The sequence below is a fragment of the Camelus bactrianus genome, chromosome 7 (assembly GCF_048773025.1).
Source record: "Camelus bactrianus isolate YW-2024 breed Bactrian camel chromosome 7, ASM4877302v1, whole genome shotgun sequence".
NCBI classification, from domain to species: Eukaryota; Metazoa; Chordata; class Mammalia; order Artiodactyla; family Camelidae; genus Camelus; species Camelus bactrianus.
In genome coordinates, this window is record NC_133545.1 from 91,030,228 (window position 1) to 91,097,587 (window position 67,360).

At 41.1% G+C, this 67,360-nt stretch overlaps 2 long non-coding RNA genes across 4 annotated transcripts; both read right to left on the minus strand.

Annotated features, from left to right (window-relative positions):
• Positions 1–8,811: 8,811 nt before the first annotated feature.
• LOC141578082 (uncharacterized) lies at positions 8,812–13,079 on the minus strand. Its single transcript, XR_012507951.1, has 3 exons — positions 12,838–13,079; positions 10,231–10,324; positions 8,812–8,957 (listed from the first exon to the last, which is right to left on the minus strand). It is a non-coding gene; the product is annotated as an uncharacterized LOC141578082 (long non-coding RNA).
• A 4,420-nt stretch (positions 13,080–17,499) lies between these two features.
• LOC141578217 (uncharacterized) lies at positions 17,500–51,673 on the minus strand. 3 transcript variants are annotated; one of them, XR_012508356.1, is made up of 7 exons: positions 51,602–51,673; positions 48,907–49,131; positions 43,527–43,710; positions 42,571–42,770; positions 42,145–42,268; positions 40,172–40,332; positions 17,500–18,546 (listed from the first exon to the last, which is right to left on the minus strand). It is a non-coding gene; the product is annotated as an uncharacterized LOC141578217 (long non-coding RNA). The 3 variants fall into 3 exon arrangements; XR_012508354.1 differs by lacking the exon at positions 43,527–43,710; XR_012508355.1 differs by lacking the exons at positions 40,172–40,332; positions 43,527–43,710.
• Between the last annotated feature and the right edge of the window lie 15,687 nt (positions 51,674–67,360).

Below are 67,360 nucleotides of genomic sequence, written 5' to 3' on the forward strand. Positions count from 1 at the left end.
ATGTATGTCACGTAAACTTTAATGCTGGATAAAAGAACGCCTCTTCACAAGCTCACTTCTGACATCTGTATTTGTGTTTGAGCCGTCCTTCACCTAACTAGTTGGAAACCCAAAGTTTCTTGTATAGGGGAACTACGCTTCTTACATATGGAAGGGGAGGCACTCGCTCTAAAGCGGTTTTCCACAGCAAACCGCTTTTACATTGAAAACGGTGTTAGCAAACATGGTGAGACATCACAGATTGTGTGTGTAGACTACCTCTGCCTTTTATGCTGCATGAAGGAACGCCTCTCAACATGCTCAGTTTTCAGAAATGTATGAGTATGGAAGCCGTACTTCACCTAGCTTGTTGGAAACCCAGACTTTCAGTCCAATGTAAACTTCGCTGCTTTCATATATATGGAGATGTACTAGCACGAACTCAGCTTTTCACTGCAAACCGCTTTTACTTGAAACTGGGTTTAAGAAACATACTGAGAAATCAGAGAACGTGTTTGTACATCTCACTCTGACTTTTATGTTTACTGTGAAATGCTAGTTTCAAAAAAATTACTTTGCTTTGGTAAACTGTTTTGAATCGTGTTCCTCTGCTTTGATATGTAAATTGGGTAGTTCCCGTATTCCAGAAACTCTGGTTTTCCAACATGTTAGGAGAAGGACGTCTCCAACACAAATTCAAATGTCAGAAGTGATCTTGTGGAGAGGCGTACTTTCATCCAGCATTGAAGGTTAAGTGACATACAGAAATACTTATTCTGAATTCTCAGCATGTTTCCTAATGCCAGTTTCTAAGGAAGAGTGGTTTGCTGTGGAAAACCGCTTTGGAGCGAGAGCCTCTGCTTAGATATGTAAGCAGCGTAGTTCCCCTAGACCAGAAACCCTTGTTCTCGAAGAAGTAATGTGGAAGAATGGCTTCAACTCACATTTAGATGTCAGAAGTGAGCATGTTGTGAGGCGTTCCTTCTTCCACCATTGAAGGTTAAGTGACATACTGAAACACTCACTCTGATTTCTTAGCATGTTTCTGAAATCCGTTTCAAGTAAAAACGTTTTGCAGTGGAAATGCGAGTTGGTGCTAGGACGTCCCCAAATATAAGAAAGCAGCGTAGTTCCCCTAGTCCTGAAACTATGGTTCCCAAAAAGTTAGGTGAAAGACGGCTTCCATACATATACAGATTTGAAAATAAAGCATGTGTAGTGGCATTCTTTCATCCATCATAAAAGGCAGAGTGACATGTAGAAACACATTCTCTGATTTCTCAGCTTGTTTACTAACGCTGGTTTCAAAGTAAAAGTGGTTTGCTTAGGAAAACCGCGTTGGAGCAAGTGCCTCCGGTTAGGTATGTAAGTAGCGTAGTTCCCCTAGACCAGAAACTCTGGGTTTCCAACAAGTTAGGTGAAGGACAGCTCCAACACACATTCAAATGTCAGAAGTTATCATGTGGAGAGGCGTTCTTTCATCCAGCATTGAAGGTTAAGTGACATACTGAAACACTTACACTGATTTCTCAGTATGTTTTTCAGAGCCGGTTGCAAGTAAACGCGGTTTGCAGTGTAAAACCTTTTTGGTACTAGTGCATCCCAATAGATATGTATGTAGCGTAGTTTCCCTATCCCAGAAACTGTGGTTTCCCAATTAGCTAGTTGAAGGGTGGCTTCCAAACTCATACATATCTAAAAATTGAGCATGTGGTGTGGAGTTCTTTCATACAGCATAAAAGATGGAGTGACATATAGAAACACTAACTCTGATTTCTCAGCATGATTCTGAAAGCCGGTTTCAAGTGAAAGCTCTTTGGAATGGAAAAGCCTCCTGGAGATTGTGCCTCCCCTTATATATGTAAGTACCGTAATTCCCCGAGGCCAGAAACTCTGGGTTCTCAAAAACCTAGGTGAAGGTTGGCTTCTACTCACATATGTTTCCAAAATGGAACAAGTGTAGAAGCATTCCTTTATCTTACCTAAACAGCAAGGCTTCATCTCAAGCACTTACCATGATTTCTCTGCATGTTTACTTGAGTAGATTTAAAGCTAAAAGCATTTTTCGCTCAGAAACCTAGTTAGAGCTTATTCCTGCTGTTATATATATCGGTCGGGCAGTGCCCCAACACCACAGTTCTGTGCTTCCAGCAGTGTTGGTGAAGGATGGCTTCCACACACTTTCGGTTTTCTCTTCTCCTCACTCTTCTGCTTAGACATCAGTGCAGGTTGTGTATTGTGGAAGCCAAGGATTTTTTTTTCATTTAGGATCGGCCTCGGAGAAAACTGAGACCTGCTTCTGCTTCTTTTCCCTGCTAGATTTCCCCTTGGTGCATTTCAAATCCTCAAGAGTGAGTTCCTTTAACCAAGTAATTATTCAAAAAAATGAGCAGGTTTCCATAAGGCCATTTCTTCTTTTATATTCTTGCTTTTTAATACCTCTCTTCCATCTCTTTATCTCCAGTTGTCTTATTTCTATGTCCTTTGGTTTGGGCTGATGGCTAATCAGCATTAGTGTAGAAATTGTTGCTTGATATTACTGATCTATATTCTTTCCATGGATATTTGATTTATCATTGGATTTTAGGGAAGATAGTTTCTTTAAAATAATTCTGGTAAGTAACTTATGGGGGATACTGATTCTCTTGGCCTAGAATTATAATGCTTAATTTCTGAATAAGTGATACTTTCATAGAGCTCAAAATTCCAAAGGTTTGTGTGCCACCACTGTCCCGAAGCCTTTTATACTTTTCTTTGGGGGCACTCAGAACTGAGTGTGTGTGTGTGTGTGAGTGTGTCCTTCTGAACTTAGTTTAGCCTGAAATGAGCAAAGACAAGTACCCCCCATTTTACACAGATGACTTTCACAAATTGATACCTTTTAAAAATATATGAACTGTAATGTTGTAGAATTTTAGAAGAGGCAGTGACCTTCAGGGCTGTCAGCAATGGAGGCAGAACAGTTGGAGGGACAGCAGGTGCTCCTGCTCAGTGGCTGAAGTCACACAACATCCGCGGCCACCTCTGGTTAATCTTATAGAGTTGTTGCTGTCTGCAGGCATTCAGGGCTGTGCCCCCCTCCCCACCAAACATAAATATTAGGAAAAGTGTTGAGACTCAGTATAAGAAACAATAAAGAATTAGTAAGGGAAATTGAGTTTATTGTTTTTAAAAAGAAAAATTAGCATCCAGGTAGTTTAATTTCAGCTCCTAATAGACTGATGTGTTGACATTCACAAGGATGCATAAACACCTACAAGATCTTGGGTCAGCACCGGAGACTCTGAAGCAGCATTCACCACACACAAAGTTCACTGCTGCCCTTGACAGCCTTATAGAATTACTTGATTAAGAAAAGGCCATAGATGTTAAATATCATCATTTTGAGAAACCAGTTCTTTTGAAATCTTATATACAAATGTAACTGAATTGGATAAAGAAATGCTAAATGTGTAATAAAGTATCCAAAGAGGTAATGATTACTGAAAACACCACAAATTGAAGAGGACCACAGCATAATGTGCATATATATTTTAATGATCTGGAAGAATCAGCTCAGCAGTATATTCAAGACATCTAGAGATGATGTCAAAAGGGGGTGTCTTTGGATAGCTTTTTGTGAATGTTAGAGTGAAGTCAGGGTCAGGTACACAAATTAGGTTTAAAAGCAAAAGGTGAACCAGATTTCTTTTCAAAAATCTATTGTGTCTGTTTAGAAATCATCAAATCCATGGGTCAAGGTAAGAAAGGAAAAAAAAACTAGTGACCACGTGACAGTTTCAGGAGCTGGTAGTAAAATGACAGTTGACAATTGTGTAAATTAGATATGATCTTGTTGCCCAACTGACCCAAAGATTTTTAGTCCATGTGCCAAAAATATATCAAGGAATAAATAGTGATCTATGTTTTGTCAGATCTTTTATCCCCCCTTCAAGCCTGCATTGTGATTGGGAAACTAAGAACTTCTACTGCAGGGAGGGGGATTTTCAGAAATGGAATGTCCCCCAACTGAGAAAATAAAGAAAATGTAGCCGTACACTGTAGAGACACAGGGAGATCTGTTGAGCCAGATGACACTTGCTTTACTGTCAAATAGTAGGAGGTGCAGGTTTTGATGAATTGGGTACCATGTTGCTGCTTTTCTCAAGGTATTGCCCAAGGCTCTTGAGAAGCGATGAATTGGGGCCAAGGAATTAGCCTCCGATTGCCCTTTGCCATGGATGTTGTCTGTATTCTCCAATTTTAAGCTTTAGCTTAGACAAGTTGTAGCGTCTTGCCAAGTGAGCTACAGACAGGAAGTGAGTCTTGAAGCATACGGCTCTTTCTTCCTCAGTGCAACAGAGAACAACTGCATTGGAGCATCCTGAGATGTCATCGATGGTCATTTTTCATGTTAGGAATCAGTAAGGATGCTATGTCCACATGTATGAGGAGGGTAAGATTTCAGTCTCTAAAGTGGTAATGATGGGTTGACCTTTTCACTTAAAGAGTCTCACATCAACAAATGGGTGTCTGTTCTGGACCAAGAAGAAGCAAGTGTTTGAAAAAGAATAGCTTGAAAGGTCAGTGGGACATGTCAGGCATCTTCTTCATGTCTTCAAGTTCGGGTATCAAAAATGCTTTTCCTATCCTGAGTGATACTGACAATTTGCCGTGCTCTGTGCCTCATGAATACCAAAGGCTTTCCTAAATAATATATCTAGAAATGGTAACATTCTTGATATGTGTTAAACCGGGGGAGATGAAGGAATTAAAATTAGTTCCATATACTGATTTTTTTAAGGACATCAATTTTATAGAAACTTTTGAAGAATTAAAGTGACAGAAAATTTCAAAGCACTTTTCCTTCTGGTAAGAAAGGGTTCTGTATTCCTTTACTGATGAATGTAACATAGAATCAGTACTAATATTGTTTGTATTGTACTTAGTGTTTACAGAGTGATTCACAGATATTCTCCTATTTCATCTGTGCAATGACCTCTGGAAGGTAAGATTTCCTAGTTATGCTTTTTAATGTCTATTTTTAGCTCTGTCTAAAAGCAGATTGATTGAGCTCCATTTGCTCAGTTTAGAAGGCTGGACTGATTAATTGTGTCAGAACATTCCAGGAGGCAGAGGAAAGGAAGATACATGGGTTCTACATGATGGAAACTGCTCCTGAAATGATTTGACCAGCAGCCTTATCCATTTTTCCCAAGGCTGGAAACAGAACACAACCCAAGACATGGAAAACAGGGAGCCCATGTGACCACAGCCTTGGCATGTATAGTCACGGCTGTACTCCTGTGCCTTAGAGAGGAGGATGCTTTTGGTCTCTGTTCTACAAACTCTGTTTTGCTTCATCTCCACAGTGTCTTGTTTTATTGGCATATGCTGAAACTTGATTTACATTTCATAGCATTAAAACAAAAATCAAGATCTCTTTATCATTTATTAACTATTTGGTAAATAGTTTTTGGTGAATATTGAACTTTATTATTAGGTCTTACCATGGCAATGTACAACACCTAGTTCCCCAGATAACAGCAGTGGCTTAAACATGCTAAAATTGTATTTCCCTCTTACATAAAGAAGTCAAGCAATCGGTAGCCCAGGGCTGGTTTGCATGATGGCCACTGGGTCAGAGAACAAGATGCCTGTTATCTTCAGCCCATCAACATGATGGCCCAAATTGGCTGCCTGAGGGTCAACCATCAGGTCCAAATTCCAGGAGCAGAAAGGAGGGAAGAAATGTGCTTTAGTTCCCTTTTGTGATGGTTCTGTAAAGTCCCTTGTAGCTTTCCTGCTTTTATTTTGCTTTAGACAGAGGGCTGAGAGACAGCTTTCTATGAGGTAAGCTCAATTCAGGACCAGCAATCTCCCTTGAGGGGAGGGGAGGGAGTGGGCGGGAAGGAACCGATCATCCTGCACATGGTGTAAGACACCACGATGAGCCGCCGGGGGCCTCTGCAGTCCGTCCATTGCTTCGGGCTGCACTGAGCAGTTGGTAACGGTTGAGATTTTCACATAGAGGTGCGTGTATGCTGGACCAATTGCTCGGTTCATTTAAACTAGTGGCGACCATAGCACGTTGGAAAACACATTTGTTCTCACCTTCTAGCCAGTGACCCTCCCGCCAGGTTTCTGTCCTGCTGTTCATTTCCACGTTATTTTCCAAGACTTCCAGAGGAAATGTAAGCAGCCTGATGCTCAAATGCTTTTCTGTGTGATTCCCCCCTTGTTCTTTGCAGGAACAATAATTTGCCTAGAAAAGAGTGGACGAAATTCCAACCCTCCATTTCTTTAAAACTCTGAGATTTGGTGTTAGGAAATAGAAGAAAATTCGAGAAACACCCTTAAGAAACATTATTCTTTCAAATGTGATTTGGAACAGCAAAGGACAATATATTTTATAGAACAATTTTTAAGACAACTGAATTGGCAGTAAGTTCACATAATGAAACTTCCAACAAGTCTTTATATTTCTCCTGGAAATTCCTTGGCTCTTGGTGTAAATTATTAATAATTAATATCAGCTTTCTATTCTTTCTCTTCCTGTAGTTGTAGAGTTCACATGAAAATAGCTCCTTGTGTCACTGAGAAAGCCTCCTGGTCAGCCTTCTAGTTAAACAGCATGTGTGCTTTTCGGTGGCAGGTGTGCTAAATAGTAGTTTTCAGGCACTTGAGGGATGCCCATCACACCAGCACTGCGGGAGCCTATTTCTCACCCACGACCAGGTGAGACCCTCCTTCCTTCCGCTGCCTCGCCCAGGCCCCAGCATTCTGGTTCTTTCTCATGACCCATTTTCATAAAGTTCAGCCCTGCACCAGCCGAGCAAGTCTTGGTTTCTCAAAGACCAGGATCTTAGTTCTAGGCTTTCTGTTAAAGGACAGTGTATAAAATCAGGAAACTTTATATGTCTTTTGAGGCCTCAGGATCTCTGCAATTAAAACAAGAACTTGAGTTACAATACTATTCTTTTCCACTTCTGAATTTCTAAAACTCCACACAATAGCTTTTTTATTAAGTAGCTAAATATTTCTCCAGAATATATCATTCGAAGATTCACAAATATCTGTTAATTTATATTTAAAGATGCTATATTTAAGAAATGGAATAATTATTTACTTTTAAAAAATAATTTAAGTCAAGAAATATTTGATACTGAATGTTTACTATGAGTTCAAGTATGTAAGCTTAATTTTTGTGGTACTGTCGTTAAAACACACAACGTGAGAGTTGTGGGTTAAGTTTTATCTGGGGCAAAATGAGGACCAGAGCCCAGGTGACAGCATCTCAGAGAGCTCGGAGGAACTGCTCTGACGATGAGGGGGAGCTCAGCATTATATGAGATTTCATTGTATGCGGACGTGCAGTCAAGTATACGTTAAGTCCGAGGCTGCTGCTAGTCGAGGAACAGGTGTCTCTGTTAATGATTTTAGTGCTTTTCTAGATAGGAGGAAATGCAAGAATTTGGGCTCATAAAATTTCCTGAAAATGTCTAAATATCTGAAAGATTTTCTGCCCATTTTCCCAGAGCACAGAGCGCCCCATTCCTGAACTCCACACAGAACTACTTTCAGAGGGTGTTGAATGTCAGCAGCTGCAGTGGCTCATGACTTAATCAAATCAGAGGCAGATGACACGTGCCAATTTTTAGTTGACAATATGTATATATTTTAGGAAAAAATTTGCTTTTCAACCCTACCCCTGTTTTACTTTTAGTTAGAGATCACCTGATAACTGTTAGATGACTTAAGTCAGACGAGGGGTTGAAGGAGTCGTCTCTTGAGCCAGCCAGTGCTCTATGTCAACCTCCTTGATCACATTCAATTTTCTTTCTCTTCAAACAGCATGCATCTGATTTTATGAAGTTTGGAGCCTGTCCTGAGCACATGGGGTCTGGAAGTGGCCCTGTTCCTGTGGTCTTTGTTTATTCTGTGAATTATGGTGTGAATCTTTATGTGCCCAAGCTTCATCATAATTTCAAACTTAAAGGATTTAAATATGGGAGATGGATGCCAAGTTCTGGGAATAGATTTTCAGGATAACAGACAGGATTGGTAAAAACTAGGGAGAATGGATACAGCCTTTAAAAAGAAATGTTATTTTACAATTTCTGGCAGATAAATTAAAGTGCTTGTTGGGATTCTGTCAGGAATGTTTAATTGGGAGACCTATCTCCCATTTTTATGAAATAAAATAATTTTATTATTTGTTTAGTGTCTACTGCCTAACAAATAAGTATCCCCTATGCATATAGTTTTATCATTTAATCTCTACAAAGATTCCCTGGAGAACACACGTGTCACAGGTGAGGGAACCAAGATCATCCAGGGTATGTGGCTGGAAGGCAGATGGGCTGGATGGCTTACCCTCCTTCAGGCTGAGACAGAGGCACCAAGGTTTATTGACAAGCTTGTTGTTGAAGTTGTTTATTTAATACTTTGCTTCCTTGATGAAGTGGATCTGTTGAAATTGTTTATGTCTGGACTATCTTCCCCTCTCTCCTCTGCCTCAGGACTTCTCCTCATAAATAGTATGAATTCAGCCTGAACTGATTCAGGAAAATCAGAAAATAAAAAATTAGCCCACACAAATGTCTGATAAGTCTTTGTATTTCAGTACTTCCTAAAACTCTTAGAAACACAAGGAAGGTGTGTTACCTCGGGGACTGAGTGCATTTGAAGTGTGAGGAATGTAAGTGTGATCTGGTAAAGGCACAGGCTCTATAGACAGTGATCCCTGTTTGGATCCTGGCTCCCCTAAGTACTGGAAACATGACCACCCAGAGCCTCAGTTTCTTCAAGTGTTAAGTGGGCAGATGGAGCTCACCTCCAAGTGGCCAGGTCAAAATGAGATGGTACGAGTGACTCTCAGGCAGAATGCTTGTCAAAATGCTAGTTGCTCTTGCTGCTTTATAATGTCTCATTAGGTAATTCCGTTGTCCATTGGCTTGCGAATACCTCCTCATTTGATTTAAAAAAAATAGCATGCCCTAAAAATTTTAAAAATAAGGAATGAAGATTTACTGATTAATGCTGGTTGTATTTTTATAGGTCATTTATTAAAAAAAATGTAGGAGTTCTCTAAAGAGAATTTATTCTGTGTGCCTAGAATAAGATTCAGTTAAAAATGATTTTCCTTTAAATGCTTTTCAGAAATTTTCTGTGATATTTTTCTTGAATAGTAGTTGAAGATTTCTGAGAAGGTTTTACATTTAGAATAGTTTATTCTTGTAATAATTGACACGTTAAATAAATGATTCAAACCCTGGACAGCATAAAGCCCTGGCTTTTTTTTTTTTTAATATATATAATTTTGGTGGTTAGTGCTATGACATATTATTATTTATTAACGGTTTTGATTTTGCTTCTGGGTTGTCCTAGGTTTCGGCACATGTGCCTTGGAAGGTCTCTCGGGCAAAGATGCTTATTTAAGAAGGTTGTCATTGTAAATGCTCTCAAGAGGATTAAACAAATTCCACAGCAAATAAATGAACATGTTTGGAAGGTTTTCCACCCTCATGTAATTTCCAGAAAACAGACATGATTCACTTGCTAAACCAAACACACAGGTACAGTAATGAGCCTGGCTCACATGACTGGACAGCACGGAGGGAGCCTCATCTATTGGCGTGGGTTACGCTGCAGGAAGCGCAACTGAAATTTTAATTAGAATTTATTTCCAGCGAGTGCTGCTTCCGCGTTTTTCTCCCCAAATTAAGGAAGCGCCCTCTTTGCCTGGCCATCAGTCTGCAAAGCCACACGGCTCACACACTCCCCTGTTCATCAGAAGGCTGGTGGAGTCAGTTTACTTGGACACACTTAGCTACACTCGCAGCGGGGATCATCAGTCTCTTCTGTGTGTTCACCTCCACGTGCAGAGGAGAAAATCGACTTTTGCTGCCGACAAACCCTAATTGACTACCAGTTGTTTCAGAGGGACTGTGATGTTGAAAACTGGTATCCCTTTCATTTTTATATGTTGGATGCTGACAAATTGCAAGGCCACACCCCCACTGTAAGTACACCCACCAGGGAGGGTGTCGGAGTTTGAATCTGTGTGTTTTAGTATTCAGATCCTGGCACTGGTCAGCTTTCAGTGTTCTCGTTGGGTTTGGGAGACTATTTCTCAAGCGATTTCTTTGGCTACCAATAAATTTGCAAAGCCGTCTCCTTCAGTGGAGTTCCGATGAGTTGAGTTGGGAGGGGCATGTGAAATTGAGGAGGGCAGAGAGGTGCAATGAAAACTAGCCACCATCTGGTTACCTCTCATTTTTTATGGGCCAAAGATGCTTGTCTTCTTTTCTTTCCTCCTCCATCCATCCCTTCAGGTCAGGGAGTCGTCTTCAAGAATTTCATCCTAAAATGTAAAGTAATGATGAAGGCAGTGTGTTTCTTTGGTTGATTTCATTTGATTTGCGTTCATTGTTAAAGATTTTCTGGTGAGGTTCTTATGAGCTCTTAAAAGCTGGAAGAGCAGCACAACCAAGGAGAGAAAGTCAGAGGAACGAGTCTGCGGCCCCTGTGAGGTCTGCGGGATGAAGGCAGGAGATGGGGCAGAGGCAGCACCGTGGCCTCCCCTGCAGCCCTGAGGGCAACGTGCGCATGTAAAGCCAGCGTCTCTTGTCACCATGTGTTCTAACAGGACTCCCACTAAAGGAATGCGAGATTTGGGGAGGCCTTACCTTTTACCCTCTGGTCAAACATCTTTAATGCTGACTGTATTTATTCAAGATGACACAGAGATCACCTGCAGAGCGTGAGGGAGTGGTGCTTGCTTCCTGTCTTGCCCGCCCCAGGCTCACTCATCAGATACCTGATTCTCGCAGGCACTGCAGTGCCCGTTGGGGGAGCTCTGCTCCTGGGGGTTTCTGCTCCTGTGGGGGGAGCTCTGCTCCTCGGGGAGATGGGCACTGGAGTGCGCACATTGGAGCCGGTCGCACCAGCGCTGATACCTCTCTACGTGTTGTGCCTTTTGTGTAAGTAGTAGAGGTGGGATCCAGAGTCTTCCTGTGTCTACGGAGCTCTCCAGCAAAGCCAACTTGGAGGAAAGAAAGAAAATGCCTACTGTTCCATGACTGTGTCCTAAGGGTTTAAAGCTCATGCGGAGCACACGTGAGATCTCATTCAGTAAATACTCTGGGGTCTTTTCTCTGACTTGTCATGAATTTGGCATTCTCTTAATGTTATTTCTCTTAAAACATGTCTAAGCAACCATTTTTGTGTGATGGTTATTGTGCGTAAGTGTCCTGAAGAAGCTGTTGTGGATGGAAGTGTGGGCATCAGTGGTACCAGAATGTTTGGTGGCCCTGGGGGCTGCCCGAGCTCCACAACATTTGTTACCAGCAGTCTTTCAGATTGCATCTTATTCCAGAGCTCACTGGGGCTCCCATCTCTCACTACGTATCTTGAGAGAATATTTGTTCAGAGGGTAGGGGACAGGATGCTTCCAAGTCTGGGTTCTGGGATTCCCTGTCTAAAGGTGGCACTGGCACAAATCCTTTATTCATGGAGTAATGAAGCCCCCCAGTCTCGTGGCTAATTGGGACTCCCTGTCCTTCTTCATGTTAGGAGCCGGAGGGCTTGGGTTAGGCCCCCAAACCTGTTTTGGTGAGCTTTCAGCCCTATCACACCACCTGTGTTGTCCCGTTTCAGTCACATGACTTTGATTTTTGCTGGTAGGTGTGACTCCTGGACAGTGCCTGGGACTTCCAGGTTTCCCCTACAGTAGGGACACTGAAGAAAGTTCACCCCATATGGTGTGTTCGGGGGCCTCGAGGACAAGTAGGGACCCATAGACAGATATCTGGATGGGTGGTGATCAGGCCCGAGTCTTGGAAGAACAGAGATTCCATTACTGTTTTAACAGTGAAATTGAGGGAGTAATTCTGGAAGGTCTGATGCAACTGAGATTAAAATTATTATATGGTTTTATTGTTAGCAGGAGTGGTTTTTAACCCTTAGACCCAGTCCCCCCTATTTATAATAAATATTTTGTAACAATTCTTTTCTGGTGCCCGGAAGTGAACGTCATAGAAAATGTAACCTAAGTATAAATATGATAAACAAATAGGTAGATGGAAAGATGTGGTGCCTAAATTCTTATATTATGGGGTATTTTATATTCTATGCTAATTAGTGACCTCTCAGGACAAAAGGCACATACAAAGGGAGTCACTTCTAATAAACTATTTTTTCAAGCCTTACCTAAATGGGAAACAAGTGGCTTCAGAATGTTAGAGCACCTCCCATGTCCCCGGGGAAATCTCCTTGTCAGAGTTACAATTGCTGATGGTGTCCTGTGCTAAGTGCAAGCAGATGCGGTTCGGAAGCTGCCCGGAGGCTGACTCCGGGGATTCCTTCTCCGTCGCAGCAGTGATGGAGCCTTGCCTTTGCTGACCTCAACCACAGAGGCGATTTTGAATCTCTGAAAACTGCCATACCAGTGTTTATCACAACCCTCACAAGATACATTGAATAAAGTAGAAAACTTTAAGTGTCTCCTTTAGGATAGAAATAGGGTATAAAAGAAATAAATTAAAAATTCTAGTGCCCGAATAAGTGCTACATTACACTGGCTGCATCGTAAGGTTAGAAAACTTCATTACCACTTTACATACCACATCTTGCAGTTAGATTTTATTTATTTTTTTTCCTAAAGAAAAAACAATCATTTGATGAGTTCTTGTGTCAGAGGTGACGAGCAGAAAGCAAGTGTAAAACCAGGAATCGTGGTGCTGGTTAGTCTAAGGCCATCTACGTCACTGTGCAGATCATCTTTACTCATTTTACTGCACTTTTTGGAATCACCTTCTCACTTGGAAAAACCCCTGTGACAGTTGGATTTGTTAGTAAAACAATTCTTTTTCTTACCTAGAACATCAGTGATGTTTTCAAGATGATAAAAAAAATTTGCCCATGGCATTTAAACAGTTGCTTGTTCTCGTAACTCATGGCTCACGGTCTCGTATTTGTCACAATTGGAGAACTGTGTTTTCTTTGTGCAAATTCTCATTGCTTTGGTGACGCAGGGACACTTGTCCTTACTGGATGGAGTATGATAGTAGTTTTTTGCATTCTCTCCCTAAATCTGGAGTCCTGTGTTATGTTTCCTGTTAACTTAAAAAATAGGAATATTGTTATTTACCTAAATATCTAACCTCACACCAGTGGTGCATATTAAATTGGTCCAAATGGGAATTCCAATATTAAATGAGACAGTAATTTCACAACCCACTTTTCCAAAAATTTGGATTGATGGTTCAATTATACCAGGGACATTAGCTGTTTTAATTGAATCAATCATTGCTTTCTTCAATAAAATTTTCCATTCCATCTGCTCTTTCGGTTTATTGTTCTTCAGTGTTTCATTTGCTTTCTTTCCCAAAAATATATGATTTTGGCTTTTGTCATTGAAAATCCTTGCTGGTTTTGCTACCTCATGCTGGAGAGGAAGGCTTGTGACTGTTTTATAGTCACTGGTTTCATGGTTGTATGAGTGCTTAATGCCACGTTGCAGGGGTGTGGAGACCTAATGAATTGTGTACATAAAAGGCTTATTATACACTGAGTGCAGGGTTAGTGTTCGCAGCCCATGTCATCAGTATCATAATTAATCCATTACAATCATCCTCTATTAATCAGTGTTATCCTTCTAACGTCTCCAGGAGAAGAAATGTAGTAGTCTAAATGCAAATCTTTGCCAAACTTTGTCAATTCAAAACCTTTAAAGCTTTGCTGTCAATAGGACTGTGTGCTTTCTGTCCCTAATTCTACTTCTCCTGACCCAGGATGCAGTCTCCACATCTGATGATCCGTGAGACACTGGATTCTTGAACCCATGGCTCTGTGTGTTCTGAGACATCTGGGGACTTCAACACTGTTTTAGGGTCTTTGGTTCCCACCTCTTCATAGCATTGCTGAGATGAGATCTGTGGGTTCACCCTCATTCTTGAGTGTATTGTGCATTTTTTCTAGAACCAACACACGCCATCGTGGCAGCACTGCTTTGACCACGTGCTGGGACAGCGTGTGCCTGTCAGTTCTTGGGTTTAAATTTTCTGTTCTAATTTCTATAATGGGGTATATTGACAGATACACTCCATGTAAACAGAAGCTCTGTGGGGTTTTCAGCAACTTCTAAGAACATAAATATTCCTGAAGCAGCTAATCTTCCTCCCAACAAGTGACGAGCAAGCCGGCAAGTCCTGGGTGCCTGTGGCGGCCAAGCTGTGCAGCCCAGGCTGCTCACCGAGGAACAAGGAGAAAATTTTAAAAACCTACTTCCATGCTGTCTTTCACAGAATCTCAGAAATGAACGTTTTAATATCTAAAGAGGGGTGATTTTTTAAAATAAATTTTTTATTTTTTTCCTTTTTCAGTTTTATTAGGTAGAATTTTTACAGTTCAAATTCACATACACATATTGCATGCAAATACATGTATAGAGCATACTGCATTTTTTGTTTACATATATGTACTAATTATTGTTTCTAAGAACAGATTAGAGCTTTAGATTTTTAAAATTAGTTACCAGAGGTTTAAGGACATCTACAAAAGAATAAACAGAATATGGTAATCCAATCACAAAGGACAGTCAGATGTGCTTGCATATATTTAAAAAATCAAAACAATATTTAGTTCATTTGTGGTCTTATTATTATTGCTATTAATTTTAGATTCCCCATAAATGAAGTCATATGGCATTTTTCTTTCTCTTTCCACCCCACTTCACTTAGAATGACAGTCTTCAGGTCCATCCATGTTGCTGCAAATTGCATCTTTTATGGCTGAGTAGTATTCCATTGTATATATGTATCACCTCGTCTTTATCCAGTCATGTGCTGATGGACATTTGTGTTGTTTACATGTTCTTTGTTCTATGTCCCTTCTGGCAACAATTACGGATTTTAAATATTTTCCACCTTAAAATCCTTCCTCAAGGAGATGTGGTAACTGGAATCAAAAACAGTTACAGCACAGGGTTGTGTGTGATGGGCCCTGGGGGCTTGGTAGAAAGGTTGGCAGAAATGATTTCAGATTCTGATCAAATGAGTCCTCCTCTTGTAGCCCTGCTGACCGCCTCTCTCACGGCCTGCCCTACAAGTCTGACCAGTCCCTTCTGTGAATCCTACTGTATTGTGCACAAATTTTGTCCAATTGGTGTCATCCAGTAGGGACCTTAAGTGAGGCACCCAAGCTCCTGTGTTGATTTCTTCCATCAGCCCTTAAATTCCTTGGGAGCCAGGACTGTCTCATTGCCCCAAGGATCCCTAATACCTAGTGGGATGCCTGATAAAGCTGATAATTAACAAGCACATGGGTCAAATGGAAAAACCTGATCAAAAAAAGGCCCTCATTTTTCAGACATACCTACTTGAACACATAGTGTAAAATGACATGTCTTCTTGGATTTGCTGTCAAATACTTCAACAAAGGAGAAATAAAAGAACAAAGGTCTGAATAAAGGAAATATGGAAAAGTTTGTGAATTCCTTAATCTGGGTGATGGGCTGATTGTACTATACTTACTGATGTATACATAAGTTAGTTTATAATTTTACTGTCATTAGCTGAATGGCAAGTATTAATACGTATTAATTGAAATCCTTAGAACTGAATAAACTTACCCCACACAAAATCATTAATATCCTAGTAGTTTTTCTTTCAGAAATCTTTTCCCACAAAGACAGGAAAAAAGGGAAAGGCAGATCCGTGGAGTATTTCCACGTTTTCAAAAGACCAAAGGCCGATACAAAAGAAGAGATTGTAAAAAAGATAAAGAGGCTGAAATTAATGTCCGGAAAACCTAGCTAACAATCCTAAATGGCCCAACATATCTAACCTCAGCACTGCTGCATCAAGAATGGGGCAAATAGCACCTAGTGGATTTTGTTTTTAATAAATAAATAATGATCCAGTTCCTACCACAGGCAATTATGAGAAGACTGTGTATAAGTTCTAACACCAACTAGTGTACAAATCATAATTTCTACTTGATTCAAACTGCTTCTTCTATAAAATTTGAATCTTTTTATTCTTAAGACAGATTTGTGGCCTATGACCTAGTGATAAAATTTTCAACTGGCTTGTATTAAAAAAGTTCACCATAGTGAGAGTTTATTACATCAAGTATTCCTTTTTGGGAAACCCATGTGCCTTGTTACCATCTTTCATAAGATTTCCTGTGGAAAATTCAATCCTTCATTCAGGAAAAGGCTGAGCAATATATTTCATGGAAAACCTTCATAAACTGCAACACAAGAAAATGAAAATGAAAGTGAGCAGCCCGTGAAGCCGGCAGACACACAGCGGACAGCTGTGTTCCCGCCTCGAATTTCTGTAACCAGCAGGGAAAATGTGCATTTCAAGAAATAGACATAAACACTTTTCAGGACCTGAGCACACAATTTCCCTTTCAGGGTTTAGTGGGCTTCCATTTAATTCTATGAGAAATGTTTAAAACAACAGAACAACACCTGAGATAGGGTTTAAAGTAACTTTTATGTCTTAGTGAAAATAAAGCCAACGGATAGTTATCATTTTTACTTTATTTAATCTCACTCTCTTATTTTACCTCCCCAACCTCCTCCACAAAATGATGGTGAACATCCCCTCCTGGGTCAGAAGGCTAAGTGGAAACTACCAATCAAATGGAGGTGTGCTTTGTTGTTTATTTTTCAAAACAAACAAGTTTCATTCGTATGATTTAATAATTAAGATCAGAAACAAAGTCTACTCAATAAATGGAAGCCAACACATGTCATCATAGCTGCTCATCAGGTTTGGCCCCACATTACACACTTTTACATGGACATGTGCCTTGTGCTGTCATGGGAAACGGTGAGTGGGGACAGGGCCTCTGCTCTCACAGGGCACACAGCCTGGTGGGGGAGGTGGTGTTCAATCATTGCCCTTTTTTTAATGTACTTACAAATTATGGGAAATGCTATTTAAAAAGAACAAAATGAGTCAATGAAAGTGAAAAATACAAGGACAGTATTTAGGCTGAGGGAAGACAGGGAACCTCTTTGAAGAGCTGACACTCCACTGAGACCCAAAGGACAACTCCGGTGCTGCAGGTGAAGGGCAGGGACACATTGATAAAGGGCTGATATCCAGAATATACCAAAATCTCTTTAAACTCAACAAGAAGGATGAACAACCTGATTAAAAAATGAGCAAAATGCCTGAACACACACCTCATCAAAGAAGAAATCTACATGCCAAAGAAGTCTATGGAAAGATGCTCCACAGCATCTGTCATCAAGGGGATGCAGACTGAAACAGCGAGGTACAACTGCACACCTGTCAGAACTGCCAAAAAGCAGAACACTGACAGCACCGAATGCTGGTGAGGATGTGGAGCGTCAGGAATTCTCATGCATTGCTGGTGGGAATGTAAAATGGCCCAGATATTTTGGAAGACGGTCTGGCAATTTTTTACAAAACTAAACGTACTCCTAACATATGATCCGGCAACTGTGCTCCTTGGTGTTTACTCGATGAAATGGAAACTTATGTCCACACAGAAATCTGCATACAGATGTTAATAGCAGCTTTATTCATAATCACCAGAACTCAGAAACAACTAAGCTGTTCTTCAGTAGGTGAATGGATAAACTGTGGTCCAGCCAGAAAATGGACTATTATTTGGTGCTAAAATGAAATGAGTTATCAAGGCATGGAAAGACATGGAGGAACCTTAAATGCTTATTACTAAGTGAAAGAAGCCAATCTGGGAAGGTTCCGCAACTGTCTGATTCCAACTGTATGGTGTTCTGGGAAAGGCAAAACCACAGAGACTAAAAGATCAGTGGCTGTCAGAGGCTAGAGGGGAAGGAGCAATGAATGAGGTGCAGCACGGAGCATTTTAAGGTCACTAAGACAGACTACTCTGTATGATGCTGTGACGGTGGATACATGTCATTGCACATCTGTCCAAACCCACAGAGTGCACACAACCAAGTGTAAATCCTAGTGTCAAGTCTGGGCTCTGGGTGATGATGACTTGTCAGTGCAGGTTCACCCATTGTCGCAAATGCACGCTCTGGTGGAGGCGTCAATAGTGAGGAGCTCTGGGGACAAACTGCAGTTCATACACCGAATCCAGCCCCAGCCAAAGCTGTTAATAAAACTCTGTGGGTGTGTGGAATGTCCGGCTGCTCTGGCGTCTGAACAGCAGAGCTGAGCAGCCGCACTAGAGATCAGGAGGTTTGCAGACCCTGAAATACTTACTCCCAAGCCCTTGACAGAAAAAGTCTGCTGAGCCCTGTTCTAAACAATCACAATTCACCCTGATGAGACAGGACAGCAGGGCCCAAACCAGGCATGGTTAATGGGACTGAAGCAATGTTTTAGTTCCAACACCTTTGCTGAAGTCCTGCAGATCCAGCGACAGACTGTAGCCAGGAAGCGTCTGCAGAAGGAGTCGGTAGCAGGCCTTCCCGCCAGGCTCCGGGATGCCGGGGGCCGCGCGCTGCACGGGGGCCACCCGCTTGAAGAAGGCGGACTTGCGGTGGAAGCCGATCAACTCATAGAGCTCGGAGAGGATGCTGCACTGCTGAATTCTCTCCTAGGAATGCTGAAGCACAGGGAGAAAAGCAACAAGCATCTGAACCAAACATGTAAGTGAAAAAAGACCCTTAAGAAATTTTCCCTTAAAACAGAGACCCAATGACACAGGAAGGAAGAGGAAGGCTGACTTCGTGCACTGATGGGACCGGATGCAGAAATGCAGGGAAGCAGCGCTGTGCAGACGCTCCAGACCTCCTCTGGGCCCCACCTTTCCACGTTCCGCCTCTCCTTTTACTAGAAAGGCGCGTATTCCCTGAAACAGATGAATCTGCTACCTAAACATGGGACACAGAGAAGGGAAAGAGGAAAAGGACGGGAAAGTAAAGGAACAACAGTTCATCTACACCCTAATGTTTGGGCGGGAATTTCACCAAACACACAACCTCTCAAAGCACAGAGCACAAAGTGAGAGGCTGACAGAGTGACTGCGACTTCTGCTCCTTAAACACCAGCTACCTGCCAGCACACGCTGTGCCCGTTACTGAATCATTATAATCATTTCAGAAACTATTACTACCCCGGCTCACAGGCAAGGAAATCTGAATCTCGGGGAGGATTTATTATCATCCTGGACAAATTCCCACGGCCAAGAAGTGTCAGAGCCTCCGGCAGACACTGGACTAAAATGCTCCTCATCACCACGGGCCCTGAGCCTCAGGCTGAGGCCACGTTAGGTCTGCACGGGCCCAGAGCATGAGTCTGTGGGACAGGGAGTGGTCCCACTTGAAGTGCCAGGCCAAGGCCCTCAGGAACCTATGTAATGAAACCAAATACCCAAACTGATTTCCAACGCACTTCCCTGTCCGGTAGGACTGCTCGGCACATCTGGCTTATCACCTGTGCACAGGCTGTGCAAGGGGCCCAGACAGTGACGTGACGTCCCAATGGAAGTGGCTCAGAGACCGCTTCATCACAGGACAGACTCTCCCGGCTTCCAACTTTAACTCTCCATTCCATTTCCAACTGGAAAGTAAGTTTAGACTTGTTTTCCTCTCCAGAAACAAAGACAGTGGTAACATCAGCGGGAAACTCAAGACTGAGGAAGAGTCTCTTGGCCATTTGGAAGGATAGGCTGGGGAGGGAACAGAGATAGGGATCAGAAAGACCAGTGTTCCAGTCCAAAGTCTGCACATCACTCGCTTTGACAGTTTACTTATTAATACAGGTGATAAAATCTAATTATGATTGTTGGGAAAACTAAATGAAATAACGTATGCCACTAGCATAGGTGTAAAATCCTAAATGAATGTTCCAGAAATGGACGTGACCATTGTTAGATACTGTCTGCCAAATCTTTTGTGCTAAGCTCACATCAGCCAGCCAGAGATGTGCCAGAGAATGCCTCAACAGCCAGCAGCCTTCTCCAACTTGGAAACTCACAGTGTCCGAAGAACAGGCAGTGGTGGATGCTTTGGGACACTGTGGAGGTAGCACTCCAGTGATGACTTTAAAAAGCTGGGGAGAATTTAGGGGACCATACAGTTCAAATACAGTAAACTCATTCCATGTCTACAAATATTCATCTGTAGCCATGATGATTCAGAGAGGAAATACATATTCAAACGTACATCATTTTCCCACATAAGTGCATCAAAACAATTTGGAAAGAATGTAACTTTCTTCTCTAGATCACACAGTGGGGATTACGAGGTTTGTACTGAAAGCCCTACGTGTAAATCATCTGCAAAAGTAACTGGGTCCATTATCAGTCATCATCATTTGAAGGGAAGGATGGAAAAGAACAAAGCCAAGCTAATACGCTCCGGTATTTTGTTGGGTTATGATGTCACAGAGGAGACGGACAGGTCATCAAGGAACCACTCTGCCGTGATCACGGAGCCAGGGAGCGGGATGGGCGGCAAGATGTAAGGCGCAGCCGTAGCTGTGCCCGCGCTTCTAGGCAGGTACCCAGTCACTTCGACAAGGTGTCAAAAGTGTATGCCAACGTCCTCATCACCTGTCATGCATTAAAGAGAAATGGAAACCTATAAACGGCCAATAACCTCGGTGGGTACACCGTCCAAAGAGCAACGTCACAGTTTGACAACTGGCCATCCCGTTTCCCTGGGCTTCATTCTTGGAGAACCTTAAAAACCACTCCTCTGTCCTCAAGAAGTGCTGCCTACTTGTCCTATCTTTGGCTCAGGGATACAGCACGTTCACGTGGACTTTAATGTCTGCACAGATTTGACTGTCTTTCTCCAGGTTCACTTGTCCATTCTGAAGAGGCCTGAGTTAAGTCCAAACTCCATAAGATCAATTCCCTCCAGTGACAACTCAACGAGCCTGCAATTACAAACCAACTGAACAGGACTGTCCTCAGCTAAAAATGTCACCCGCCCTTCACTGCTTTCTTAATCTCCTGTCCTGGCTAAATGCAACAGACTAACACCACCCTCCACCAAGTTCCCCAACTATGTCAAATAGAAAGTAAGGTCCATAAAAGAGGAGACAACTCCATAGTCACCTCTGAATTCCTAGCATATATTAATGTCAATAAATAGAACTATGATTATGGCTTCTTTCCTTTAAAACCTTTCTGGTTATTTAAATGAGACCATGGAAGGGAGGTGTTTGGGTCCAGTATCTTGATCCAGAAGACTCTGGAGACCTTTTTCGGAATGGCTGCCCACTGATTCATTCAAAACACAACTTCTCTTTCCGGCAGGAGATTTTCTGCCAGGAGTTTGTTGTCACTCTCATGCCAGAATAGATTTAAACTAAATACTTACATTGGATATGTTATTTTCCCCCGCTTCCAAAAAAATTGACTTTCCTTACTTCCTTGCCTTGAGGAATGCTTATTTACTTTTCTTTCTAATTCACAATTTATAAAGCAGGATTCTCAGGATGTGCTTGGCCTTACATAAGAACAGCCATCCAACTCCCAGTGTGAGAGGCCTGGGGCTCAACCCTACCCTCCTGTCAAGGCAACTGAAACTCAGTTCAGGAGCCAACTGGCCCCCAGGGCTTCTAAGGGTCACGTATCTCCCAGAATCCCTGCTTTCTGGTTTGACTTGGCTTCTGAGGATTTCCCCTCACTTTCTTGACAATTAGCTGTGCAGCTTGAAAGATGAGGAAGGAAGGTCTTATTTCTTAATCAGCATTTTAAGGAACTTATGTAATGAAGGTTTTCAAGAGTTTCTAGAACCCTCCATTGCCGAGACAGAAAACACACTAGATATATTCTAAATCTAGCTATCATGTGCATTTTTTATTTGCTTTTGTTTTCTAAACTGCTAACAGACATTTTTTAATTAAAAAATAAAATAAGGCCCCAAATAGGATAGAACATTGAAGAGGAAACAAAATTAAAGGGCAAAGACAGAAAAATGATAAGTACTCTACAAAGTTAATAGAAAGAATACACTATAGATCAGATCAGCAGTTCTCAGTAACAGCTAATTCAAACCTGACCATGAGGTAAAATGTCTCTCCTGTGAGGCGACGGCCAACAGAAAACAGAATTAAATCAACAAACTAAAATTCTAAGTCTGGCGAGGTAGAGAAGTCTACCAGCTAAATGTGTTTTCTTCTGGTAAAGAGGGAGACACACAAGATCTTTCCTGTGGAGCCTGAGCCCAGGTGAGGATGGTGAAGTGAGCTCTGTAAGTACCCAATTAGCAAAGTGAGTGATGAATAAAGAGACGTGAGCTTTGATGACAGAGATGATGCTACTATTCACTTGTCCTGTAAGTATGTCTTCACGTTCAATGATCAATACCTTGGCGTCCTCAGGGATTGAGATTATAGGAAAATGCACAGCCCGGGCCTAGACCTCCTCTGTGATTGTGGCACTGCAGTTAGATGTTTCAAGGGCACCTCCAACTCCACCTGCAAAGAGCTGACTTCATGGTGCTCCTCCCATGGCCGTCCTGCCCAGGGCCCCTTGTCGGGGTCAAGGTCTGTCTGCCTCTCCCAGCTCAGTCCCATCACTCACAGATGTGACTGGACCCCTCCTTCAGGGCCCAATTTCCTCAGTCAACGAGTCACACCACCCACACCTCACCTACTAGGTTCTCACTGGCACTCCCTCAGCACTGACTCTGTGCTGGGGACCACGCTGTACATTGTGTACACGTTATCTCACTGGATCTCCACAGAAGTCCTGGGAAGTCGGTATATCACTGCTTCAATTAATAAGATAAATTGTTTCACTTCCTTGAGTGCATCATCCAAAGTGACACGGCTACTGAGCCACAAAACTGGGACTGAAAACCACTTGAAAATTGAACACTGCTACACCTCACAGCCACCCTACTCTGACTTATCACATCACCTCCTTCCGAGCCTTCTAAATGTTTCTAATCATTCTACAATACAAAAGTGATCTATGAGAGAACCCCTCTCCCCTACTTAAAATCTGACAATGACGTTCCACTTCCCTTAGGAGAAAGCCCCCCCGGCCTGAGTACAGCCCAACGGCCCAGCATCTGCGTTCCCTGCGAGGCCGTGCCACCTCACCCACCACGCAGCGCTACACTTGCCGTGTCCAGGACAGGGATGCTGACTCCGTACAACCCGGGGCTCTTCTCACTCAAACAATGATCACCCTCTTCAGTGCTGACTCTCAGAAAAATGTTTTCTCTGGATGAATCAGTATCTTTTTCCTTACAACTTCCCATCATTGATAATGAGCTCCCCCCAAAAGAGAGAAAACCTAATACTCAGACTCCTTATCTGTAAAGTGTGAATAACAAGGAAATATGAGAGGTTTTAAGCGAAATAATATTCATGTGAAGCTAAGGGACAATTCCCAACATACAGTAAGCACTCAATATGTGCTTACTTAATATTAAAAAAATAGATTCCATTCCAGCAACCTTAAATCAATGCTTTATGGCTTTGTCCAAAAGACTACCAACAAACTATTCGACGAACCCCTTTGAGCAGATCCACCCAAGCGTACTGGGATAGGTAAGACTTGACTCCAGTTATAGCTGCAGCCAACCAGCACTACGGGGCGGGGGCAGTTTGCTCAAACTCTTACATGTTGTTTGAGCATTTAGTTGTAGTTATTGAATAAAGACAGGTATTATATAGTCAAAGCTCCTGAAACATAAATCTTCAAAGATTGATGCAAATTAGTTTCAAGTACAACACTCTCACTAGAAATTATTTGAAAATTATAGTCTTAGCTCCTCCACACATCGAAAGGGCATTTTCTTAATGTATCTGACTATAAACACTGAAAGGATTGTTTAAAAGAAATTAAGATGAAGCCATAATGAATAAGCTTTCAGTATAATCTGCACAAAGCCCCAACCAAGGGTCTCACTTCTCACTTCCACATAGGTGTTCAGGTAGCTTAACCTGGGTCTTGGTTTCTTATGACACGGGGGTGGGAAGAATTGTGGATAGATTTATGTAGCAAATATAAATCTAGGGTATTTGCTGTGTAGGAATCCTAGAAATAAATAAATTGATATATAGTCCCACCCTTAGGAAGCTCAACCTTTCCAATTACAACAGCATTAAAAATAAAATGAGAGATACATTTAACAAAATTTTACAAGATTTGCACATTGAATATTTTGAAGTATCACCAAAAAAATATTAAAATATCTACATATATGGAAGGTATCCCATGTTCATGGAATGGTAGACAATATTGTTAAAAATGTTAAGACTCCCGAAAGTGATCTACAAATTTAATGGAATCCCTATCAAAATTCCAGCTGACTTCTTTGCAAAAATTGAAGAACTGATGCCAAAATTCATATGGAAGTGCAAGGGACACAGGTCAGCCAAAACAATCTTGAAAAAGAAGAGCAAAGTTGGAGGACTCACTCAAAGGTTACTACAAATCTATAGTACTCAAGGCATTATGGTACTGGCATAAGTTTGGATGCATAAATCTATGAGACACAATAAAAAATCCAGGGGGGAAACTTACATTTACAGTCATTTTTCCAGAAATGTGCCAACAAAACTCCATTGAAAGAATAGTCTATTCAACAAATTGTGCAGAGACACCTGAGTATCTGAAGGCAAAAGAATGAATCTGGAATCTGGACACCTCTATTTTATATAACAAATAAAATATTAATTCAAAATGGATCATAGACGGAAACGTAAAAACTAAATGTATAAACATTCTAAAAGAAGACATAGTTTAAATATTTGTGGTTCAAGGATATGCTATGGCTTCCTAGATACAATACTAAGAGCACAAGTGAAAAACAAGTAAGATAAAATGGACTTCATCAAAATTAAAAGCATTTGTTACAAAGGACATCATCAAGAAAGTGAAATGAAGGGGAAGGGGGTAGCTCAAGTGATAGAGTGCGTGCTTAGCAAGAAAAATAAAATGAATAAATCTAATTACCTCCCCTAGAAAGAAATTGTTTTAATGTTTAAAAAAACTAAAGTGAAACGACAATCTGCAGAATAGGAGAAAAATTTTGCAAAGCATATATCTAATAAGAGACTAGTATCCAGGATATAAAACAAATGCTTACAACTGACCAATACAAAGAAAATCGACCCAATTTTTAAATATGCCAAGTATTTAAATAGATACACAATTGGCCAATAAGCATATGAAAAGATGCTCAGCATCACTAGCGAAATCAAAATCAAAATGATATCTGATTTTACACTCACTAGTATGGTTATAATCAAAACATGGACAATAACAAGTGTCGGTCAGGAGGCAGAGAAATGGGAACCCTCAATACGCAGCCATTGGAAAGGGGCAATGGTGCAGCTTCTTTGGAAAAGCCTGGTGTTTCCTCAAAAGGTTAGAATTATATGGCACAGCAATTCCACTCCTACATATAAAGTCATCCCTCAGTATCCTCGGGCGGTTCGTTTCAGGAACACCCCACCCTGGATACCATAATCCAAGGATGTTCGAGTCCCTTTACAACCACCCATCTGGATCCATGAAGTGGAAACTACAGATATGGCGGGCCAACTGTACAGCCAACAGAATGAAAATATATTCTCACAAAAACTTGCACATCAATATTCATGGCAGTATCATTCAGAGTAGACAAAGGTTACAAACAATATCCATCCATCAATGAACGGATAAACAAAATTACCAAGAATAGTCCCACAAACTGTTGGTCATTGAATCTTTGACAAAGGAGGTGAGAACATACAATGGAGTAAAGACAGCCTCTTCAGAAAATGGTGTAGGGAAAACTGGACAGCTGCATGTAAATCAATGAAGTTAGGCTACTCCCTCACAGCATACACAAAAATAAATTTAAAATGGCTTAAAGACTTAAACATGTAGACAAGACACTATAAACCTCTTAGAAGAAAACATAGGCAAAACATCTGACATACATCCCAACAATGTTTTCCTAGAGCAGTCTACTCAAGCAATAGAAATACAAGCAAAATAATACAAGTAGGATCTAATTAAACTTACAAGCTTTTGCACAGTAAAGGAAACAAAAAGACAATCTATGGAATGAGAGAAAATAGTTGCAATAAATGAAACTGACAAGGGCTTAATTCCCAGAATATGTAAACAGCTTTTACACTTAATAAGAAAGAAAAACAAACAATTCAATTCAAAAATGGGCAGAAGTCCTAAAGAAACTTTTCTCCAATGAAGACATACAAATGGCCAATAGGCACATGAAAAAAATGCTCAATATCATTATCAGAGAAATGCAAATCAAAACTGCAATCAAGACTCACCTCTCACCAGTCTGAATAGCCATCATTCAGAAGTTCACAGACAGTAAATGCTGGAGAGGCTACGGAGAATTGGGAACCCTCCTGCACTGTGGTGGGAATGCAGTTTGGTGGAGCCATTGTGGAAAACTGTATAGAGGTTCCTCAAAAGACAAAAAATTGACCTCCCATATGACCCAGCAATCCCACTCCTGGACATATATCCAGAAGGAACCCTAACTCAAAAAGACACTTTTACCCCAATGTTCACAGCAGCACTATTTACAATAGCAAGGCATGGAAACAACCTAAATGTCCACTGAAAGATGACTGGATAAAGAGTCTGTAGTATATTTCTCCAATAGACTACTATTCAGCCATAAAATAATAATAAAGTAATGCCATTTGCAGCAACATGAATGGACCTGGAGAATGTCATTCAAAGAAAAGTAAGCCAGAAAGAGAAAGAAAAATACCATATGAGATCGCTCACATGTGGAATCTTAAAAAAAAAAATCAAAAAACAAAGACACAAAAAGATAAACTTATCTACAGACCAGAAACAGACACAGAGACATAGAAACCAAACTATGGTTACCAGAGTGGAGAGGGTGTGGGAAGGAATATATTGGGAGTTCAAGATTTGCAGATACTGAGTATGTATAGAATAAACCACAAGTTTATACTGTATAGCACAGGAGAATATATTTAATATCTTATAGTAACTTATGTTTAAAAGAATATGAAAATGAATACAGGTATGTTCCTATTTAAGTGAATTGTTGTGCTGTACACAAGAAACTGACACAACATTATAAACTGACTAGACTTCAATGAAAATATTTTTAAATAGACCAAAAATGAAAAAAAAGAAAAAGGATATTATGAAACCAAAAGAATAAAGTACTGACTCAGGCTACAATATGGATGAACCTTGAAATTTTATGCTAAAATAAGCCAGACACAAAAGGACAAATAGTGCCCTTTAAAGTGAAATGTATCTAAGCGTTTACTGTACTACTTCTGTAAATTTTCCGGAGGTTTGAAGTCTATCAATATCAAAAAAAAAATGTATTATTCATTAAAATCATAAAACGCTTCCTCACAGGAGGGCTTTAATTATTAAATGCAGAAATGCATGTAAAGCTCCTGGAAAAACACTTTGCACGTCCACACACAGACACTGCTTTCACTGCCGCTCAGAGGGTGGTGCCAGCGCTGATGAGGGCTGCCTCCACTCGCTGCCCTGCAGACAGGAGTGAGGGCCTGGGCTCTGACAGGCAGGGTGAGCGTGACCCTGGGTCAGACACAGCCATGCCCCAGACTCTGCGTTACCCAACTTTCTTATACAAACTGCAACATGTAATGTAAACACGCTACAGGGATGTATCTTACAACACAGGGAATACAGCCAATGTTTACAGTAACTATAAATGGAGCATCTATTGTACACCTGAAACATATCATATTTTAAATCAGCTATATCTTTGTAAAAAATTAAAAAATAACTTAAAAATGTTATCACTTTAATATTCAATTCGGTTTTTAAGTAACTACTAAACAGCTTAGAATGTATAAAAGCATTTAAGTGTGCTGTTTGTTTACATATTTATTTACTTTCAGCCTCCTGCTAAAAGAGAAATTAAACAATTTTTTAAACACACCTTAACAACCATAACAACAAAAAGGCAAAACTGAGAGTGAAGAGAAATTGGAGATTCAATACTTAAATGAAACCTGGGGGAGGTAAAGTCATAAAAATGGATTCCCTGGAGTCAGGGCAAGTGTTAAAGGCCGACTAGAAATTCAGCTGTAAGATTCTTGGCAGCTAAAGCAAAAAGAAAAGATCATGGGGGGGTGGTAGAGGGTGTGCTTAGCGTGCACGGGGTCCCGGGTTCAAGCCCCAGGGCTTCCACTAACAGATAAATACACCTAATTACCTACCCCCCCAAAAGAGTCCCAAAGAAAAGAAAAAGAGAAATTTCTTTCCAAAAAAACCTGATATTAAATTTCAATTAAATACTTAAAAAAAAAAAAGAAATATAGAAAAGATGAATGACACTGTGAAGGAAAAGCCCAGCTGGGCTAACGAGATAAGTCACAAATCTAAGTGTGATAAATGTCGGTTTACTGATCTAAGTATTGCTGGGCTAACTCGTAAATCTGAAGTTTAGTGTCAGTTGACTGGGCTAATAAGCTAACTCGTAAATCCAAGGTCAACAATTGTCAGTAAAGTGATCTGTTCCAAATTCATAAGCTTCAGTGTACTGATTCCTTGCTTTTTGTTGTTTGAGCCTTATTGGCTAATAGCCCCTTACTTGTAACTAACCCTATAGAACCTCATATGCAGGTCTTGGAGGTGCTCAGAGCTTCGGAACAGAAGCCCCTCTGAGCCAGCCGGCGTAATAAATCTCAGTTCATGTTTCTTGGCTGGCCTGTTGTTTCCGTAACAACACAAGCGATAATGCCCTTGAGATAAATCTGTGATGGCTGCTGGCAGGTCCCCATGTCTCACGTGGCAAAATCTGAAACACCTTTCTCACCACTCAGAGTCATCATAAGCCCACTCCACACATCCTGCTGTTAAATGCAGGAGCACAGGCAGGGCCATGCCTTTGCTCTCTCTGTGTCATCATAGTGAGACAGGATGGAAGAGGCAGAGCACAGCCATTCAAGGAAGGCCACAACAATTAACATCAAAATGGTGAAGGATTCAACCCCCAGTAGGCCTTGAGGCTCAGGATGAAGAGATTTAACTTCTAGCAGAGTTTGAGCTTCATCATACACCCATTGTAATAGTAACATGGTGAATAACATGACCCAAGGCACCATGGCAGTCCCAAGGCTAGCCACAAAAGGTCAAAGGGTGGGAAATGGCCAACTCCCTGGGAATCCCAGCCCCTTGCCCTTAGGCTGGTCCTTCTATATATTAGCAAATGAAACCCCAAGCCCAAGAAAACGAGCAACACAGCGCCACCTCGCGGTCACCCCTCTCTCTCCCTCTTCGGAGAAAGCCCACACTCTGTGGAGTGTGTACCTACTTTTAATCTGAGCACTCAAACCCCACACCTCGTGGCCTTTCTCTTGCCTTTCAATGTGTCTCTGTGAATAAATCTACCTTTCCTCAACACTGGCTTGCTCTTGAATACTTTACTGCACAAAGCCAAGGAACAAAATCTGGTGGGACACATCCCAGGGGCTCAACCAAAGCCTGGGACACAGCCCTTCTCATGCCTCACGTTTTTTTCCTTGTATCAACAGGACTGGGTTGTGAAGGGAGCTCTGAGGCCCCAGCTAAGGGACAGAAGCTGCCCCCAGGGCTCGAATTGGTGGGCAGCCTCTTCCCAACAGGGGCCTTGGGGTCTGCACGGTTCTCTGTGTTTCTCTGTTGTGCTGACTCCCCAGCCACAGAGCGTTCTCCCTAGGCCTGTCCCCACAAAACCCTTCTCCCCAAAATACAAGCACATCATGTCACAGTCCTCTTTTTCAACCAGGAAATGCTTAACCCACTATTTCCCTCCACAGTAAAGTACCTAACTGTCCTCCCTCCCATCCCAACACTTCTTTCTTTGTGAGAACTCTGCACTCCCCACACACCATCCTGAACGCAGGTGCCTTGCTGGCTGGGACCGAGATGTTTCAGTCTCACACAGCCTGCATCCTTTCACTTTCCCCTTGTTACCATAAAAAAGCCTTTCCTGAGTCACCCACAAATCTGATTCTGAACTTCATAAAGTGCTGAGGTTGCAGTCACTGTGTGCATACCTCCCAGGTTTTGACTAAGTTTCCTTCACGAGATCTTCATTAAGGAGCTTCATCAAGAAGTTGAAAGAGGATATTCTTACATCTGAGCGGAGGAGACTGCAAAAAATTTAAATGGCTTTGAAGAGAGAGATAACCAGGGACAGAGAAGTCGCAGGTCCTAGTCAACAGTGTCATGAGGCAAAATGTTCTTCAAAGGCTCAGATTGGCTTCTGAATGCGGAGGCGGCAGGGAGGACGTGACACGCAGTGAGTGGGGTGAGTGACACAGGGTACGCTCCCCCAACTGGGGAAGAATTGGATTTTGTTCTAGTTTTCCAAACAAATACTTACTACCTTTTTCCCCTATTGTCACATACCATTTCCTACGATTTAAGAATATCAATGACAGTCATTTGGGCCACTTGGGAGAAGCAACACGATGCCTTTCACAGGGCTGGGACATGACAGCCACACCAGTCTAGGTTGAAAGACCAGTGGGGTTATTTCCATGGTGATTACGGGCATGCAGCAAACTCCCCAGCTTCAATGAACTCATCTCAAAGGTGGGGCAATAAAACTACCAAGAAAAGTGCGTGATGATTATGGAAGACATCTGTTTACTAGGTAAGTGCCCGTGACAGCTGCAGCTTAATGGGGAATGAGTATGATTAACAAGGCCCTGTCTACCTGGCCACACGCTCCATGCCTTCCTGCCTTGGTGGAGCAGCAGAGTTTGTTTAGCTGAGATGAAAGCCCCCAGAGCAGCCCCGACAGGAAAGCTCGCAGCTCTGCATTACGAGGCGTGTTTTTTCCTTCTCAGTGCTGGTCACAGTTTGCTGTCATCTGTTTTTATGTTTATCCCTTTTGTAACTTCCTCTCCTCCGGAGTTTTTGCTCAAGCAGTGCAGGGCCAGGTGTGTCTTGCGGCCTGCCCGATATTCTGGGCTGGGAATCAGCCGACCACACATCTGGCTCTGGTGCTGATCGGAGAGGGCAGAAGGCCCTGGGGCCCATGCTGAACCAAGGCCCCTGCACCCAAAATTATGGTCTGACTTTGGGCAAATTACACAGTCTTCTTTACCCGGAGATTCCTCATCTGTCCATGAAAATAACTTACCATGGCTCACAGAGTTACCAAGATTAAAGGGAATCACCAAATTCACAACCTATTCAAGGGGCTACCAGTGCGCCCTCAACAGACAAATGCTGCCTTTACGGCTCTGACACACGCCAAGCGGGGCGGCCGCACACTGTGAACACTGCTAAGTGCCAGTGTGTTAAGTGCTTCATGAGTGCTACAATACTCTTTAGAACTTACAACAATCCCAGGAAGAAACGAGTATTATCATGCCCATTTCACAGATTCACCAACAGGTTAAGAGAGGTTGCATTCTAGTCCAAAGCCGTATGGTGAGGAAATGGCTATTTAAACCGGAATCTGGGCCCAGGCCTAGGCTCCATCTCTCTCCCATCCACCTGACAATTTGCCTATGAACTCCACCTGTCCAATACACAAGTTTGCAGCCGGCCAGCTCTTAAATGCAATGTGTGCCACCATTTGTCATTGTTGGTTAATTACCATAAACTGTTCTCAGAGACCACTACAGAAAAGAAAGGTGGACTTCAGGAATTCTGCATTGCGATCTCCTGTAATGTGCAGAAACCCTTCCCTACACCACCAAATCCAAATGTATGCTTCTTCCATGTTTATGTTTGCACACGGCTTATTAAAGAAGAAGGTACCTGCAGTAATTCCATCTCGGTTGCTTTCCAAGGTTGCAGATTATCCATAATCAGTCCTTGAATGAAAATACTACAATGTGAATGAAAATACTGCAACCATGTCAGTAAACAAAGAGTGCTGAAACCAAGTCATTAGCGGCTGCCGCCAACCCCCAGCGAGGACAGGCCTGCAGCCCAGCAGCTGCAGCAACTCACAATGGTGCCCTCTGAGCAGACTCAGAATAAGAAAGGACAGGATACTGGCCCTAGGTAGCTAGGTGCTTGTTTAAAGAATGAATTCAGGGAGTCCAAAATATTTGCTTCCTCCCATACATAGAAAAGCACTAAATTCTTGAACTTGAGATACCTGGCTTTCTTTAGATAACAAGCAATCTTTTACTGTTCCAACAACCTGGTCTTTGTTGTAAAGCTCCTATATATCCTAGCTCCTCCTCAACCTCTTGGGAGCAGTCCCTCAGAGAGATCTGAGAGGCTGTCATCACGGCTCGAGTCGTCCTGCCAAATAAAACATAACTCTTAACCTTTAGGCTGCACATGTATTTCAGTCAACAGTTTTGGACACCATGAAGGGACCCAGAGCAGACTTTCTCCACCTGAACTCTCCAAGTATCTGGAACCTTGGTACCATAAGTGGCCCTTTGTGCCCATCTGCCTCCTCGGGGAGTCCAGATGAATTTGGGTGAGTCTCTCTTGGTTCTCGGAAATCACATATTGTTTGATGATCCTGAGTTTTATTTGGTGGTGTTTCCAGGTAACTGGCCCTCCAGTTGAAAGATACTGGGGTGAATTACCCACCCAGTGGAGACATACTGGGTGGGGCCTGGTTGAAAGATAACGGGAAATACCCACCTTGCGGAGACGTCCGAAGTGGGGCTGGTGGAAACATACCAGGAAAATACTCACCCAGTGGAGACGTCCCGAGTGTGTCCAAGTTGAAGGACACTGGGTTCAGGGCTGAGTGGTTAGGTAAGAGGTTGTTCTAATGTTTTCCTCAATTTGGTTACCTCCATTGAATTTTTCAGGATAAAAGTAAAACTCTTATGAGTAACCTTTCAACTCCAAAAATGGGATCCTCATCCTGGCTGGTAACAGCTTTCTCTGGTGACAGAGAATCTTGCAGGAGTGGTAGAGGCAAAGACTTCATGCCATAGAGTTGTCCCTGAGGGAAATCTTACTAGCAAATTTATTCTGAGAACCCGACCTTACAATGTGGCATAGAACTTTCAAAAAAAAAAATAAAAAACAGAAAAGAAAAGAAAAAATGACAGATTGCCAGCCTCCAACTATTACCCCAGCCAGGTTTATGTACGTACAAAACTTACAGCATTAATTGGGAGTTAGAAAAAAAAAAAACTCACTATGAAATTAACTAACCAGGCCTGATAAAAAACATTTTTTGGAATTCTGAACTTATAAAAACAAAATCCCCGTTAGGGGGAACTTGGATTTCTCTTCCTGTGTCCTTGAAATGTAAACGTTTTATCTTTCTCTGGGTGTTTTAAGTGTGTGTATGTATGTATATATAAGTTTATTTTTTTTTTTAAGGAAACCTTGGACTCTGCCATACAAAAGGTTCAAGTATTGTGTACATATGGTGGCCACGCAAATAAATTGGGATTCTAAGCAATTCTTTGTACCAATTGTCAGATATTTTGCCATCTTAAACTTTGTTTCATCAGCCTGGACCACAAAGGCCTTTAGCTTTTGAAGAGTAAACCTTTGAATTTTATTTAGGCAACACCCCCACTCTCATGTGGAAGAGCCTCTTCATCTTATTGGTTTAAAATCACTATATATATATATAATAATATATATATTATTATATATATATATATATATATATATAAATTGATGGCCATATGATGGATCCTTTAATTTGGAAAAACTTTTAAATTGGTGAAAGTTGAAAGAGATCTCATTATAAACAGCTGTTTTATTGGTATCTATTAAAATCAATTTTAAAGGTAGAAAAATATATCTAATGGTTAAGCTAAGAACTTAGTGAAAAAAATAAAACTGGTTTGAAAAGCTACATTTGTGTTTTTCCTTTCCGATAAATGGTTCTAGGGATGCTAATAAAAACTTAGAATAATTAATGTTAATTAGGTTGAATAACTGGAAAAAGGATTGTTAAAAGGTCAAAAAATAAAAGATAAGGGGCTTATCCCAAGTGGATAAATATTTTTATATGGTTATTTTGAATGAGATAAATAAAATGGACATTTTTGGATTTAGGTACAAGGTTTTGATACTACACTACATAAAGTAAAAAAAAGGGCCAAAGAGATCACCTACTGCCCCCCAACATTAAAGTTCAAACAAGTCCGTTTTATTTGCCGCAGTTTAAAATATATGTATATATAGACTGAAATACTTGATCAATGATTGGGACAACAGACCAATTAATCAAATTAAAAATTGAGAAGGGTCTAAGCTCTTTGGCTGAAACTTGGGCATCCTAGAGACTTTTCTATAAAATTAGATACAATGCACCAAAAAAAAAAAAAAAAAGGCTTCTGGCACTACTTCTAGAAATAAGAATTATTGATTAAAACATAAATATAAAAATTAAAGGTATAAGATTTAATAAAATTGAGATAAAAGTCTGTAAAATTGGTATATTTAAATGGTCTTTATATAAAAGTTTTGCTTAATTATGTTGTGGGATAGATACGTTTCAATGGAAAAACGCTTCCCCTTCTTGGTGTTATAATTCTGGGCACAAATCTGTCCCTCAGAAAATATTAATTGAACAAAGTAAAAGAAACCAACAGAGTTACATGAGCCGTCCAGTATAACGTAAAACTAAAAACTAATATTCAGTGGCTAATAAAAAAATATAATAAGAGGTTTACCCTGGGTTTAACTTATAACTCAAGGAAAAGAGACCTTACTAAATGCCTTATGCAAGCTTTGGAAAACATGATAAATTAAACCTTAAGGTTTTAAAACACGGAATTCTTTGTTTACAGCTCTTCTCACTGATAAAAAAAAAATGCCAATTAAGGAGAGATAATTGGGTCTGGGTGACAGAGCAGTTCTCTGGGGAATTGGAAGATTGTGTCTTTGTCTTGCAGATCAGAAATGGAAATACAGCAAACAGTGACCTAGGACTGAGACTAATTAGCTCAACGAAATAAAACTTAAGCCCAAGAAATTTTTGGCATTTTAGAACTCAGAACTCTGACGTGTCCTTCAGACTTTGTCAAGAAATCTTAAATGTCTGTTTCATAAATAGCAAGCCTTAGTGATTTGAGCAAGCAAATTCACTTTACTCCAACTATTATTATACCTATCTTATAAGTAAGTTTTAAAGTGAAGCTATGAGATCTCTAGCTTTTGTCTGTTTATAAGACTGTGTACACATTATTGATGTGAGATATTTCTACAGCTAAAAAAAAAAAATCAAAGTCAAAGAGATCTGCTTAATTGACGTAAAAAATAAGAGCTTGAAAATTAAGTATTTTTAAAATAAAAACTGAACAAATTGATTTTCAGTGTCACGTGAACTGGAAAATATTCAATATTAAGATAATATTTGATATTGTTTAGTTTAAGAATGTTCTAATTAATATAGACATCTTTAAAGACATCAATATTAAGTATAATGCTTTTACTGTACCTAGGTTTAATGAAAGTCAAATAAGATCCTGTTATATCTGTTGCAGATTTGTCAAGAAAAAAAAACAGTAATGTGGTGTGGTAAAATTTTAAGTAAATTAAATGCAAATGAGATGAGAGCTTTGGGTAAATTTTTAAAATATATTTTTAAAATGTATGCTTAAGATAATCTCTAAATGTTTGGTATCTTTAAATTCTAGAGTTGTGCTAAATTAAGTCAAATGATAGGATTTTATTAAATAGCTATGCCATTTTCAGATAAAATAAGATTGAAATATGAATTATTAACATGTAACTTCCTCTTACAGAGAAAATAAAGGTGTTTAGAATTACTAATAAATGGATGATGCCACCCTGAAACAGTCTCTATTATTAAGGGAATGATCTCAGTATCCTAGGAAAGTAAGATAAATGTGCAAAGGAAGATATAAGAATGGAATTATATTTTGTTAATGAAAAATAGTGAATTTCTCCTGAAGCTGGTTACTTCTGAATGGAAGAGAAAATAAGGGACACACTAATATGAGTAGAGAAAGCTATGGAAGTCTTGTGGAAGAGGAACCCTGAGGAAAGTTTCATACGTGGTCGGAATTGGCTAAGTTTAGAATCAACTTGGGCAAAGTAAATGAATCTTAGAAGTAAGCAGGTACAAGACTAGATTTGGTTTTCTCGCTGTTAAGAGGAAAAATTTTTCTTAAAATGTTAATCCACCTTCAGTAACAGATTGTAAAGCTTCTTATACCACTTAACTGATCTGTTCTGCCATTACCTTTGACGCATTTTCTTGTTAATGAATTAGTACTACGTTACAGTGATCTATATGTTTATCTGACCAAGTGTTCTGAAAACCTTTAACAAGTTCCCCAAATATCAATTTCTAATTAAAGTTCTTTTAATCTCCAGTTAAGTTTGGGATGCTACAGAGGGCCCCTGAAACATCCCAAAGAGAAATTTTAATCTAGTAAATTTCATTTGGCATGTTAAATAACACGGTATTGTCAAATGAATAATAAAACTTCTAAGGTTATATTGTATGAGAAAATATTATTAATATAGATATTGTAGAAATTATATGGACTCCCTAAAATTCTGGTATATCTGAAATGTTACCAGTGATAATTCTGGGTATAGTGACCAGGTTTCTTTATCGATTATAGTGTAACGGTGTTTAACCATGATTTTAAATCTTTTGTCATTTATAGACAGTTAATGGTTGTCTTCTGATGGTTTTGCAAAATGCTTGTTCTTCAAGGAGATTTACTGATTTCTAATAAATTTCAAACTATAGCAGTGAACTAAACTGGGTAAGAAATTTTAAATTTCCAATGAAAACTGTGATTAAAAGAATTAGTTACATGGGACTGAGTAAACTGGTGAATATGGTTATAATTTTTGATTTTGTTTAAAATACTACTGTCTTTTAACCTGTTTCCCAGACATAAAGAATCTCTTCTCTTTAAGCTAGCTATGATTCACAGCAATTTGATAAATTATACCTATGTAATCAGACTTGGAACAGTTATCTTTTCTCTCTACCTGATCCCTCAATAGACTAAAAACTCTTAGGTCCCCAGTGGCTCTATCAGACAAATGAGGAAGATCATCTCCTAACAGATATAGGAATCTCAAGGTATTTTAAGGATTTTAAAGAGAAAAGAATTTACCTAAATTTGTAAGGCAGAAATCCATGACAAGCCGTTGACGGGGCTTTCCTGGCCTTAGCAAACATTATTAACATTCTACCCTGAGACTCCTAATTAAAAGTTCCAACACAGCCAATTTAAAAAAGCCTATATGATCAATTAATCAGACAACATGTAAATAAATTAATCTTGACATGGCTTTATTTGAGAAAAATGAGGGTAACTTTAGAGAGAAAAAAGATTATATTTTAGTGGATATTAAATTCTAGTTTTGTTAATTGACGTCCGTATTTACTAACACACTTCCCAATCATTCCTTGCTGTTATGTCACATTGCTGTACAGTTTAACTGAATTATTAATAGGATACTCTACCTTTGTTTCTGAAGCTTACTAATTTATCCTTGGGTAAAGTTCCAATGCCCCATGACCTGCAGCCAGGGGATTATACAAACTGGAACAGGCATGACTTAAAGAACTGTCTCCAACCTGAATGGAAGGACCCTTTATCAGGTACTCTTAAATAGACCATACACACCAAAGCTGAAGGAAACGGACTTTCGGGTTCATTTCCTATCAGAAATAGCCACTGCAATGCACTGGCCTATAGAGCACTGCTCACCTTAAAACAATGCCCAAATGGAGAAAAAGCTACCAGGCCAGGATGAGAAGAAGACGATATCTGAGGTAGACAGCTGACCCAAGACACCGTACCAGGGCTGCATAAAAATTACTGTGATAATTTCTCCTACCTTTGATTATGAACTACTCCAATTGTTAAGTTTATGGTAAATTACCTATCTCTAGTTCTTCTGTGTTACCTTGGTGGGTTTCCCTACTCCAAGCTCTAACTTTATAGCCCTCAGAAACGTTATTCTAAAAAGAAATTATAGTTCTGTTTAGGCCTCTGTTGATCTTACAAGGTGGGAGACCTCACCTGACCAATTAATACCTGCTCTGAGACTGACCATAAATATGAACTTTCTCATAAGATCACTCAAACTCAGTCAGAAACACAAGCAAAATTTTAACCCCAAAATACAACTTCCCGACTATTAAATTCTTAATCGTGACTTTATTAACGTTACTAGCTGTATTACTTATATCCTGTCTATTTTATAGAATTGTCTGTTACATTTCCCAAAGTGTAACTAGGCCTACAAAATTGATGATGGCTAAACATCTTGAAGAAATAGATAAAATTTATAACCCTGAATAAAGTAATTGTAATAGTGTGATTCTAGGTATGGGAATGAGCAATGAAGGGAAAACACTTCCTGGATAATAACAAACAAGTAAGACAGGTGATCCAGAGAATTTTTAGTATCAACAGGGCCTGATAAAAAACTAACACCTTGAATGGCAATTCAGAAGATTCTTCACCTGAACTAGGATTGAGCCATCCTAGCACCATGGGACAAAATTGGTCATGAAATGTCTCTCAAAATATTGGCAGAATTTAGGACCAAGGGGGAGCACTGTGAATGAAAATACTGCAACCATGTCAGTAAACAAAGAATGCTGAAACCAAGTCATCAGCTGCTGCTGCCACCCCCAGCGAGTGCATGCCTGCAGCCCAGCCTCTCAGCCACTCACAGTGGTGCCCTCTGAGCGGAATCAGAGTAAGAAAGGACAGGATACTGGCCTTAGATAGCTAGGTACTTGCCAAAGGGATGAATTCAATGACACAAATGTTTGCTTACTCCCATACACAGAAAAGCACTAAATACTTGATCTTGAGATATCTGGTTTTCTTTAGATAACAAGCAATATTTTATTGTTCCAACTACCTGGTCTTTATTGTAAAACTTCTATATATCTTAGCTCCTCCCCTACCTCTTGGGAGCAGTCCCTCAGAGTGATCTGAGAGGTTGCCATACCGGCTCGAGTCCTCCAGCCAAATAAAATATAACTCTTAACATTTAGGCTGAACGTTTATTTCAATGAAGTCCCAGAATAGACACAACTCATCAATTCTGTAATGGAACACACTGGATCAGGAAACAAAAGCGTGTTTTAGTATGGAAAAACTACGGTTTCCTCTTTCTTCCTGTCATTATACAATCCCACCAGAACTCATTAATTTGCTGTCTGCTCATCTGGCAACCAAACTCAGAGAAGAGTCAACTCAGCAGAGTGCTTTACTCGGGAGAACACCCCGCAGCAGCACTGCAGGCTACCTGCACTCCCGCATGCTCTGCTGACCCTTGGTGTCCTCCGTGAAGACCAGGACAACAGAGCTGTTCCCAACAGCTGCGAAGTCCCACAAGTTAAATAAATCATTTTATTTTATACGATATTTTACGTATATACCCATCTCTGAAAACAGCTTTACTAGAAGCCCAAATCTTCAGCATCAATCTGGAAAGGCAAATCCGGTCCGCAAGGGAAAACAAGACTTAAGACGAAGCTAAGGCATCCAAAGTACTCTCCACGACCTAAGGCCTCCATAGTCCCCTGCAGGACCTTCAACCAAACTGCCTGCAGGCCTGCAGCTGCAGGCGGCAACATGTCAGCTTTTAAAGCAACCCCTTCCTGCCCTCGGGCACTACAATGTCCCTCTACGCCCTCCCTTCTCAGGGTAAGAGCAGCCGCTGCAGAACCTCACAGGGCAGCACTGACAGGACTGGACAAAGAGGATCAGAGCGAAACTAAGCCTTCTGATGACACGAGCTTGTCACTCTGTCACTTTACAGATGAAGATATATATATAGAGAGAGGCGGGGTGATCTTGCTCAAAGTCACACAGCTAATAAGTGGCAAAGTCTATAACTCTGTTCTTCCCTCCGGCGTGACGCCCCAGCTGGGACGCCCACAGGGTTCTCTCATGCCTGCCTGACCAGTCCTTTACTGGCATTCATAAAACACCACAGGGTCTGACCCTAGCCTAATTTTTCAGCATCTTTTCCCTGCAGTCTTGCAGGAACAAGCGGTTCGGGCCATTGTATGACTTCTGGCTCCCAGAAGCCTCCGTGCTCAGGCTGGTCTTGCCTGTGCATCCAGCACCCTGCTCAGAGGCTCTTCCTCCCCTGCAGGAGGACGTTTCCACTCTCCGCATGACATCCCCTCAGGGAAGCCCTCTTCTCACCCTCAGCTCAGCAGGTGTCCCAGGCCACATCCCGAGCTGCCCCATTAGGACTGCGGGTGCCCAGGTTTGCTAGTCAGACCAGCAGCCTCAGAGCCAGGGATTATGCCCGGGTCACCCTGCAAACCTACTGCCCGCCTCACAGCCCCCAGCCAGCAGGTCACCTGGAAGTCGCAGCAAGTGCCCCACCCAATCCCGAAGTCTCTTCATTTGCCAGCACCGCTGATGAATGGTCTCCAAACTTTGGTCAGTTTTGCAAAAAACAGCAGCTTCCACTGTGAAGCAGGGGGTTTTCTCTTCTGCTCCCCATCCTTACTGGAAACGTCTAGGGAAACCAAAAGGCCTTTTCTTAACACTTTTCTGATGACACCCTCCCACTCACAATACTCACATGCTCAAGAGATTTGGGTCTACCTGATTTTGTTTCCCTTACGCTAACGGGCTCAAAACACTGCGGGAATCTTTCTCTTTTGAGGGTATTTTTACTCAGTTTATCGGCTTTAATCTGTTTTTGTCTCTCTCTTCAATATCCCTAGAAGTTGCCACTTCTTATTCCCTTCAGCAGCCTCCCTCCCAACATCTAGTCTAGGAAATCAGCTGTGATGAGGGGCCGGGGGGAAGTCACAGAAGATGCAACTAAGGCACAGAGAGGTGACTTAATTTGCCCGAGAAGATCAGCTTCAAGCCCCAACACTGTGTGTCACGTCCCTCTGTTTAACTCTTATGCTAAGCAAGCGATCTATTTGTAGATTATGGTTATAAACAGATGAGGTATGAAAATACATACAAGAACACACATCAACTCTATGATGTTCATTATCTCCACTATTTTGTTTCTATTTATTTTATTTCTATTAAAAAAAAATTAAGAACCTCTGCAGTCAATATAGCAAAATGTTACTGGGCTTTAAATACAGAATATAGAGGTTTTAAGTGTGTCATTACTCATCCTTATTTGTATGTTCACAAGACAAACTGATTTGAAAGTCTCTCTCCCCTCCCCCTACTCACTACTGGCTCTCACCTGAGCTTCCAAACCACACATATAACAGCCTTTCACTTTACCCACAGCTGTACTCATCAGTAATCCCCCAGAAATCCCTCTACAGCTTTCCCTCCTCAGAGCACATCAGGACCATAATTTACCTCATTAATCCACCCAGAAACCTGTTCCTTCCTCCATCCTACCTTCACAGACAGCATTCATCCTTTCCTTTTTACCATCTAAACATGCCTTCAATCTGTTCGCTTTTACACACTGACCGTCCAAACGGTCAAGTGGAAGCCACCAACACTGCCCACATGGACTCACGAGTCTCCCAAGTGGCCCCAAAGCCACTCTCCCCTACTTGAGACAAATGGGATTCTGTCACTCCCACGCTTTTAGGACTGATTTCAAACCCACTGTTTTTAGAAGAACGTCAAGGTCTTCACCTGATGAAGGTCTTTGCCATCAAATTGTCAGCTCAGGGAGGGGAGGACACGCCCTCTCCCCTAGGACCCGCCCTCTGGCAGAGCATCAGCATGGGAGGACCTGCTGAGCTACACCAGCCTGTATTCTAACCCTGGTCTTGAGTTCTTAGCAAACTGCTTCACTTATCCATACAAATCCAAGGTAGATTAGAAAGATTTTAGATGTTGAGATAGACTATTGATTTGGGGATTTTGCACTAGCAACCTGCAAGTACATGTTCTAATGATTCTGTCTTCTTAAAACCACACCCAGATTTAAGTAGTATTTGTGGAATGTCTTTGGAGTAAAAGGGACTGTACTTTTACAGACTTTATGTTTTATACCATGAACAATGCTGACAGGGTCACAAAAGGAACCGCCTCACAAGTGACAGAAGACAGGTGAGAGGCATATAGCAACAGGTCACAAAGATGGTAAGAGCAAAGTTGTTTCTCCAACCCCCCAAAAAATTTTTGAAAGAACCGAAAACTCTGAATTTTGAAAGTAAAATACTATCGTATAAAGAAATAAAATAATCCTCTTCATCAGGGATTCAAGATCTGACTCCAGAATTTTTAGCATGCCATATTGAATCCAAGCACAGAAAATTCAGATGGACTAGTGGTGAGTAAGTTCCAGGAAAACTGCAGTAATTCCTCCACTTGTAAAAGGACATAAACTCACCTGTCGAAGATGAAAGTAAACCGCATTCTGGAGAAATTCTGAAGCTCCCAGGCTCCGCTTCTGGATGGCAAGGACATGGACAGCTTTGAAGCGTGCTTCTAACTCAGTCACCAGCATTCTTACACTGCAGGGGGAAACGGAGGCCCTCAGTCAAGAGCAGAGGTGTTCCTGTCGTGTCTCGCAGGCCGTGCCTCGGGGACTCATTGCCCTGCAGCAGCCCGGCCCCAGGCGAGGACCCGCAGCATGGCCCACCCAACCAGGAGGTGCACTGTGCTTGAGAAAGCCCATCCCCGATGGGGGCAAGAGTGGCTGGTGGGTTTGAGTAAACATATAAATGCCCATAGAAATATGCCTGCATTCATTCAAGTGATACAAGCAACAGTAGCAGGCTATTTAACACAATTTCAACTGTCAGTGGAAATTTACCATTCCTTTCCACTTGTCCCCTGCACTCTGAGACAGGCTTAGGCTCTCTCACACCGGCAGCTCTGATGCAATAGTTGTGAAGTCGTTTTACTTTGCTGCAAGTGTCATCGCTCCCCGTGTGGCTGTGACTGTCGTCTCTTAACACAGTCAGATGTCTTCCTGGATCTCTCCCTGCGTTCCTTGCTCCTGCTCCTCAGATCCTAAGATAAAGGGCAAGTGAAGACACATGACCAGTAAAGGCACCGTGGACTTGAACGAAGTCCTCAGTGATCCCCTAGGTGAGTGCTGCCCACCCCTTACCTTCGATTCTCAAGGTTCTGCCCAGGGTGACATCCAGACAGGAGAGCGTCCTGGGCCAATTAAAAGCTGTGTGACTTGGGCCCTGGGACAGGTGCAGGAGCTGGTTCCAGAGCCGTGCCTTTCCCCACCTCTGCTCCCCTCTCTCCCAAGGACCCACTGCCAAGCCCCCAGGTTCCCTGATATTCTGTCCTTCTCTTCTAATCTAATCCAAGCCCTTTTCCTCTTCCTTTATTCCCTAATTATCACCAGCTGTAGTGGTTTTTCAGTCACAGTATCTGAAAAAATTTCCGGCAGCTGAAAAAGAGGTCTCCAGATGTCAATGCCCATATGCTGGTTCCTGAAGAGAGCCCCTGGTTATGGGGTCCCTCACCAACACCCACGGGGCATCAGACATGTTGCAGAGTCGACCACCCCAACAAGAGTTTGCTGTGACCCCAATGCCCGCACAGCATCCCTGCTCTCATAAATGTATTTGGCCCACTTATCCGTTACTAAGAAGCAAAAGTAAAAAAATTGCTCATGTTTCTTACTAAAATTATTTATGTGGTGGAAAAAGAAATTATAATAGAAAAGAATAAATTTGACTGCATGTTAGATCTGTTCCTTTGGCTTTAAACCTTTGCTGTTTTCTAGGCTCAGACTTGGTATCTCTGTACCTTTTGTAAGAGAAAGTTGCCTTTAGCATGAAATATCCAGGAAAGCCTATTCTCCGGGCTCTGAGCTTTCACGATGTTAACTCTTCTGCACTTATGTTGAGATGGCAAGTTGCAAAATAGAAAATCAACTTTGGTTTTTTTTGGAGGTTTTAGAGTGGCACCATGATTTGACCCACGTGGACAGCTGCAAGAACAAAGAATTCCAAGGAGAAACAATTCGTACCGCAAGAAGTTTGCAACAACCAACCACATCCCCGCCCCTTTTTAGTATAAAAGCGGACTGATTTCTGACTTGGGTGAGATGGTTCTCCAGTATGTCATTCAGCCATTTTCTGGGTCTGCCAGCTTTTCAAATAAAGTCACTATTCCTTGCTCCAACAGCTCAATCTCCTGATTTATTGGCCTGTCATACAGCAAGCAGTACGAGTTTCGACTTGGTAACAAGATGAATGCATTGGAGGTAGTATGTCTCCACTCTTTCCTCGTTTCCAATATGTAACATGCACATCATTTATGATCTAGTGCAAATAATTCATCAAAGACAACCACAAAAAAAACTACACTCACCTAGCTATCAACACTGAAGTCAAAACCTATCAATTTTATATGCTGTTTAACAACACAACTAAAAAACCTAACATAGGGAATTGATTCCACAGAAATAAAATTATTTCTACTCCTTCAAAACCTTTTTTTCTTATCTATTTTATTTTGTTTTGCATGTTGAAAAGAAAATAAAAGACAAATCATTTTATTTCACGTATTTTCTTATAGCTACATAATTTAAATACTACAAAGATATTTAAATTGCAATAAAAAATTGTTCATATATTGTACAAAGATATATACACAATCAATGTGGATAAGGAAAGAATGTACATTTACTAAAAATCCACTGCACATCCAATCTTTTACAAGCATATCCTGGAATATAAGCTCTATGATCCAGGGGTCCCCCACCTGCATTCTCACTGCTGAGTCCCTCAGTAATCTTCTACCAAGGCACCAGCATAGAACCACGCGATCAGTATTTTAGGTATAAATGAGGGAATTAGCTCATTCAATTCTAAAACAAAAACCCTAAAATAAATACTGAACTTATTTACAGATATAGAAAATTGGACACAAACAAGTACAGTTTCTTCCCCAAGTTCACAAAGCTAATAACTGGTAAAGGCAAGATTTGAACTCATCTGTCTGATTCTAAAAACTAAGGTGGAAATCCCTTTCGACTGGGGAGGGTCCAGCAGCACAGCCTATCACCCTATCTTTGTTCAGATCTAGCCTTAGACAGCCTGAGACAGCACCCCATTCCTATGGAACTTGAGGGCAAATGATAACAATAAGGATTTTATATCCAGTAGTTTCTTAGGTATCATTTATATAAACTGTCAGCAGGACAGCAGAAAAACTCTGGGAAATATGAATGGGTCCAGGGCTTTTTGCTGATTAGAAACTCAGTCTTTCAGGACAGAGTGACCTTCCCATGAGAGGCCACATGGACCTAAACTAAAGGCAGCTGAGCAGTGAAAACTAGCAAGACCCTGGAACTCAAGCAAGAAGGATCCCTGCCATCTCCCGCCCTGTTGCCTCTTCATCCAAGTGGACACGAAGACAGAAGACCCGGGTTCTTGTCCAAGTTACACCATCATGGATTCTCACCCATAAAAAGTTACGATTCTATGCTGTCCTAAGTCCTTTCCAACTCAAATATGTTGACACCAATATCTCAGCAGAATGTCTATATCTCCACATCCTCTCTTCTATAAGAATAGTTCTATGGCCACAAAGCAGAAATCCAATTAAAAACACCATGCACTAAGCAAGGTGAAAGTCTGCATAAGAGACTTTGCTCTCACGCTCAGTGAATGAAAACTCAGAAAAATTGGTCCTTCTCCCTCAGCAAGTTGTAGGTAGGCTGACTGTGTGTGTGGGTGGGTGTGCGTGTGTGTGTGTAAATCAAATACAATGACGTCTGGGATCTGTACAGATTTTTTTTAAGTTACTGTCATTTCATGAGGATGAGACACCCTTTAAAGTAATTTGAATCTAGCGTTCTGAGAGAGTCTCTGGATCTTTTGGTTGAGGAGGGGAAAGGAAAGGAGGAAAGAAGTAAATGAAGCAAAGGAGTAAGAATACTGCAGGGGAAAGGCAAGACATTAATTTTGTTCCTACTTGCATCACAAACAAATTACGGACTGGCTTTGCCCCGATGTCCTGTCGAGCACTGAGTTGCAGATGAAGAGGTGACAGCCCATTTCTCACTGAGATTGTGACTGTACGTGGCATCTTATAGAAACAAATCATTTATCCTGATCAAACACTCTAGCAGCAGGCCGTAATTCTCCTATTTTGAGAGACAAGAAAATAGGAGTTCAAAGAGGGTAGATAACTTGTCAAAAGTCAGAGGACCAGTAAATAAGAGAGGATGAATTCAAACTCAGATCTGAATGCAGAGTCTGATCTTCCCACTCCCAGGACTGGAAAATCATTAACACACAGACTCCCCAGCTCCCCTGCAGTGTTCCTGGCACCAAGCATTTCCCATGGCGATGGACTCCAGTTCTCACAGACACAGCGCTCTGTGCAGCCAATGACCTTGATCAGACCTTGATCATCTACCTGCCACGCCTACCAGGCTTCACCATACAGGTAGGAAAGCTGGCTTTCAAGTGCATACAAAGCCACCCCTGGTCTAACCTGGGCTCTTCTGGGGCTTCTCCAGCCTAAAGGCAGCCATGAAAGTGCTCACAGTTTGTACATGAACCACACTACCTCTCTCCATCTGTCTCCACACCTATACTTCTTAGCTATGACCATTTTGATAATATTGGAAACAAATTTTTAAAAACACAAAAGAAAGGATCCTGGAACAATTACTTAATACTTACAATTTTAAATGATTTGTTACAAAGTGAGTATTTACAAACCGAATCTGCCTTCCTAGGTGTCAGTTTAAACAGTTAAAAAATATAATAGCAAAAAATTCTCACTTAAAAAATTAACAAAAACATCAACAATAATCTGGAAAAAACTCAAAATTAATGCCCATGTTGTACATGGAGAAAACTACAGGACTGTACTGAGGGGTAAATAAGAGTTGTGAATGTAGAGACATCAACATATTGCATGGAGGAAAACAGTTTTGTAAATATGGAAGTTCTCCTAAAAATAATTCAAAACTTAATAAAATTCCCATGAATACTCTTATCAGACTTTTTTTTTTAACTTGAACAGTATATTTTAGAATTCTTCAGGAATAATAAAGTCATAATAATAGCCAAGAAAGTTTGGGATGGAAGAAAAGAACAAAAAAAAAATCGCACTGTCAGATAATAATTAATTTTTACAATATGTAAAATATAGCATTGGAGTAAGGAAGTAAGATTGACAGAAATAAAGCATGAGCTCAAAAAGAGACTCTAGTCTACATAAGTATTTTATACATGTGGGATTTCAAATCAAAGAGCAAAGTATGAATTCGATAATTGTCCTGGGACAATCAGAGAATCACCTGGAAAGAACAAATTCTATTCCTGTCATAATGACCACAAAAAAAATTACAGATAGTGATGTAAATATTAAAATACTAGTAACAGCAAATACAACTCTTTGCTCACATTAATTCAACTTCCCCTCAGTATAACAAGTACTATTATCATCTCCATCTTAGACATTAAATAAACCTACATAAGAGATTTATACCATTATAAGAAAGTATTTCTAAGAATAATAACAAAGATAAAACCCAAAAGGAAGACATTTACTATCTTAAGAATATTTTGAGCCACAACAAAAATAAACCTACTGAACAAAATGAAACGAAAGAAATGACAAGGAAAAACTCTGTGATAGATGTTGATGAAGACAAGGGATTAATGTTCATAACATACAAAGAGCTGTCACAAAGCAAAAAGAAGCTTCCTCACTTAAATTTGTGCAAAGGACAAAATGGATCATTCACTTTTCAAAAGTCAGATGGCTAATCAGTGAAAAATGCTCAATACCTCACTGGTCATCAAATGCAAACTAAAACAATGAAAAAGCACTTTTGCTCATCTTATTGGTAAATATTTTTAAAAGATATTGTAGCTAGTGTCCATCTGTGGGAGAAAAACTGTGAGCGACCTTTTTGGAGGATGACATGTCAATGGATATGTAAACTCTGAAAAACGTGTGTACACACTGATTCAACCCCACTTCTAGGAATCGTTTCGTTTAGAAAAAAAATCAGTTCAAATAAATGTACTGTTTACACTGGTGGGAAGAAAAGCTGAAGTGAAATCATATCCAGCAATAGAGAATTGGTTACATAAGTAATTCTACATTTTTCATTCCACATTGGAGAAGGAATTTCTAGTCACTTGAAAGTAGCCTGTGATGAACGTAAATGTCACATCCAGGGACTAAATTTCCAGAAGAATTAACTAAAGGCATGCTCATACAAGATCACAGGAATGTCTGTTAAAGAAAGATGCCAGTAAAACATCCTTTCTGACAGTGGAAATTGGAGAAAACTTAAGTGTCCACCCTCAAGACAATGATGCGGTAAATCACGGCGAGTTGTGGGCACTGAGGGGGCCGGCGTTTCCCCGTGGCCCAGGGCCTTGTCCACAGCACTCTCCCACCAAAGGTGTCCTTGCACAAGAGACCACACCTGCATATCAGGAGACCCCTCCAGTCTATCTGAAAGGACCGGGTGAGTCTGGAGTGGGAGGACGTCTATGATATACCCCTGAGTGAATAAAGCGAGCTGCAGAAAACATATAGTATGGCCTTATGTTTCAAAAAAGCATATATACACACATATACATAGATTTCTTATATGTATGTATGTATGTATGGGTATATATATATGTCATAGGCATAAAGGTCATGAAATATATACACCACATTGGCAACAGCTTTTACACTCAGGAAATAAGGGGAAGGGAGGTAGGGCTCTTTCGGTACCACCACAGGTCTCTTTTCAGTATTTCAGTTAAGTACACTTGGAATTTAAAAGTTTATTTAAGCCCGAAGTAAAATGGACGATGCCTCCACAAGACATAATGCTATACTGGTCATTAAAAATCATGCCAGGGGAGATAGAATATTGTAGAAAAACATGTAATAAGCCGAATGGAAAATGGAGGTCTCCACACAGTAAACAGGCACAGAGTGCTCACTGGTTTTTATGACAGAGCTGATACACACTGATGAAAAGAACAGAAAGAAGATGTTAAAGTTTTAATTATTATTTCTGAGTAGTGGGAACTGGATAGCCGTTTTTGTCCCTTTTTTCAGACATATTATATTAAATATACATTATTTTTCATCTGAAAAAAGCATTTTTAGATGTGTAGTACCACACATTGGAGAATAATACACGAGTACTTACAGAAACAAATAACTAGGAAACACCGCAGCAGCGCCACACAATGTAGAACGGGCGATCCTGATTAACACCGCGCAGTTACATAAGGACCCAAAAAGTGAGAGAACCTGATGTAACAGGGCGCAGACCCCTTCTATTTGTCACTTGTGTCTTTAGGGCTGAGGCAGTTCTGAGCATGGCCAGTGTCACTGTTGGTGTCTGGATGGATGCCACTGGATGTGAGGGCACCTGCAAGCCGAGAGGAAGAACAGAAATCATCCTCTGCCTTTTCTGTCTTGTTTCTTTGTTACTTTAAAAGAGAGGCATAAATAAGATAAACTGTGTATCTTCCCTACTGAAATTTCAGTAATGAAACCGTTTTCAAAGTGTTCACAACTTATACTCCGCCTATAACCGTCTTTTCATCAAAGCTTCATATTTATTAAATGTTAATTAACTCAGTTAATTAACTCCCTGTTGAAACCTTCTACTAAAGAACATGAAATGTACTATGTGAAAGGACCACGCCTGCAGTGACTAGCTTGGCTGTCTTGAAGGCAGTGCAGTCATCCCCCAACATCCCGTGGCTCTGAGCTCCTGATGCTGCTAAGAGAGCACGCTGCCGCCTCAGATGGAGAGAAAGTGTGAAAGCATTTCCTGAAATCTACAGCACTGACAAAACATAACTGACAAATCCCAGGCTCCTTTGAAGCTGTCATTTTCGGTTTCTGGCCAACCCCCGTCAATGAGCAGAACCACCCCATTCCCGAGCAATGGCACTCACTTGGTAAGGAGTTCTGGAGAAATTTCCAGGTATAGAATGTAACCAACTATACATAGAACTCTGACAAAAGAAACAATGCAATACCCTGATTTTGGAAGACACTCAAAATATTCTCCTAAGCCTTTGTAGCTGGAAAGGTTGGGCTTCTCCTGAGCCACTTATTTATTTCACAGCCAGTGAGCATCTCCCACAAACCCTGTTAGCCTGTGTCTGCTGGGAGCATCATGTACACTCTTGCTGTCGATCTTATAAGTCACAGGGCAGAGGCGTGTGTCTCACGGCTGCAACCCTCACACAGGCTCGCCTCCTAGCCTCACACTTTGAACTTGGCCCCATTTTCTTACCTGTTTATTTGGTATCTGTTCTTCTGTAAGCTGCCTATAATGCTTTTTGGAACAAGTCAGAAGAATGAGTGGGTAGATAAATGGACAGATGGACAGATGAGAGATGGGCAGACCGAAAGAGAGACTCCAAGAAAAGGGGAACAAATAAAAGTTCCTGTGCAAAACCCTCTTCTAGTCAGGGAAGGAAACCACCACGGAGAAGAGTGAAGAGGCAGGTAGCTTAGGACTGTTTCCTGGATTCCATGAAAAGTCACACCAAGTGATGAGAGGGTAGAACTATAAATAATAAAAGAAAAAAAGCACACATGCTTGAAAAATATATCTACAATATGTACTTTCTAAAGAATAGATTCAAATCAGCAGGGCTCAATACCACAATCCTTGGGTATTTACAGAAATGAGAATCCCATCTCCAAACCACAAGGCATCCCTTCGGAGCACTGAGAGTCTACACGGGGCTGTTATAAAGCCATCACCGCAAAAGCTATGCTCTCCTGCACTTAGGAGGAACGAGCAGTTGTGCACGCGTGACAGTTACACCCCACAGCACCTCTACGGGGGAGGGAAGCCTAGCGAGCCCCATCACTGCAGGACAGAAAACCAGTCCTGGAGAGCCTAAGCCGTCCTACCAGTTCTCCATCTCACAGTACTGGTCACTCCAGAGCAGGACTCGAACTCGGACACACGTCTGTAAGCACGATATTATCATGCTTTGTGTGATTTTTGTGTGTATAATACATTTGTTTCTGGCATGAAAGAATATTTAATAAATGATCGGTTGTCTTGTCTATCTCATTAGCTCACAATCAATCTTTATACTGTTGAGTTGTACTATTTTCCTCTGGAGAACGGAACGGAAAGAGCGGGGGTCAGAATGAGGTGGAGCTCCATTCTTTATCTGGTATCTCATCTCATCCAAGTCCCCAACCAGGGAGAAGGAGACAATGTTCTCTTCATCTTTTAAAGAGAGGGCTCCACTGATGATGACTTACTCAACCCAAAAACCAAGGCTGGGGGAAGGGCATATGTAGCACCCAGAGCAGTATCAGATGTAGGAAAGTGAAAAGAGCTCACGGGAGGGCTCAGGGGGTGAGCCTGATTTAATTTCAATCGACAAAAAATACCACACTGTAAAAATACTAGCATGCAATAGATTTGTTCTTTCTTGACAAGTTTCCACAGCCCACATGTAACATTATCGTGAACCAGTGAAAGGAAGAGTCTACAGATAGGGAAAATCAATGCCACAGGCAGGCTGAAACCCAGGCTGGAGTATAGGAAGAGAAAGGGCATAGTTAAGAATTGGGGAAAGGCTGGAGGAAAAAATCACAAGGACTCTCAAGCATCATCCTACAATCATATAATCATTCATTCAAGAGAGAGTTACTGAGGTCCTATTTTGTGCAAGATTGTACACAAGGCAAAGCAAGAGCGCAGCGACCATGTTGGCAGCAACGGGAGGGGCTAAAATACACTTCTGATCCCGGTACCTTGCACACTTGTCCTCAGTATAAAGGCAAAGAAAAAAAGTAAAATAATATTCTGTAAACTCAAAGCATTGCTGAAAAAAAATTAAAGAAGACCTAAATACCTGGACAGACACTCCACGTACATTCCTGGATCAGAAGACAGTGCTCTTGGAATGGCAGTGCTCCCCAGAGTGTTCCGTATATTCTGCGTGGTCTCGATCACAATCCCAGCGGTCTCCTCTGCAAAAACTGATTAGCTGCTGTTATAATTCATATGGGAATTCGAGGGTCTCAGTAACCAAAACGATCTTGAAAAAGAAGAACAACATGAGAGGACTTGTAATTCTCAATTTGAAATTTTACAACTGTATCTCTAGGTGAGATTAAAGGCCATTTTTAAGTTATTACTGTGTTTATCCTTATTTTCTAAATTCTCTAGAATGAATATAATTGTTATAATAAGGAAAATAAAAAGTAAGGTATCTTTTAAAACATGCACACCGATTAATTCATTGGAAAAAATGTATTTTAACTATAAAGAGGTAAACAAATATCTAGTGAAAAAGGACTACTTAAAAACAAGAGTGCATTTACATTTTTAAGAAATTGAAAACTGAAAAGCACAAACACATCAAGTTTCTAGGGAGACAAATACAACATATTAACACTTATTTTCAAAAATTCTAATTGAACAATGAAAACTCAAGAAATGGAAATTCGCGATTGACAGCCAAATGCAAACACATGGAGAGCAAAGGCCTAGAAATCACAGTTCCTTTAACTCTGCTACTACCTCAGTAGGGGAGGAAATTCCTCCCTGAGGAGACAGTGGAATCCCATGCATAAGACAGGATACATAGTACAAACTGCGCTAGAATTGGGGGTGACTTTCTTAGAAGAATTCTAAAGTTAGAACATTGCTGAAAAACTATAAATACACTGACAGACAGATTAAAACACACAGTCATATATATTATATAGAAACATATGAAGTCTGCTCCCATGTTGCATAGAAATACAAACATATTTGTTCATTTATGGGCACTGATTACTTTTTCCCAGGTAGAATATTTCAACTAAAACAAATAATCAATAATACACCCCTCTTGTCAAATCTAGTTGATAAGTTACTCTGCTATGTAATCATAATATGCCTAAGATAGATCTAAAATAAGTGAAAAAGATCTTTGTATGGTTTCTTGAACTCTTCTCAACATTCCAAACTTAATTTTAAAATAGATCTGAGCAGTATTTCTATATTATCTTTTCCCTCGTGAAATGACCAATACAGTCTGTTGTCAAAATTCTGTCCTTACAATGATTCACGAACACCGTATCCTCACAAAATTGCTGGACAGCAAGTCACTATCCAGACACTGTGACCAAACAAACGAAACACAAGGAAGACAGTGACCCTATTCTGGAGGGCTTACCGTCTGCGTCAACACCGGGGTTTTTATTTGATTGGTTTGATTGGGTAGCAAAATAAAATCAATCAATTATTTTCTTCTCTGAGCATTCTGTAAGTCATGACTCTTCAGTGTCATGAGCAGGAAAGACTTAAGCATGACTTGATTAGGTCAAATAGCAACAATCATCACCGGAGAGTGAGTAATAAAGAAGTTAAATGATAGCAATTCTTCTGCCTACATGAGACCTAAAATAAACCTACACTGATATCCGAAAGGAAAATGAGGAGATGAGGTTCCCAATGAGAAAACAAACAAACAAGAAACCAAAAAATGAAAGACTTTTTCATTAACGATTCCAGGCAGTAGTGGAGCATGGTGGTGAAGAGCACAGATGCTTGGGGACAATCATGAGGCTCTGAACTCCCACAGCACTGGGTAGCTTTGACACTCATAAGTCAGTGAAATTTTCTGCATCTCAGCCTCCTATCCATAGACTGGGTATAACAACAGCACCCGTCTCCTAGGACGGTCCTAAAAATTAAGATATTTTATATGTAAATTTTAAATAAAATACCTCAGATTTTAAATATTGCCCCAAAAGCACAAGGAAAATGAAAACAGAGATAAATTTGAGTTCATCAAATTTAAAACTTTGCTTCAAAGGACACCATCCAGAAAGTGAAAAAAACAACACTCAGGAGAAAATATTTTCAAATAATTTATCTGATTAGGAATTTGTATCTCCAAATAAAAAAGAGCTCCTACAATTCAACAAAAAAGACAACTAAATTAAAAAATGAATAAAGGATCCGAAACGGTATTTTTCAAGGAAAATATACAAATGGCCAATAAGCACAATGAAACGATGTTCAAAATCATTAGCTGTAAGGGAAATCATTTCAAAACCACTAGGAGAAACCGCTTCACACTCACTACATTAGGTTATATTTAAAAAAAGAATAACAAGAACTAATGAGGACACACAGGAATCAGAGATAGCAGCCCTTGCTGGTGAGATGTAACGCTGCGTGGCTACTTTGGAAAACAGCCTGGCAGGACCTCAGAGTGTTGAACAGTTGGTTTCTGAATGACCCAGCAATTCTGCTCTGTGGGCACACACGTAAGAGAACTGAAAACTAATGTCCACATAAAAACTCCTAAAGGAATGTTCACGGAGCCATTATTCATCACAGCCAAAAAGAAGAAACAACCAAAATGCCTATCACCTGATGAATGGGTTAACAGAGGGGCCCAGCCATACAGTGGAATATTATTCAGCAATAGCAAAGCATGGAGTACTGACCCAGGCAACAACGTGGAGAAACATTGAAAACGTTACTCAGTGTGAAAAGAAGTCAGTCACAATAGATGGTTCCATTTACAAGAATTGACTCGATTTACATGAAATGTCCAGCACAGGCAAATCCACAGAGAGAGAAGAGTGGCTCCCTGGGGCTGGGGGAGGATGGGGAAGATGGGAATGAGTGCTTATGCATACGGGGTTTCCTGTTAGGAGGATGAAAATATTCTAAGATTGACTGGGATGCACAATTCTTGGCATAGAGTAAAAACCGGTGTAAATTTTAATTGGTGAATTGTATTAAAACTGTTAAGAACAAAAGTACCTCGGGCCAGTACCTTCCCATAGAAGATGCAAATTGCTAACTTTTATTACAGGAAGAAGAAACTGCCCTCAGCATGAAAGCAGGAGATCAGCAAATGTGAGTTAACCGAAATTGGACAAGAGCAGTTCACTTGAAACAGTTGCTGAGTGTATACGAAATATTCAGAATGAAGAAAATCAGTTTGACATCAAGATGAAGCATTCTGCTTCAAATGCAGATCAAGGATTCGGCAAGCCCACCTGCTAGAAATAACCAGAGAAGAAACCTGGTTCTTAAAACAAGTACCACATCCAACAAGGAAATGGTAGTGAGGAAAGCAGTCATCCAAAAAACTGGAACAGTTTGCTACAAATAATTTCTCCACTGAAATTCCAAAAATAAAATGAAAGTGATGCAATGCTGCGCTGCCCTCGCTTGAATGGGCTTCCTCCGGTGCTCGACAGTTCTGTAACCCCGAATGAGAGACTCAGGAGAATCAGCATGGCTCCTGGGAGTCCCCAGGTGACTGCCCACCAGCACGCTGACCACCATCACATCTGCCAGGGTTGAATTGCAGAGAAGAGACCAACTTCTGAAAGGCAGAGGAAATGTTGGCAAGGGAAAAAATGGCTGCAGTCAGTCCTGGGACAGAGGCCCTGACAGCAGAGGCCAGAAGGCTGCAGGTGAACTGGAGTGGCCCTGTGGAAGGAAGGGACCACAAGGGAGCAGATCTCAATTCTCTTCTCTCTCTCCCTTGGGTAGGAGAGATAAACCTGCATCATTCTCACCTGGAACTGTGGGTTATGGCTGGCAGAAGTCGTACCGACACGGAATGATTATTCAAGACTCTGTGGGAAAAGTCCAGAAAAAGAGAAGGAGTAGGGAGCCAAGTCCACGAGCCTCTCAAATACTCCTATATTTACTGTGTATAACGAAAGTAAAAAGTCATTAACAGTTGTGTGAAAGTAAGTAGGAACTTGAGGAAAGACGGGAGGAGACAGAGATTGTAGAATCCACAATGAGTACAAAGGCTTAGTGTATCTTTACGGAAGTCATGGGGTGAGGGGAATAAGATACATTCTTTAGATATGTGAATTACAAAGCAGACCACGAGACCAGCCAGGTCCTTGTTTTGGGGATAATAGACTATCTAAAAGCACACAAGCCCAGCTTTTATAGCTGAGGGCCTGGGTCCTTGCTTTGAAATGAGCAGAGTGCTATCTAAAGCATCAACTATGCAAGCAAAGCATTGTCTCTGCTTTTTAAGGCAAGGAGACAAGAGTGAGGATGCACATGCTCCTGCTTGCAAAGCAGTTACTAAGCACACATTTTTCTTCTGGACATTGACATGCTGCTGTGGTCTGTTACAATTTGTTAACCTAATCTTGGGCTCCCACATGTAACCAATATGGAACCATTATGGAGGACACCCTAGGATAACAAATCCTAGCTCTGTGTCTTTTCCTGCCAGCTTCAGACACTCTAGCAGGATCTAGACACATCCCTGAATAACGATCCCACAGAACCACCCAGACTCTTAAATCCTGGCGCTTGAAACTTAATTTTAGCTCTACACAACTTAACAAAGAAAAGTTTCAGAAGTAGAAGATATTACATTCTTTTATATCTCATCCTATGAACTAATTTTTCTGATTGCTCTAAGCTGCTTCTAATTGGCAAAGCACCTAATTCTGCAGGTGAATTCAGTACTTTCCATTGGGCATAACTTGCCAGTTTGGGCTCACTGAATTCTATTGTTCAAATACTGATAAACTTAATTGATTTCATTGTTCATCAGTTTCAGCCAGGAGGAGAGGGCGTGTCATTCTTTTCCTCAGCCCACCCTCAACTCTTTTCTCATCAGCAACTCAGGCCTCCTGAAATTAAAACAAAGAATTTGTTTCCCTTCTACGCTTTCCACAAACCCAACAGGAAACATCAGCCTGGAGAAAGAATTCAACAAAAATGTTAAAACAAAAATCTGTAAAACCTGAAGCAACTCCATCTCGGAATCATGATACACAATGATATGAAATTAAGTGTGTCAAGCACAAAACATGCGTGAGCCTGACCACCTGATTTCTATTCTCCAAAGGAAGGAAGGTTTTCATATTTTTTATTATCACTCTTTCTCATTGATTCTGATTAAGCCAAAAATTTGTTTATGAAATAATTAAGCACTGCAATAACAGATTTTCGCTGTATCAATTACAGAAGGCATTCAGAGGGGATAGGAAAACCCACCTTTGTAAAAAATGTAAAATTTCTTCCCCTGTTAAGAACACGTATACAAAATGCAACAGGAATTCAAATTCTTGTGGAGAGGAGCAAAAGCCACAGAATCAAAGCAAAGTCAATACTATGAGTCAATTCAAAATTCACTAGACAAGCATGCTCAAAGCATTCAAAGAATTTTAAAGGCACACTGCAAGCCATTCACTTAATGATCTGTAGGCTAGAGGAAGAATTTCCCTCTTTAACAGACAACAGAAATCAAAAGGGTGCCCCTCCAAACAAAGACGAAAGATCAATCAGGTTTTTAACAGTTCTGATAAATCAGCATGTTCTAAAGAACAAAATTCAGAAATTTTAAACATTCATTCAAACCACAATGAAACAAGCACTTAAGAAAAAAGAAAAAAACCCCAAAGAAACTAAGCACATTGATCATGCACTTGGATCAATGAGAACGTCTTTTACCCTTCGAAGAAAGAACAGGCTATAGCCTTTTACTTGAAAATTAACACTACTTTAAAGATAACTCCTAAAACGGATTTTATCATTCATGTTGCCTTGAAAACTCTGAGGCACTTGTATCTGATCAGAAAAGCAATTCTGATTAATAGTATGTTACAATTCAGCGCCAGTTTGCTTTAGAAGAAAAAAGAAAAGCTACTGTTTCTCAAATCTTGCACAAAGTGTGAAGGGCCTCCCTGCCTCTTTCCCCTCCTGTTTTCAAACCTGATGCTCCCCAACACTTCTGAAACAAGTGTGAGGACCTCGTATTCCCACCAATATGTCAAATGTCTAAAGAATATCAATTTACTTGTGTAAATATATGCCTACATCTTGAACTGGAGGAAGAAGGTATCAGAGGGCTACATGGAACTTATTTCTACCTTCCTGAAATCACACACAAACACGTTCACACAGACACAAACACATACACACTGAATTATTGAGCACATCACAAGCTTTGGAATTCCAACTTCTAGAAGATAACTTTGCAGTTAGTTTAAAATACAAAACTGTCAAGTTTTGAAAGAATTGATCATCTGCTAAATCATCCAAATATCAACGAGACCCAATTTGCCTTCTCTGTAGAATGTAATTTCCAATGATGTCAAAGCAGACCCTAAGAAGTACTGGATCAAAGACTCGTGTTTATCACTAGATATGATCATTTTTAAACAAGTAAACAGATTCAGAAAGGTATGTCCCAACGTTTATTCTTATTGAAATAGCATATGTATTCAATTGTCTATACAGAAAATAGGTCCCATGATGGTGTTTAAGAGCTATTTTGTGTATTGCAATATTTATTTTTAAGTGCAGACAAGGAGGGTGGGTATTACTCAGTTGTAGAGCACCTGCTTAGCATGCACAAATTGTGCTGGCTTCAATCCCCAGTAATCCCCCCCCCCAAATAGTGCTTATTTAAAAATAAGAAAAAAGTTATAAAAAAAATGCAGACTAAAAACCACTGCAATGTAGAAGCCAGAACTATAATAAAAAACATGTGTTTCTATCGAATACTGACTATATGTCAAACACAGGGACAATGACAAATCACCCCTGACAACCATCACGTGTGGTTCTCAGCAACCCTTCTAAGTAGACACGGATGAGAAGCCCAGCACAGCGGATGAGGAGACGGAGCTCGGAGGAGCCAGGGACACTGACCATCCTGCTCCACATGACACCACGTCAGCCCAGGACAAGTGCTGACAGAGCTGCATTGAGGGGACATGCAGCTGCGTGGAAACTTCGGGAGCTGGGAGTCCCAGAAAACACGAAAAATTGTTCAGTGAAAAACCAGCTCAAATATATTACACTGTGCCACATCCTTTAAACAGGGAACATGACTGAGATCTTTTTGATGCCTCCGTGTCCTTTATGCCGTCATCAGTTATTTGCCCTCTCAGCATGACCAGTGATGATCTGGACACCTTATGAAGTGCACTCAGATGGAAGAGCTTTTAAAGCTGTTTTATGAAGGTTGTAAGACTCTGTCTATGCCTCACACAGGCGGTCATCCATCACTTCTCACCGGTGTGGACATACCACCTGAAATCACTCCTTTCTGCTTTTAAAATCCCTTCATCTAATCCAGACTTTTCAACAGCAATGAATCAGCTAAACCACAGACAGTGAACAGCCTTACACCAAATGGACTCGAACAGCCCATCGGACTACCTGGAAGCCCTTTTCTTCTATTAAACCCACTTCCGGGTACTTCATCATTTTCTGATTGGTGGACTTGGCCGCTGACTGGCCTACTCAGAGAGCTGACAGCCTCACATACTGGGGTGGGAGAGGACACTGCTCTTGGGAGAAATCAGTGAGGAAGGCGGACATCCTCGTCAGGACTGCAAGTGTAGAAGTGCCACAACGTGCTCAGAAATTATACCGTCAGCACCCCTGGCCTCCCATGGACTGGTTTCACATTAACCAAACTCACGAGACACTGATGCAAGAAAACCAGAAACTTAACTTATTAATGTAACAGAATATGTGAAACTATCAACAAGACTGAAATATCAGAGTTCAACCATGAGTACGGTTTCTCATCCACGGCCTAATCATGGGCAGGCAGTGACATGGCAACCATGGACAAAGCAGAACAGGAATGGTTTCTAGATTAATTCAAAGGACTAAATTTCTGTTATCCCAACAGATCTACTGCCTGGAAAACAATTAACGCTAATCACGGTGCACTCTTCGTGGACAGTGGCTGAGACACGACTGTGAGCACCTGTGTAAATCTCCTTTCCCTGTCCTTATTGGGCAAACTGATGCACAGAGGTACAGAGATCCAGGGATGCAGATACCTCTAAACACCCAAAGCCCATCCCTGGGAGCCTCAAAACCAGACAGCCAGGGTTTAAATACCAGCTCTGCCACTTACTAGCTCTGTGACCTTGGCCAACTTACTTACCCTCTGTGTGCCTCAATTTCCACACTGTAAAACTGGGATAAAAATCAAACATTCCTTACTCAATTGTTGAGAAGATTGAAGGATTCATTTCTGTAAAACTCTCAGAAAAGAATGTAGCAAATTATTGGTGCTCAACAAATGTCAACTTAATATTAAAGTGATTTACAAGTCTCCTTTCTAATCATCTTCTATATTTCCTGGCTAGACTAAGTCCCAAAGAAAATCATTATTTCTCCTTTTATAAACACTTGGGGAGCAACCTTCTGTTCCATACAACCACCTGTTTAAACTGAGGGAGGGGATGCCTCCTCCCCACTCCTCTTGGCCACGGAGAGTGCTTCTCCACACCACAGACCCATGGCCCACAGCTAGCCTTTATCACACTAACAGAGTGAGGTGTGAGGCCAGAGAGACAAGCAGGGTATGTGAAACCGTTCCTTTCCTTCCAGTGCTGGCCACACTTGGGAAGCACACGGGATGCTCAGCTCCATGGCAGGACAGCACTGTGCATGATGGGGCAGATCCTCTCAAGGGAAGGCTCGCTGTGACACAGAGCTACCTGGGACAGAGTGAGTCTCTAATTCTGGGACACAGTATCATGACACGCATTTTCCCACAGCCCTGAAGTTCATGGAGAACGTGGCTTCATCAGTAACAAAGAAGACATTTGTTGCCTGCCTACTCTTTTGTGTCATCTCTCAGTTGGCTGCTGGAGACAACATGCATATAAGTATTGGATCCCCTTAGGCCCCAACATATATGAAGTAACAAAAAATTCTTTGGCTTAACGTTGGTTCAGGGCGACTGTGTAACAGTTCTGACTCTGCTGATGCTTAATTATGGTTATAGGAACTATGGAACCTCCTCAAATAACTTTCAGCATAAAACCAGCTTTCCTTATTTTCCTGTTTCTTAGTAATTGCCAAAGACTATAAAATGATGGCTTCACACCAAACAGCAGCTAAAGTTTATGAGCCCTCTTGACATACCCACTGTGGTAAACACTTTACATAATTTCTAATTCTCACAATTCTACAAAGCAGATACCAACGTCCCAATCTCACAGACGAGGGAAAAACTCAGAACGAACTGACTCAGGCTCACGTGGCTCAGTTGCAGCGCGTGCACGCAAACCCAATTCAAAACACTACACCCCTACGTATATGTACCAAATCTCCTACCACCAATTAACACACAGCGGCGGGGTCAATACTCAGGGAACTCAGTACACTTTTCAGCTTTAATGTGCTCCAGAGGCCGCTACTAGCTGTTTTATAAATTCCCGGCTCACTGTTTTCTAACACTGGAAGAAAAGTCCGATTTTGCCATTGTTTACACAGCAAGTCTGAGATGTTCACAGCGAGATGACAGAATAAAACGAAGATATAAGCAGAACAATTTTTCCATGTAGACAGACATAATGGACATTGTGCTATTCTGAAGCATCAAGCAAAGATATCAAAACAAAATAACGTTGTTTAAGGCTTCTTTAACAAACAGGAAAATTAAGACGGTAAGAAGGTGCAACAAGCGCCACCTATGGCTAAAAAGACCTTCCAGGTCGCCAAGAAGCATGCAACACAAAAATTGCCTATAGGATCAGAAACGAGAATCAGATAACTAAAAGCTTCTGTAGCACATACTGCACTTTGCTTCGGGGGAAGGGAGGGTAACTCAGTATTTAATCTGATATTGCTAATACTCCTGAATATGAACAAAAGACACAGGCTCATGGAAACTCATCTTTGAAGAGAAAAGATTCCAGTCTTGCCACTTCATTTTACAGGAGGGGAGACTGAGACATGGGATCTCTCCTCCTTGCAATCGGTAGCAAATCTCTCCTAGGCCACATGTCTTGCACTATAGCAAAAACGAACAGATCTGTACTAGGCCTATATTCATAAAAGTCGCGCCTGTATTTTTCCGAAAGTAGTTTATCTAAGTATCTTGCAACATACTTCTCAAAAAGCCAGGAAATCATATGTTTGTTGAAATACAAAAACATTTATTTACATAATAAAACAGCATGAGCTTTATTCTCTCTATTAAAAAAGTTACATGTCAAATCAGTGTTTTGATATTTTAAACCTGTTAAGAGTGCAGGAAAAAAGATCAAAATTTTCTTTAATCACAAAAGAGAGAAGCTTATTCCCTGAAAATTATCAATGTGGATTTTTCTAAATTTAATGAATCTGGTCAGAATCCAACGAATTTAAATGTCTGAGTGGATGGTTACACGGCAACATGACATCTGAGTTCTAACAATACACATTCTGTGTAAATAATCTTCAAGGTCGTCTGCTTAAGGCAATTTAACTAGTCCCTGTCTCACTAAAATGATACAGAGTTCATTAAAACTTCATAGTGCACTAAAAAATAAATGAATCCTTGTTACTTTAAGCCATATTCATATATATCATATACATACATATTAAATATGCATCAGTAATAAGCCACCCTCTTTAGTATTCAGAGTTGATCCTTCTAAAATATCTGTCATTGTGACAGCACATTTTTACTAAGCACCTCTTGGGTTCTTTGTATACAAGGCTACTAACTCTCACAGTCAGACAAGTTAAACGATATTACTCAAATTTCTCAAAACAGGAAATGTACTTAAGCCATGAAAACAACTTATATATACATCATCAGGAAAGAAAAGAATAAAGATTTTCTTAAAATATTCGCTGACAATCTTTTCTTCCATATTAAGACTACATAAAACCAATTCAGTCTTTGTAAGTATTTCTGTCAATAAGGGCCACTAGAGAAAAACAAGTAACATCATCAGCAGTGGTTGGATTTTCAAAGCCCCCTTCTCTTTTGCACTATAATTATTATTAATGTTTTGTTTTTAGTACTTACAGAGCCCTAAAATACATAAAAAATAACTTTTTATGCAACTACCTGAGAATTAAACATCTGTGAAAATGTACAATTTTAATTTATGCCACTCTGTCTCACATTCTCACTGGTGTCTCCCCTTTGAAGCCCTCATCAGGCTGAGATCGCTAAAATCGGCCATTTATGGAGTCACAGGCGTTCGGGTAACCACTCAATGGGAGGCTGATTAGAGGAGCAATTAAGAATGCATCCTGTGAAGCCTGGGTTCCAGCACCGAGCTAGCCACCGCCAGCTGCGTGTGATTTGGGACAAGCTGTTCCATCTATCAATTCCTCAGCTGCAAAAAAGGAGACACTGATACCTACCGTCAAACACCTGCTATGAAGTAAAACATGAGGAAAACATTTTAGCCTTAGGTATGTGTCCACTCAGAGCGAGTTTGGTCATTATGATGATGAGGATGTCTGTTAATAAATTGAGCTAGACCAAAAAGGAGAAATCACCTTAAAGGAGAAACATTTTAAGCCAATGAGCATTTCCTTTTGGATGGATTGCAGAATATTCTATTAATTTTTTTAAAAAACAAAGTTTTGTTCATTAATAATAGATTTACAGGTTCATGGACAAGTCTCCAGAAAAAGAATTAGAGGCCTCTAACCTCTGAATACTAAGAAAGAAAAGTTTAAAAAAAATCAGGAGGGAGATTATACCTCATTTGGGAGAGTATGTGCTTAGCATGCATGAGGCCCTCAGTTCAGTCCCCACTAAATCAATTTAAAAACATTTTTTTAAGAAATGGAGAATTAAAGCAAAAAGATGGAGGAATACAGAATTTTTTAGAGACTCATCTCAGATTTAAGATGGGGAAAAAACCATCCATTTCTCAGAGGAAATCTTGAGAACTATGTAAACTGAATCTGGGATGTCTAGTCTTCGAACATTATTCATGAATTCATATTACCAAGTCTTAAATCTACCTGATAACCCACAGTTGTGATACTGATCATAACAGCTGCCAACACGGATCTAGCTCTGCCTAGGAATGCTCTGTTCTGACATCTCTGCCCCTGAGGCCTCACCAGGCTCAGAGCACTAATTTCGGTCATTCATGAGCATCTCGTGTAAGTCCTCCCTTTGTGCTCCTCACTCTCCCTTCACCAGCCCCTCTGAGGGAAACACTGTTATCATCTTCCCCACCCGCAGATAAGGCCACTGAGGCAGAGAGACTAAACCCTTTCCAGGTCATATTGGCATTAAAGGACGTCTGTATTTCTGCTGTTTTGCTTTTGACAAAGGAATCTGAGATATCAATTCAAGGGAGACTGTTAAATAATAAAGTCTGTCAGTTCTTCACCTCAAGAGCAGATACTATAAATTCCTGATGTAGGATGAGGCTGCCGCCACAAACTGACTCAGCTTGAAATTAATATCCAAGATGAAGCAGCGGATACACGTAAATATTCACGATTGTCAACTCCGCTCACGGGTCTGGGCCCTTCACTGCCTGAACGGGGGTGAATACTCCACCCGTGTCAGGGAGGGAAGCGCGGTTTTCCAGGTCTCCCCAAGGCTTCACGGGCTATTTCTCCCCACAGACTGCCTTCAACAATTAAAAATCTCTCAAGATTTTTACACCATGAAAAACTGAAAGACATTTCTGCAGATGGAGCACTTTCTCAGGCTTAAACTTATTTTGCCTACACTCAGCAGGGGGGGAAAAAGAAACAAGACTCTGCAAAGTCTCTGAGTCTCACCACTCACACTAGTAAAAAGGCCACTGAACAAGATGACTATTCAGAGTGCAGGGTGAGAAGAAAATAAAGCCGCCCCCAACCACAGGCACTCCCAGAGACAGAGCTCAGCCGTCTTCTGCACACTCACGGTTGTGCAGCCCTCACCACCATCTATTTCCAGAACACTTCATCACCCCAAAACAATACCCCTGTCACTAGCAGTCACTCCCTAACCCCCCTCCACCTAGCCCTTTGCAACCTTCACCTGCTCTCCGCCTCTGCATGTGCCTATTCTGGGCATTTCAGATCACTGAAGTCAACAATATCTGGCCGTTTGTGTCTGCTTCCTTTCATTTAACATGCTGTTGTCAAGGATCGTCCATGTTGAAATGGTATCAGCATCTCTCCCTTTTTTTTTGAAAACGTTAAAGTTTATTAGAGGGTTGTAAGTAATATCAAAAAGAGTAGAGTGGAGCATAAGTGATTGTGTTTCAAAGGGAAAAGGGCGGGTTGAGCAGTCAGAGTGGACTTCCCAGAAAAGGTGGTCTTTTTCATTTTCCTCTTTTACTTTTTTATTCACTCTTACGTCTGAATAATGTTTCACTAAATGGAGATTCTACATTCTGTTCATCCATTCAGCAACTATGTATGGACGAGGTCCATAAGGTTGAGTGTAAGAGGCGACTTGCAGGGATGACATTTAAGCAAAGGGCAAGATGTGCTTTCAAAAAAAATGCCAACAAACAGAGGCGCAAGGAAATTCAGTGTGTTTCTGAGCAAAGTTCATGCTTGCTTCGGCAGGACAACCGTGCAGGGCTGGGACGGATATTGCCAGATATCACGGCGTGGGAGTCACCTGAGAAGACTCCCCACTGCACGCAGCTCAGCCAATTCTCCTCCCTCATCCTGTATTGTTAGAGCCATGTTTCTAGGTTTCTCTTATTTCAAGTAATAGCCCTTTAAGTATATATCTGATCATCTGCATCAGACCACTTTACCTCCAAGGCACAGAAAATTATTCACTAACCGGAGCAGCTCCAGGACATAACGGTGATGGATTAGGGAGTCCTGCAGCATCCCAGCCTGCATGCACAAACCCCACATGTGCCCTGGTGATGTCCGGAAAATTAAACGCATGGAAATATCTCACTGCTGGTACACGACATCTGCCCTCAAATTCCCCCAAAATCATGCTGGCAAAGCAATACTCAGCCCTCTCACTACAAAAATAAACCAACAACAACAACAACAAAAAACGCTAAGAAGGCAAATTTAGGCTCTTCCATTGAAAGCCAGCAACCATCAATGCCAGTATCTGAGCTGGAATGCTCCTGACTTCTAAAAACACTGCGCCGTTACTTTTCAAATGTGGAAGTCATATATGTATTCCACGTAGATGATACTACAGTAGGATTTTTCTTTTCAAAATTTCCAGTTGCAACATTAGCACAAGAAAGTTTATGTTTCAGCTTTAAAAAAATCAATTATCTTCCAATTTCTTAATTTTGAACCTATTATTATTTTATAAATGGAGCTATGCTGCATAATATCAACAAACTGTTTGAATTCTGCAAACAAGACCTTTATGACATCACTATTTCAGAGCAAACATTAATGATGTTTTGAGAGTTGGGGCCTGGGGTGCTCACTAACAGCTCTTTAAATACTGACAAGGATGTGCTATTAAGTAATGCAAAGGCTCTAACTCCACATTAGCTCAGAAACCAAAGAAACTACACGAAAGCCTTACTTTATCATTTTTAAATTTTGCTATTCTTTGGAATATTAAATTTCTTAATAATATATGATTTTTTTTGAGAAAGACAACAGCTGTGTTAAATTTCCTCTCACCAAGAAAGCAATCTTTATCAAGAATAAATACCCCATGGAAATCGAAATGACGGGAGGTTTCTAGCTAAGTGAACATGCCGATCTGAACAGAAATCTAAATCCTATCAGATCTCATTCGAACGAGCTCAACAAAGTCCTGGGCTACCCTGGAACTTAGCTCTTCAGTTCCAAAAGTTGGCTGAGCTAAGATCATCACACAAGGCAGGGAAGGAGAGAAGAGGAAAGTCCACCTGGCAGCCTCCATCTCTTTACTTCCAGCCAAAAGTCGCCTCTCGGGCGACCCCGATAACAAGCCCTCCCCATAAGGAAATCCGGCATCCACACTGCCCCTGCCATCCCCAAGCAGCCCTGACGCCCCTCTCCCAGCCTGTGAATGGTCTTCTAGTTGCCCCCCAAGTTGGTGGCACCCTCCCCCTCTTCCCCGCTACACACACACACACACATAGGGCAACGGCAGGCTTCCCAAAGCACAAACTTGATTACATTACCCACACTTCAAACCCTTCAGAGGCTCCCTGGTGGAATTCTTCCCCCGCCCCCGACACTGCTTACCCAGCCTCACCCCAGTTCCCAGGTCCCCCCTGTCCTGCTCCTAATTCCCACTTGCCTCCAGGCTCATTTTGACTGATTTTCAAGGAAGACTTCCCTCCCTCCAACCTCCGCAACTTGTTCTTCTATTCCTAGAACATTCTAGGCTAAGTCAACTTCTGACACTGCTAAGGTCACAAGAAGCAAATACATTTTGCTTACTAATGTGGGTCCACACTCTCTCCCCTAGACACACAGAAGTGCACGTGTTATGAATAAATGAATGACGGGGTGGGTCTCAAAGGGACAGACAGATCTGCTCTCGCCCGTCCCGACCCTTCTGTCTGTAGAATATCAGAAGCAAAACCAGAAGTACCTTTCCTGAGGGTCTCTTCCTGCTGACACCCTTCACTGCCTCCAGTGTCTGTTCAAATTAAACCCAACGTCTTCCAAAGCCCTTCACCCCAGGCTCTCTCCAGGTTCCTCCCCAGCAGGGGAACACTCCACCCTGGACCACACAGGGCACTCTCCCCAGGTCCCCACCCCACAAGCCTCCAGGCCTCTGCCCGGGCTGCACCTGCCACCTGAGCCACACTCTTGACTCCTTCTCCTGGCTGACCCTTACTCTGTCCCCACGATTGAATGTAGAGCCCATTTCTTCCAGGAAGTCCTCTCTGATAATGTCCTTTAGGTCTTGGCAGGGCTCCATCTATAGCAACAGTACATGGTGACCAACTGTGTGTTTGCCCAC